Raw genomic sequence first — 72089 nt, 5'->3', positions numbered from 1 at the left:
TGTTGAATCCGCACTGAGAAATATGATTGTCGCGGATAAGACCCAAGGGAATAGGCTAACTTCCTTGGCCCCGCTACCCCCTACTAATGTCTCATATGAAATTCCCCCTGTTATTAACAACATACCGCAGGCTTCCAATCACTTAGTGTCTGACAATCATAGGGAAGGGTCTTTAGCAACTGAGAAACATTCAACTAATAAACCCACCATTGACACTTTAGAGGGGATTACCATTGCTGCGATGGGGATTAAACATCAGGAGCGGGGAAGCGCTAGTCGGAACGGAGGTTCAGGGAATCACGGTCCTCAGGTAGAATTACCTCCCGAAGCTGTGCCCTTGGTGGTGGTCCTGACGGGGGTTCCGACATTGACAGACAATAAAAGAGAAGACTATTACCAGTTGAAAAATAAAACTATACACTGGTTAAGCATACACAGACCAATAACTAAGAATCTTAATGGAGAGATATTGAATGTTAGACGTCTCCCTTGGCTTGGTAGCAAATGTAAAGATATTGAGGGTGATATAGTTCTGATTAATTTTAGAGACCCAGGAGCGGTTGATTTCATATTGAACTGGCCCTTGGGAAATAGTAATAGTCGAATTAGTCCCCGAGCCTTGACTTATTTTTATCCTAGGTCCCTAGTGTTCCCTCAATTCTATGCTAGGAACACGGCCAGTGCTCACCAAATTATTCCTACAGTATCACATGGTAGGAAAGTGCTACCTGACCCTCAAAGATGGACCACGATTCCTCCTAGAGGTACTAGGATTAGCGACCAGAGATTGGAGCACGTAAGACCTTTTACACCTCTGGAGCTAGCAAATAGGTTTGATGTTTTTTCGGGCATGGACGACTGTGATTGAAGCTTAAAGACCGGGAAGGGTAACTGGGGTAGTCTAAGTAATACTAGGGTAGAGGGTAATATAAATGTGTTCCGTGATGAGGTCATTGAATCTCCCCCCAGGGACATCACTCCCCTAGATCCTATAAGTGTGGTTGGAACCAGGTCTTATGCTATCACTCGCCCATTTCCTTTGGACCGTTCTAGTAATGGAAGCCATTTCTTAACCCCTATAGACCCCCCTGAAACCTCTAATGAAATGATTTCACGGGTTTCGATTGGTGACAAGGGAGTCATTCTTCCCGAACCCAGTAGCGGTAAGGAGGTTATTCGTCTGATATCTTGGAACATAGCCGGGTTAGGGAGAAAGTTGGCCCTTCCTGAATGGAACAACTTTATTGAAAAGTTTGATATATGCATGTTCCAAGAAACCTGGAGCTTATTACCTTTATATAAAGATGGATATGCAACCTTTTGGGTACCCGCTTATAGCTGTAGCAAGGGTAGACCAGCTGGGGGTCTTCATGTATGGATAAGAATAGATTTAAATTGGAACATTTCAACACATGACCCGGGTTGTAGGGACATACAACACCTCTCATTTGATGGTCAAACGAAGGATAGTAGGATTGAGCTATTTAATATCTATGCCAGAGGGACTCCGGGAGACAAATCGTCTTGTACTTTTATGTTGTTAGAACAGGCATTAACTAATTGCCCCACAAACTCTAAAATACTGGTGGGGGGGGGATTTTAATTGCACATTCGAACCCCTAAGTGGGGATGATCCCCTGGGCACAGAGGAGGAGGACGCTAGTTGGTCTATCCCCACATTGATACTACCCCCGATCAAAAAATGGTCAGCAAAGGCACTACAGATTAATGCTCTTACCGTGGATTTTAATTTAAGAGCATTAAATGGCAGATCATCCTCTGATCGAGACGGAGCCATGACGTTTAATAGACTTAGTGGCCCGTCTAGAATAGATTATATCCTAATGGATGTCACCATGTGGTGTGACTTAGTTGACATGGAGGTGGTTCCTTCGCAGGATAGTGACCATAACCCCCTATGTTTGACATTAGGTTGGAGCAATTTAAAAGGTGGCAAGAATCCAGCCCCGTTGAAGTTATCAAAAGAGGTGGTCCCATATGATGGTAATCGTAGACTGAAATGGGACAAGGTTAGTACCCACCCAGATAAATTGGCAAGGATAAAGGTACACATTGATGAACTGATTGGAGAGTTGGGGGGATTAACTTTAGGAACTGGGGATGCTCAGGAGTCGCCCTTTCCCATGATATATAAAAATGCCATTGAGGAAGTTGGCAAATATTTTTTATCCCAGAGCTCTAAATTAAAATCCCTCAAACCCAGTACCCCCTGGTACTCTGCAAAGTGTAGGTCTAAAAGACGGGAGCTAACAGTTGCTCTACGCAAAAGGAATCAACCCCTAGTTAGATTAGCTAGGAGGGAATATGCGAAGGAACAAGAGCGGGCAAAAAAAGAGTGGGAAGAACAGTTCTGGCAGGACCTCAAAGATGCATCTAAACTGAAAAATGCTTCGCTGTTTTGGGAATTGATTAATAAGGCCAGAAACCTTAATAGGCCCCATTTGGAAAATCACATCACTAGCCAACAATGGTATTCCCATTTTTTACATATATACGGCGGACAGGATACAATTAATACTCCCTCTTATGTCCCTGGTGGCAGGGCCCCTTGTTTATCGACACTTGAGGAGCCATTCCTGACTTCGGAGGTAGTATTAGCCATAAGACACCTAACTCCAAAGAAGGCTGCTGGTCAAGATGGCATCCCGGGGGATCTTCTCCTGGAAGAACCCACAGCTTGGGCCACACTTATTGCATCAATAATGAATTTAATCTCCAAGGGACATCCTGTCCCAGACTCTTGGAAGGGCGCAGAGGTGATTACCGTTTACAAAAAGGGCGACAGGGATGACCCTGCCAACTACAGACCGATTAGTCTGATTGACGTGATCCAGAAAGTGGTTGGCAGGGTCATCATCCTGCGAGTGGGTGTATGGATGGAGGAAGAACAGATTCTTTCCCATTTCCAGGCCGGTTTCCGGAAAAAAGTGGGTACGATGGACCAGGTCTTCCGCCTATTTGCGATCTATTGGAAAACGGTGAAAATCAATCATGGTAGCCTTTACCTGGCCTTCATAGATCTCAGAATGGCGTTCGACCTGGTCCCTCGGGCTAGGTTATGGGATATTTTGGAGAAGATGGGTTTTCCGGGCCCTCTTCTGGACCTTATAGTAAAGTTACATGAGGGGAACTATGCGAGAATCAGATGGGGTACCCAAGGTCAATTGACCGAGAGGGTGCCCGTGAGAAGGGGAGTTCGCCAGGGATGTGTTATGGCGCCGACTCTTTTTTCCCTATTTGTGAATGGTGTGGTGGACTATCTGAGGGAAGAGCCGACGGACGCACCATCCCTGGCAGGGGAAAAAACTCCAACCCTTCTCTTTGCGGACGACACCATCCTGATCTCGAAATCCCCAGTAGGTCTACAAAAGTTACTACATCGCTTTAGTGAGTTCTGTAACGATAGGGGACTCACAATTAACACCTCTAAAACCAAACTCATGGCCCTATCCCCTTCCAAAAAATTTAGGAATAATCTTACCCTCAATGGCGAGATCCTGGAGATGGTGGACTCCTTTGACTACCTGGGTGTTAGGGTGAATAGCCGGATGAGTTGGAACGATCATCTGGCAAAAATGCAATTAAATTTTAAAAGAGTTGCTGGGGCGGTCATGCGAGAGCATAGAGCGTCTACGAGTAAACCTGTAGCCCCTGCCCTCGCAATTTATGAAAGTCAAATTTTACCCACTGCCCTGTATGGTTCTGAACTCTGGGGGTTTGAGAACATCCCAGATTTAATTATTGCAGAAAACAAGTTCTTGAGGGATCTGGTTGCCCTCCCGGTTTCTACCCCATTAATACCATTACGGTTAGACATGGGCAGGCGCCCATTTAAAGAAATTGTGCGCCTTCGCCCCTTACTTTTTTGGGTACGACTGAGAAGGACTGATGAGCTCAAGAACTATGCAGCTGCCTTGGATGAACTTATTTTGCTTGATAAAGGCAATAGGATCAAGTGGATGAGCAATTTGAGGCAGCTGATTGGTTACATAGGCCTAAGCGACCTCTGGAAGAGCCAATCCCCGCCACCTAAACTCGTTATTAAGAAGTTGTACTGGGAGAGGGTCCAGCAGGAGACTTTGTGTAGAGACTCAGGGGGTTCTCTCACAGAGCGTTTCCTTGAGTTTAAAGGGACTAGGCTATTTGAACCATTCCTTGATTTCATCGAGAAACCCCTGGATAGATTACTATACTTAAAAGTCAGGTTTGGGATTCTCCCTGTAAATGCATTTACCTTTGGGTGGAATATTCAAAGTGGATTATCAAAGGCCTGTCCGTGCTGTGCAGCCCCTATAGAGTCCGTGGCGCATCTTATGTTCGCTTGCCCAGCATATAAGGTACCTAGGAGAAGTTGGTTAAAACCCTTATGTAAGGGCTTGGGCCTTAGATGCCATATAATGGCCATGCGGGTTCTATGCACTGACACATCCTCTCCCTTGTTAGTATGTGGTGTTGCCAAATTCATAGGAAGTGCTTGGAGGATAAGGATGAGAAGACTGAAGTCCTAATACACCTTGTAGATTGGAGTACCTCTAGGAGGGTAGATCCCACGGGCATGTTAGTTGTCTCTGACAGTAATAAGGCAGGGGTGGTGTGGTTATGTTGTGGAAGGCAGAGTAAGCATGAGGAGTTTTAACTGTTTCTTTTATATTGTGAAATATTATGATGTTTGTTAGTCAAGTAAGGCTGATGTATTATTGCCTTTTTATATTATGATGTTATATAGGCTAAGATTATTGTATTTCTACTTTTATGATGAAAAATTATTTTATCGAATAAAGTATATTGATTGATTGATTGATTGATTGGTATTAATTGTAAAGTAAACACATTTTAGCATATTTTCCCTACTTCCAAGCCACTAAACTGATAATATTTTAGTTTTTCCCACACAAATTTCACCTGCCAACATTTGTACAAGGACAACCATGGGTCTGTGTGGTAATTTCACACAAACTACAATCGCAATTCAGGTGCAGTCCCATTTGCACATGAAAGAGCCAGACCCATTACTTCTAGACTTATTCTTGACAAACAAATCGATGGTTCTTTTTCGAAACATGAAATTGTAAAGGGGAGAGAATCTTTAATATCAGTCAATTAATCAACAAATCTCACTGCAGAATAATCCACGGGCAATTAAATATGGTTAGTTAATTTATTACAAAGCCAAAAATAACTGGACAAAGAGACACTCAACACGAGGGTATAGAAAGACAAAGCAATTAGCATGAAGTAAAATCTACGCATCCAATTGAGACTATGCAGCATGAACAGAACTATTAATTCAAGAAGTAGGATACAGAGAATCAAAAAGCGTGAGTCCAAATTTCCCTGCATTGAGGGTTGATGAGTAAAATCATAAAATCTATTCCTACTCTAGCTCTAGAGTGACATCCCTGTTAAGCATATTCAGTGGAAAGGGAGAAAGGTATCAGTGTGTGGAGTCTTCTTAAGAAGTCTCTTCACCATCAATGGGTCAAGTAGCATAAAGCCACTATCAATAGGAAGAACTCGTTCTGAGATGCTCTCTCTCCTAAGGCAAGAAAGAAGTGGGCACTTTCCCCAGTTCCAACAATCAGTTATCCAACAGTAGCCTTCCCATGATGCACCTCACATCACACCATCCACTCTGGGTGCAGTTAATTGCTGTACATTTCCACTGTGTTGTCCATGTGCCTTCCTCGCAACAATTTGTCCTTGGCTCCCATGCCTTCTCCCGTGTGAAACAGTCTCTGTCTTTATCACCTCCAACCCATGTAATTGTAACTTCTTCTCTACTTTCCTAGCTACTAAACAAAGACATTACTTTTCCTAAAGAATGCTTCTCCACCTGCAAGGGAAACGTTAGAAAGAACAGATTCTGCCGTGCACATAAAATTCGAGCTAGAGTTTTCAGGAACTTGCATTTCGAGCCTGTGGTTTTAGCTAACATAAGAACGTCTCACTTTAAACGTTACAATTCGCATAATCATTATAGCATTTCAACTAATACATTTACCTACTAATTAGGAAATATCATTTGTCAAGTACATTTAATATGTGAATAGTGTCAGCTTCATTGCACAAGTTTTCTGCTAGTTACATTTATTTCCGACGTTAATTCTCCATGACACTTACCCATAAATTAAAACACGTCACATAATTGCATTAATAAGGTTCACCATTCTAACATCTCATGTTAACATAATTTTCACGATTTTAAGCAGATGCGTTCTACACGTGATTCTAATGCACCCCTACAAACAAAATGAAACTTCTGCTCCATCTCACCTGAATCAGGATTCATATCCTCATCAGAAAGAGACCAGTAGTGTATTTAATAAATATGTGCTGTAGACATCCAAGTGCAGCCAGTAGGTCAAGGGTTCAAATCACAACATGGTTGACATACTGCTTCATACTTTGAGTCATAGAAAAGATGTACATCAATTAAGTCACATCAATTTCACATGAAAATGTTTTATGTAAAACAAAAGTTAAACATCTCCAGCTGTAAAACTAGGCTGTTTGCCTAATCCTAGGTTTGAAGAAATGATACTGCATGTATGAATGAGAACATCTTTATACACTGATTGCAAATTGGGCAAGGTTACCCGAGGTGAAGTTTTGATTGCATAGCCAGCTACAGGTGACTATTTCCTGCATATAGATTAACCAAGGTAAGGTCCCTTTCTATCGAATCTCTCCATCTTCCATCTAATTGTTTAGGAAACAATTTTTTTGTGTTTCCCAAAGCTGATGATGCAGGAGCATGGATGGCACAAATATTTTGAACAAGCAGGGCTTTAGGAAAAACAAACAAATATTCATTTATTAGATTGAGAAGTACCTTACACTGATTGGTGTATATGAGTGTGTACTGGGAGAGGGTAAGGCTCTGTCATACTTCTCCTCGTTGCCCTCTTTGTGTTGCGGTGACTATTTCCTGCAATCTGATATTATTCTCAGAAAGATGATGCAATCGATGGCAGTGAATACATGCATGGTCGATGGAGCAACCATTGCGTGCTGCATGATGCAATTTGCCCATTGTTGTTGACAAATGCTCTTAGTAATGAGTTGCAGCAAATAAGCCGCTGGAATATAAGCAGCCAGGAATCACAGTGCACACCTACCAACCATCACTTCCACTGCTCGTACCACTGTGCTTCAGCAGAAATGTTTTCCTAATGACATGCAGGGCTCTTTTTCTATCCCCATAACACTTTGCTAACTTTTGAGTTTGAAAAGCTGCCAATGTTTTGTTTTTAACTAAGCAAAGTTGTGGGATGAAAGTCTTCTCATATTTTCACACCCATAATCCCACTTCAAACTGCCTCCGATCAGAGAACAAGGAGAGACTGCTCACTATTAGTCCATGTTTTCTGTAGGGCAAACTGAAAATATATAGCACAATGTTTCCAGATAAGTCAATAGATATTCCTACTCTAAATTCTCAAAGCTCAGCTTTCAAGTCAGCTGATCATTTCCCCCAAATGTACCACTGAAACACATTCATGAGCTTGTGGTCAACAAATCAGATTACAGCACAATTCCCAGTCATGCAGAGCCCAATACCTAAGTCGTTTTTTGTGGTGGTTTTGAGCGATATGAAGAATCACAGACGAAGTAAATTGAAAAGTAGGTCTATTGGCCACAGTCATCGCGCAGCACCTCCAGCAACTGTCTCACTTAGAACCTCCAACCCCTTCAACACCCTATGTGCCATATTTCATGTAAAGGGTCCATGGAACATGGAATGTGGAGGACTTGATCACATCACCACAACATCTTCCTCTTTTTTATACTTGTCCCAGCAGTCACAGCAGTAGAGGATCGCTCCTCGACATATGGAAGTGTCAAGACACCGACGCTGTCGAAAACAAACAACACACCTCGTGGGTTCTTTGATGTGGCCAACTCGTCGCAAAATTTGTGGTAGCTTGGTGCGATATGGAGAGTCACAAATGAAGGAACTTGAGAAGTAGGTCTATTGTCCAGAGTCATCACACAGCACCTCCAGCAACTGTCCCACTGAGAACCTCCAAACCCTTCAACACCCTACGTTCCATATTCCATAGAGAGGATCCATGAAATGTGGAGGACTTGAACACATCACCTCATTATTGTATTAGACTGCCTTCATGAAACACATCCGTGTTTCTCTTCCTCCTAGAGCGCCAAATATATGGCTTGACTCGTGTTCAGCTAAAAAGGCCTCTGATGCAGTCCGGAAACACTAGCATATACAGCCATACATACTTGTTGAGGATGTCACTCTATAATTGCAATCCAAAAGGAAATTCTGTGATTCAAGTTACACACTAACAAATAAAAATAACACAAAGACTGCAAGACTGCGAATCTGCCTGAATATCTGTCTTACTGATTAATAAAATTACACCAAATTAAAGCTCAATATACAGAGGAGATGCTTCTGAAAAATTGTGTTTTCTGTAGCATGGGTATATCTCGGAGGGAACATAAAGGCGAACCATATGCACAAGAAGGCCAGAGATGTTGGAAGAGGTAGTCTCCTAGTGCTATATTTCTGGATTGAACTTTTAGGCTCCCCACAATGTGTCTGCTATTTTAATTGAGTCACCACTAAGACACACATCAAAATTGTTCCTAACTCTGCAAGGGCATCAAGAGCCATTCTAATATAAGTCAAAGTAAGAAAGGCTCACAATCATTCATGTGACAGGGAGATCTCATGTCAAAAAGTATGAGAAGAAATACAAAGCATGAGTGGACTTTGGGTCAGCTATTGGCTTTCATGTTTTTCCATAGTTTCCCATTGCCTGGAAGCACTGTCCATCAATGCCTAGATATTTCATATATTTGATTGCATTGTCCCATTGTGTTCTCATTAGGTTTTGGTGATGGAGCATTAAATAGTTTGTTTGTTAAACTGCAGAAGCAACATGATGCATAGCTTTTATTTGAGAGCATGCCTGTGTTCTTTAATGCATTTACTTTCCTGATATGACAACATTTTAATTGATTTGGGGAAGTTTTGTTTAGGAAAGCATTTACTCTATGGAGCCTGTCATAAGGAGACAGTTTTGTTAATTAATTACCCTTATGTGTTCATTTGTATACTGTGATATGATGAAAACATACTTGGTTCTAACAGATTATTATTTTCCACAAAGTAAAGCGAAGTGCACACATAGGCTTTCCGAAAGATGCAGCATAACTGCAGGTCCTTTGTCAAGAGTATCTACTATGCAATATTTTGCTGTTCATGCCATTTAAATGTACCGCTTACAATGCAAATGTGATCTTCTGACCCATTTTCATACCACTCCTGTTTGAGAGTGCAGCTTAACTCTCCCAATGCAGTATTTTCAGCAATGAGGCCCTACTCACAGTCTCCACATTGCTGTAGCCCAAGAAGTATTTTCATTGTGGAATTTTCTTTTTAGGCAACTGGGAACATGAGCACAAAGCCACCTAGCTGTTGCCAAAGACTCCCCCTAGCAAAACAGCCAGCCTTTCTGACTTTGTCAATGCTTGCTTTCTAGACAGCTCAACGCTTACATCTAATCATAAAGTGCAAAAAAAGAGTACTCAGTGCAGTTTGACAGCTGAATTACAAGACCAGTCCCTAAACAAATAACCTTAGAGTTCTTCAGGGAGTGGAAAGAAATGGAATTAGACAAATAGTGATTTATTACAAATGCAATAGATATCTAAACGCACATATAGATGGGGACACAAAAACTCGGGTCATCTTTATTGCATTAGGCAATCATTAAATACCTTGCTTAATTCATGCAGGAGGTGTGCCACAACACTCATTTTCGGGATCAGGGCTAATTGTTCATCTTCACGCCCAGAGCAAGAGCAAGAGAGGCAGAAAAGGAAGAAAGAAGGAAGAAGCGAAAGATAGAATAACAGTGACAAATGGAGAAAGCAGAAAAGAAAAAAAAGTCTGCAACTGGGTGACACAGGCAGGAAGTGAAGGGTGGTGGGAGAAAGAGCATAAAGTGGAACAAAACTTGGCAAGCATTAGTATTCAGCAAACCTAAAACTCGGCAATGAAAAACTTTTGACCCTTGCACTTATTTTATTTTATTTTTCTGACAACTAAAGCGGTGCCAGACGCACAGGCAGTGTTGATGTGATTCATGTGCGACGCTGCTGTCTTTTCTACCACAACTTTTTCCTCTTAGTTTTAAGTACGATCTTATCATTCGGGTGTTTTGTGACCTAACGCAGTAACGCAACAAGGGTGAAGATTTAGAAAGATCTGACATAAAGTCCACTAAAGAGGATTAGAGAATTTCACCTCACGGGGGCACCGCAGTTTCTGCAGGGGACCCTTTGTGTGCCCTCCACTGGATTATTGCTTTGACACTGGGAGGGGCTTTGAAGCACAGGATTCAATAAACTCCATTTCCTGATGTCAAAAGTATTGATAAAATTGAAGTGAGAGGCATGTCAGAGATGAAATTTCGTTCCCAGGCCAGTTGTGTCTGATTGTTATGAGGGCTCCTCCTCTGACAGGAATTCCCACAAGCTGGATAAACACAGACATTCTTCCGCTACACCGAATTGATAAAATATACCCTGTATTTGTGTGTACGTTCCCATATCATAGAAAGCACAGCCAATGTATCCAGATAAACAGAATCCCCAGGGGAGCACAGACTATCACAGGCTAAGTGCATTTTGTTTTCTGACAGATTAAGTAAAGTTGCCTGCATTAGCTGTCTGAACTAACAGCTCGGAGACAATGCATTTCCACTTTTCTTCCTCAAGGAGTTGTAAGAAGCAATAATTACCTGAAAATGGTGCCTGTATGTATCCACTGAAATCGGCTACGCGGATGCTTCCCACGCGGTAATCACTGCGCTTCCTAGCCACACGCCATTGATGAAGAGGGGATCTCCCGCCACAAAGTTTGTCAAGTTGACATTTTCTTTGCATAAAAATAGAAGATGCATACACAAAAGTTGACAGTCTACTTGGAAAGAGAGCTCACTTTAGCACATGCTGCAAAGTACCTGAGAAAGAAATTTTGAATTGACAAATAAAATATATATTATATTAAAATGTGCAAAATTAACATTCAAGCCTTGATGAAAAAAAGGCATAAAACTGTAAGCTATTCTGTTTACTCAGACTAGGCCTCAAATGTATTAGTCCTCAAATGACAAAAGCAGTGCTGCTTGAAAAACAAGCTTAAATAGAAAATGCTAAATACCATACAAAGTTTGATTCTTGACCCTTCCATGAGCATGTTTTTAAAAACGAAATAAAAAATTACTTATATGATATGCAAAGTGTTTCTATATACACAAAGATCACTCTTGACACATGATTATTTTTTGTAATTTAATGGGGCAGTGAAGAGTTTATACATTGAAATATAGATCTTTATATGTGAACCTGACTTTCTAATCTACTTATTTTTCCCCGTCTCTGCTGATTCTGTAATATGTTTTCTTTTTCATTTATATAGATTTTTCAACTTATACATAAGACTATTGTTTAGAAAACTTGATATTAGAAGTTTAAGGATGTAGTCTTTATGTGGGAAAATAGTCCTGAATGAAGAAAACTCCATGTGAGCACATAATTGTTATAATTCTCCTGCAAACGTAACATTGCTGTCTATAGACTATTTATACGTGTGACATGATGAGGAGTGATCCTATTCCAAGGAGACCATCGAACACTGATTGGCTGATGGGAGAGATAAGAGCAACATGTTGCAAAGCTTTCTTTTTTATGATCCACTCTCCCCCACTAACTAACCTCCCGAATGGCAAAGCCTGTGGACCGGAAGGTCTCCAGGTCGAGTTTTTTAAAACATTTTCGGATGTTTTTTTGGAATACTTTTTGCTGGTTGCCAATTCAATCTTAGAGGGAGGCCCGATCCCGCCTTCATTCTAAAAAGGGAATGTAGTTAGTTTTTAAAAAGGTAAAAGATTACGAAGATCCCAATTTATACCTCCCAATTACACTTTTAAACTCTGACTATAAGATCCCCACCAAACTTTTAGCCAACAGATTCAATGTTATAGCCCAGAATCTGATCCATTCCGACCAAAATGGGTTTATAGCATGGAGACAACTTGAGACTAACACGCATTATCTTGCAGAAGCATTGGATTATTTTGAGACCAAGAAAATACCAGCCTTGGTCCTTCATTTAGACGCCTAGAAGGCGTTTGACCTCGTGGTCAGGGAGACTTTATTCCATATCCTCTCCAGTTTTGGTATACCTCCTAAGATCACAGGGTTGATGCAGAGAATATATCTCATCGCAGAAGCCAATATTATCGTTAATGCCTCAGAGGCAGGACAAATTAGAGTAAAACGCGGGAACAGACAAGGCTGTCCATTGTCCCCCGTTTTATTTTCTTTTCTTTATTAAACATTTGGCTATTCTATGCGAAATAATATAGATATTTGTCCCCCTTTACCTTCTATGGGGAAACCTAAAATAATATGCAGACAATATTATGCTTATAATTAAAGGCAATTAGGGGGTCCAAGCAAAAGTCTTTGAGGTCTTGACGCAATTTGAACTGCTCGGAGGGTATACAATCATTTAAAAAAAACTGAAATAATCCAATGCGGATGCAAGCCTGATGTGTTACATTCCGATATCTTGTCCTGTCTAAATTCTAAACCAAAAAGATATCTAGAAGTTTATTCTCGTATCGAATCGTTGACTTGTATGATTTAAACATTGTCCCACTTTTGCGGAAAGTACAGGATTTTTGCTGCGGTGTAACTCGCTCCTGTTAACTATTATGGGTAGGGTCTCACTGATTAAAATGTCTGTTCTCCGGCTATTTAATTTTTTATTTTCAGCAATTCCGTGTGTTTTAACAGCATCTTTTTTTGCTAAACTAGAGTCCATGTTTACATCCTCTCTTTAGGGAAAGAAAACTCCCAGAATTCCGCTAAGCACTCCATATGAGGAGGTGAAGGATGGTGGGTTAGGTCTCCCTAATCTCAGGGATTATTATTTTGCATATTTTACACAATATATGTCTAGGTTTAAGACAAATGTGAACACAGGTATACTCGTAAAATATTTTATGAATTTAATCTGTAAAGAGCAACAGATACGCTGTCCTTTAAAAATCTCGAAACCCCCTAAATTAGTGCGTTACAAGTGCATGCATTGGTTCTTTAATAAACATCAGGACTTTTATAGAAGATATTCAATCCCAGTCATACATTTTTCTACTCCGCTAACTGAACTCACTTCAGTATTTGGGGCTAGAGAATCAACTGAAATTATTCAAAAATGGGCTAAGGCCGGCTTTCGGAAGATGGCAGATTTTATACGGATTGATAGGTGGCTGAACATTTCAGAATTGTACAACCTAATTCCGAATGATTTTCTTCTCCTCAGGTCATTTAATATTCTTATCAGGTTTCTTCACAATCTAGATCTTTTACAGATTATCAACCGTAAAAATCTGGCATATGCTCTTCTTGAAGAAATCACAGTCAGAAAACCAGGGGAGTGTAAAAAATGTATAGTCCCTATCAAAGGTTCGGCTCTTTCTGTGAAAGCAATAACAAAATGGGAAAAACACAAAGGTTTGGAGGTTACAGTGACTATGTGGTCGAATTAAATAAACATCATTTTACAATATTAAGGGGAGCTAATTGGTGCCGGATGCTATTTTTCAGCAAATTGCTTCTATATAGAACCTCACATTTTTTTATGTAAGGTTTACCCTAGCCAAACCGGTCAGTGTGTTCGCTGCTCAAATCATCCGATTGCAAATTGGATGCATATAATATCACAGTGCCCTTTAATTCAGGGGCTCCGGAATGAGATTTTTCGTCATCTGGAGGGTCATCATAATAGACTCCAATAATTGGCTGAAAGTCCTTGGCTATGACCCTTTTTTACTTCTCTCTGATAATTTGGTTAAATTATTATATATCGCATTGGCGGCGCCAGGACACTCTTGCTTCAGAGATGACGATCAGACTAGGTACCAACAAAAGGCGAATAGGTTCGGAAAATGAAGCAGGTTAGGAATAGTGAGTGCTTGTATGCATTATGAATTTGTGGGATTAAGAAGTTTGGAAAAATATGGGTGGCTCATTTTGATTGAATTAGATTTTTTTTTTCAAGTTGCTCTAAATATGCAGAAATGTTAACTAATGTTATATGTGTTGACATATCTATATACTCATTCACACTTTTTGCACTATCAACACCTTTTTTACAGCACTTTATTGCACTATAGACACTTCAGCTTCCCTTTTTAAAAATGGTTTAAGTCAACAGGCCAAAAACATGAACTATGACTTATATGTTGATATTTTTGCATAATTTTTTAGACCTAATGCACTATAGACACCTTAAGCTCATTCTAGATTTGGCAGGCGACGTCGCATCTGATTTTCAGCATGCCAAGTCACCACTAGTAGCAATAATTTTGGCAAAACTTTCCGCTCTACCTGGATTTATATTTTACTGTTTTATGGGTATTTTAGCGATTATCTAGTTATGGATGAAAGAATACTGTACCTGATCTTTAATGCTTTGACTAATCTAAGGATATCGTCCTTGTTTCTGACTGTGTAACCTGTTTTCAACTGACTTTTTTTTATCAACATGGCTTTTGTGAAAGTTTTTTTTTATTGGATTTTTGTATGGTGTTATTTGGATGAATTTGTGTGTCCTTGATGGATCTCAATCTAAAAAAAAAAATTTTGCAAAGCTTTCTGAAATGTTTTTTTTATTTTGCAGAATTATATAGTGCGAACCCGACCCGAAGGTATTGGAGCGCTTTATATGAGCACCAGTTCACACACAAGGACACATTCATTCTTTTTAGTAGGCACGGGGAGATTAAGTGATTTGCCCTGAATCACAGGATGTGGAGTCAACCCCGAGGCTCGAACCTTGCTTTCCCAGCTTCAAGGTCAGCAGTCAAGCCGTGAGACCACATCCTCTCACCTAGTCTATATTAGTGCATGTTCATACCCAGACCCAGACATTATTTCATTTGCTTTGAGACTTTACTGAGTTTCCGGAACTTCTCTTCATGGGAAGCCCTGTTTTGAGATAGTTCTCATCTATTTAAGGTGACTCTAATGCTGAAGCTTCATGCTTTTCTTTCACTCTCTCTCAAAGAACTCTTTATGGGTTCTGGCCTTTCCCCAATTTTCTTAGAATAGGGGTTCTTTCCTTTACGGAACGCACTTTAATGCATTTATTATATGATTTGATTAACCAATATTTCTGTTAAATATTGACCATTGAGATTAATCTGAATTTAACTTATGCAATAAAGATGATCTATGAAAACATTTATTAATAAAAGCCTTTAAACTCATGCCAATTATAGCTATTGACTGAAACAAGATTGTGATGATAATTTATATGATGCATTGCTCTCCACTTCTCTCAAAAAGAACGGCAAAGATCCATACCACCAGAGGCCGATTACCAGAACGGGCATTAGCCAGTTTGATGGAAAACCGGGATACTTTAAGATTTGTGAACTGATTCCCACTTAAGCTACTGGCTGATGGAGGCGGTTCTCAAACCTTTGACTGAAGGCCCTTGGTCAACTCATTTGCACTGTACCCTACTGTCTAGCAGATGACCCAGGAAGTAGGATTCCAGGCAAAAATGTAAATAAAAACATTGATTTTAATATTTGTGATTACTAAAAGATCTTAACACCTGCACAGCAGTCTTCGCCTGATTAGTTAGGTGAACCTGCTCCTGCAGAGTGAAAATAAAGGTGCCTGTCATGGCTGACTAGCATTTGAGTGTGGTACTAAGACTCTTGTTGCAGAGGGTTCAGTCCGGCACTGCACCTGTCATATTGACTATCCTTAGGAAGTACTTATTATAAAATATAATTCTCAAATCGGCTCATGGCACTATGAATAAAAGTCGCTTGCATTTCTCTCATGCTGTAATTTTGCTGCAAACAGGGTGTAATTAGGTGGCATGGAGTAATTATGTGAATTTCACATAACAAGCATGATGCAAAATTTCAGAAATTATGAAAATTGTGCCAGGATAATTGAAATTTCGTGCAGATCCAGTCAAACTTAAGAAGGGAGTAGTTTTGAGGATGGGAGAAAACAGTTACATATCATAGGATGGCGGAGTTTCACTTGGTCCTTGTGACTGGTATAGTTGCCTTTTTTGGTGTTACATGTTTGCTCTCTATGATTCTAGGCGACAGAGAAAGAGTAGCTTAATTCTTCGTGTGCTGCAGGTTTTGTAGAAGCTACATATGTAAGCGTCTCTTATGCCATTTGTGTTTGCCTTAAATTGACAACTCTGGTGAAAGTACTCAATCCCATCTTCAAAGATTTAATACACAGCACTAACTATTCACCATTGTGCTAACATTTGAAAACAGGCACAAGCAATTAGCGATGACATACACAATTTCAAGTACAAACACCCTCATCTTAGCTGCAATTAGTCCAAGCAAAATTATGTCAATATCTCAAATGTGTGTCCCATTAAATGTGCCTTTATATCGTCTGAAAAATACATATTGTTTCATGTAGATGTTCTATTATTAAATCCAATGGGACGATATTTATGTAAATGATATTCAGGACATTACATTTTTGTCAGGTTATATTTAGGGCACAATATTATGGTACTATACCATTTGTTGAGCGTTTACAGTTGTTACTACCTGTTCTCAAATCAGGGGCTCAAATACTGACATTTCCTTTTAATCTGCTCGATTGAGATGTAAGAGCTGTTCACCAGGGGCCAGTGAAAGCCCCAATAAAACTCTTCCTTCCTGTCACTCTCAGTGCTATGTACATGCTTGATAGGTGTGGCACCAAAGGCACAGTTGCCTGCTCTGTTACAAAGGTGAGGTATTCCTCAGCTGGGGATGTGTGTGTTTTCTGTGATAATAATGAATGTCAGGACATACAATAGGATGGATTGTGTTTTCTTTCTTTTTTATTATTGTGAAGTTGTACCCTTGTCAACAAAGTTCACATCTTTCAATGCAAGAAGGCATCTTGGCTGTGAGATTGTCAAATATTGCCGGTAGTGCTTGTTGGCCTGTGACTTTTGTCAGCTGCTTGTCGTAAATTAAGAGGTGGTGATGTGCCAGCCACTTCCTTTGTGACTTTAAGCGTGTACTCTTGTAAGTCAGACTCATAACACCATCTGTCAATGGTCCTCTTTCCATTGATGTGGGGCTGATAAGAGCTACCAGAACCACAGGGCAGATGTTAACCATCAGTTCTAAACAGTAAGGTCAACGTATGCCTTGTTGTCTGCTTCTGATGCTTTCATTGTGATAATCAGGAATGTGTTATGCTCCAGTGTCTAGTTGATATTCTTTCCTTGTTTGCTTAAATCTCTTGAGGGAATTTGATAATGGCATAGATCAGGAAGCAACAGATCAGTTCTAAGAAGGAGCACTTGGTTCACACATGGGTAAGAGCTGGCTGTTGTTTAGTGATCTGAACTTGTTAGCATCTGGTCACATGCCTTGTGTGATTAAATATCACCATAGCACTTTAGTTTGTGCTTGTGAAACTTAAATTTTTCTGTGTTCTGAGTCAGGATACCCTTTTACAGTGCTTGACACACCAGCTTCAGTGCCTTGTCGTGCTGTTTGGGTGGGTCTCCAAAGACTAGACTGTTGTTGCTGTCGTTTAAGGCGTTCATGATTAGCCTGATTATCTTCCCAAAATCTCTGTAAACACTTTCTTTTACTAAAGATCCAGCAGAGCTCAACCCCTTGGAGCACAGCAGACCAAAATGGGTGTTAGAGGATGTGATATAGCAATGATTCTTGTGAAGTTCAAGTTGGCGATATAGTTTGTTGAGATACAGCTTTCATAAGGTCCTGGTATCAATGAGGTGGGTTAATCTGTCACATGAATGGGGGTGTATTTCCCTGCAGGATGGTGGTCAGGCACCAGAACAGCAACCACGTTCAGAGGCATCATTTGCATTGGGTAAATAATGACAATTCGCACACTTTGAATTGCTAATGATTCTTTATTTTATTGTACTTTTTGCAGAACACTTGCTAATCTATTTTTCTAGGAGCTCATCTTCAACCATCCTGTCTCTGTGATCTAGTGTCAGTCGGGAAAAGAATATGCGTTTGTTAAGTGAATGTATCTTGTGACTTCTTACCTCACCAAGTAGTGTCCTATGTCCGGATGCAAGCTAGTAGCCATCAAAGTCCTTCATATCCCTTTAGATGAAATGATTTCATTACGTTGTAATTTTGTAGGAGAATATTGAAAAAATAATGACTAAATCTATTCTCGCACTTTTATTTATTTTTTATCTAGAAAGTTTTCTATAGCACAAACATGACCACCGAGGGTATCAGAGCGCTTTACAGTTTATACATCAAGAGGGATACAAGCAGTCAAAACAGAACCAACAAAGCGAACAATTCACAGTCTTGTAAAGCCAGGCATTCTCAGGAGCCCTGGCAGCTGGGCCACAAATCTGCAACAGTATCCTCAATATCCAGCGGAATAGCCAATCTGAGGCAGAAACTTCTTCATCAAGAACACTTTGACTTCCTTTCTGAAGAGGACAGTGGAAGGGTTCACCCTGACTTTGGGGGGTAGGGAGTGCCAAATCCTCAGTGCAATACCTGAGACGGCTCGATTGTAGGTTTTTCTTTTCTTGAATTTTTGTGGTTTGAACAATAGGGTGCTGGCGCTTCTGGAGGCTCTCGAACCACATGAGAGCTCCAGTTTTTGATTGAGGTACAGCGGGGTATTGAAGTGAATGGCTTTGTGTGCCATGCATGCAATTTTTAACTGTATCCAAGCTTTATATGGAAGCCAGTTCAGTGATAACAGGTCTGGAGCTATATGGTTGTATTTTTTAGCGCCTATTAAGAGCCTAGCAGCAGAGTTGAGGGCACCCTAATACAAGCCGTCTTCGCTCTAGGAAGGCCTCAAAGGGTTGAGCTGCCATAGTCCAGCTTTGAGATCACTAAGGCTTGCACCAAAACCTTTAGGTCATGAGCAGGGAGAAAAGCTTTACATTTCCTTAAGATGTGGAGTTGGAAGTTCACTCCTTTGGTGAGGGAACTGATGTGCTTCTGCATGTGCAGACTTTTGTCTAGCATTATTCCCAGAGAGGTTGCAGAATCAACGAGGTGTGGCATACAATTAAGAGCAGTAGGCTGATTTAACCATTGTTCCATGACCGGAGATTGCTTGTGTGGTGCGATTAGGAGGAATTCCGTTTTGAGAGCATTTAACTTCAAGTGGTTACGTGTCAGCCAGCTTTGTGTTTTCAGTAGGACTGAGTTGAGGGACCAGATGTCCCCAGGGGAGGTGATCTTCAGGTATAATTGGGTATCATCTGCATACATGTGATAGTGAATGCTGGATGATTTCAGAATTTCTGTCAGAGACTCCATGAGCAGGTTGAAGAGCATGGGTGAGAGCGCTGAACCCTGTGGAACCCCCAGCGTGACCTGTGAAGGATGAGAAAGGACTGGTTCACCTTGAAGCTTTGGGATATGTTATGAAGGAATTAGGAGAAACAGTTTAGTACAGGCCCAAACAACCCCATCCTGTTTTCCAGGAGGTCAATTAGGTTATCGTGTTTGACAGTATCAAATGCTGACGAAAGGTGGAGAAGGATCAATAGACAAGATTAATTTTGATCCAACATTCTTAGTGCATCATCTACAATGTGAATTAGGCAGATTCTGTACTATGGCCCGGGCGGAAACTTTCTTTTGCACTCATGAATAGGTGCAGCTACACATATGCAGCAACACGGTTTAAGCAGTCTCTATCTACAAAATCCACAGACCAGGATCTCGTACAGTGAATAACCACTCTTCCTAAGAGGTATGTTTTTGTAGCACTCTCTAATTACTTGTTCCTTTACTTGGAGATTTCCTATCTCCACCTGTGCTGCTACAACACTATCCTATCTAGAAGTGTTCTTTGTCCCCTCACTTCCTGTCCCTTCCCTGGCAGGAGTTGGTCACTGATGTCCAGGGTGGCAATTTGCAAGTGACCAAATCTTGTTGGTCTTTACTGTTGTCTTGATGACATAACACACCCATAAACACATAGCGACAGAACTCTTTTACCAGACAGGCCACAAAACATTCACACTGTTCCTATTCATCCATATTATGGCACCCAAATGCCTAACACCCTATCTCTCACTTCTTTTGCTTCAAATTTAAGTATCAGCAAAGCAACAACCATGATAGGAGCACAACAGGTCCTCATTCATGACATGAAAGTACTGTTGATATGGTCACATGACACATACACACTATTTTATACTTAACCCCTTCAGTGCCACGCCCTTTCCCCCTCCTGTGCCGGGCGTTGCACTAGTGGGTGGGGTTCATGACGAGATAGTCTCGTCATGGGCACAGCGCAACCGTGCTCCATGACGAGACTATCTCGTCATGGGCACTGAAGAGGTTAAGACACCCATGGAGTAACATATTATTCACATTCTTATCAAATGCAATAGTATGAAATGCTATATAAATGCGCAACATTAAAGGTGTACAATAATAATAAGTAATGATAAGTAATATATAAATGCAATACATTAAAATACAATGGCATGTTCAAAGGGTTGTGCTGTTGAGCTGCATGATGATTTGACCCGTAATGCAGTTGGCCAAGACTATCCTCCAAGTGTACTCAAAAGGTGGCCATATTTTCCTTAATAATCAGCTCCTATTTATTGACCAACTAATGATGCAGTGATTATTAAAAGAATCACCTCTTACATCTAACTATAAATGGGGCATCCTCCTTCTGTGTTCATCCTACTACCCGTGCTGGTTCCTTTCAGCTGAGAGAGGCATACCACCTTCCTTTCATCGCCAGTAGCATGGTGCCCATCCCTCTATTTAGATATTGACTAGCATTTCTAAAAACCATGTTGGCTTTGTTTGTAAAGTGTAAAATATTCACCTAAGCTCTCCTTTTGCTGGCCATCAGTGGTGGTCCGCCTGACATCCTGGCCCTCGGTCCAACCAGCGGATTTCAATACGGGCAGTCGGAGCGATGATGTTGAGGGAAAGATCGCCACCTCTGACAGGCTCAATGAATCCGTCATGGCAGCGGTCGGACTCCTAAACTACCATAAGGGCTGAGCCTGTGCAGGAACTACCATAGGGGTTAGGATGTCCCTTTCCCATTGTCTTTTTATGGCTGTCCTACAGCCATGGAAAGCAGGAGGAAAGGGACTTTGGGAGCCCCAAGCAGGGCCCATGTCACCTGTGGGCCACTGCTAAGTGGCCAGGGGGACACATGTTGTGCCCCCCAAACATCCATGCAGTTTGTGCCACAAGGTGCCTGGCACATGGTACATGGATGTTTAAAAAATGCCTTTTTCAACTGTGGCTTGTGCTGCAGGTTGGACAGCCAATTCCTTTTCAAGCGGTCTCGTTCCCGCTGCGATGGTAGTCGCACCCTCATCTGAACACCATTGTAATGAGACCCTTACTTCCTTACTTAATTTCTATTTTGTAGTTGAATGATAGAGGGGTATATTCACAAGAACGTGTGATAACTACCGCAAGAGTAGCGTAACGCAACTTTCAATTTCGCAGCCCATCGCGGGAAAATAACCCTGTGACAACGTGGGATTAACAACAAGAAAGTAGCATGCGATAGTCATCAGATAATGCTCCAAATGTCCACGTCAAAATCAATGCCAAGCCGCAGAAATGCGATACGCGAACGCAAAAAAAATGCGATGAGGCCAACCGCGGCACAAAAAGTAGCGAAAACCAGTCACAGGCCTGCAAATCCCACGCGTCTGGCGGAACAATGCACTATAAAAACCACAGAAAAATACACCAAAAACAATCCAAAGTGCGTAGCAACATGGATGCACCCTGACACAGCGCAGGGGCCAATCCGAACCCCACAACCCCCACAGACTACCAGCAGGGAACAACGGTGTCGGGCAAGGCCAAGGAGAAGAGGGAGAGGAAGACGGGGTGCAGACCGCAGGAAAACAAGACCAGCATCACGGAGGTGACAGAACACTGCCAGCAACTGACCCACTAGCAGACCACCTGGATTGCAGTTGGAGTGCCTAGGAGGCCAATCCAGGAGGCCAATAGGTGTCGGCATGACGTGACTATCTAAACCAGGCACAAACCCGCTGCAAACAGGAAGACAGCAACGGCGACAGGAGGTGGGAGTCCAGCGCCACCGGAGGAGCTGAAGGAAACCCAGGCCACAGTCATCAGTGTGGAGACGGTGCAAGGAGTAGGGAGTATGGACACAGCTCGAGAGGACCTGGCACAACATCAACAGGGACTGGGGGGACGGGGGAGTGGGCACAATGGCACACATGCACAATGAGGTGCAGCACACTGCACACTCACAATCATCCCGGTCCATGGGCCCGATCCCCTTGGCACCCTGCAGCACACACACATAGCACGAACAGCACACCCACATTGATGACAATGAGGAGCAACGCGCATAGCCGAAACTGCAGAACAGAGGACACAACTGGCTCCGCATATGCACAGAAACATGCCTACTGCATCTGACGGAGCCGGAAACTGTGAAATGGAAATGCACGTGTACTACATCACATCCATCATGTAGACCAAATCTACACTGTCCCGCAGAAGAATCCAGCACCCCACAAACAGTCCCAATATACATTGCCATGCAGTCTGCATGCAAACCTGCACAATGCGCCAACATATATGTCAACGCAAAGTCAATACGCACCTCCCCTTCACCTCGCAGAGGGACACACAACACCTTCAGCAGAGCACAGAATACAACACATCAGTGATGCCGGAGAGGACCACCACGCCATCGACACCGACACCCTACAACAGCACATGAATATCCCACGCAACCCCCCACCAGGACCCAGACAGCCAAGCTACTCAGAGGAGAACACCCAGCCTGCAACAGACCACCAGGCAGAAAGCACCCACAAGCACAGCTGACCCACGACACTTCACCCACCCACACATTGCACCCCTATGCCATGATCCTGCACACTAAAAGGAGGTGGCCCAACAGGTGTGGGTGGTGGCCGAACCCATGGAATGCGAACCAGGATACATACGTAGGTGTCCATCACCCCTCAGGGGCCACCAACACCCCACTAAGGAGACCCACACTGCCATAGAGACACATGCAGTTGCGCATTCACAGTACAGAACTATGGGCAGGGGCGCTCAAATTGCATTCACACACCCATGTTGGCTCTGCATACAATGGCACTCGCCACTCCCCTTACGAATTGAGTGGGTGATGACAAAGCTACATGTCCAAGCTCCAACCCGCTGCCTGCGGTGACACGTCTGCATCCGATGTGCACAGCACAATGTAATGTCATAGGGCCCAGGGCCCTCATGCATACAAGACCACAGGGACACACGCAGATAATATGTTGAACTGGCTATGGACACGTGCGCCTGGCCCCTTCATAGGCAGGGCCACATGTATAGTGACGCCTGTGCTGAATGTGTGTTGGGTGAGTGTAAGCCACCCCGCACGGAATGCCTGGTGCTGGCAACAACTTGAACATTGGACACCAGTGCAATGGAAACAGCAAACACATGCATAACAGAGTCAACTGCACAGCAACATGGAGGTAGCTGGAGTAAGGACAGAGGTCACCCAAAACTCAGCCAGGAGGTTCTGTGAGTTGCAGTGCACTGAGGTAGGGGCGCTAGAGATAAGCACTCATGTGAAGGAAATGCTAGGATTGTGTCCATTCGTGTTAGTCCTGATGCAGATGCAGTGGGGTGGTTTAGACCTGCATCAACTTCCTCATCAACGTCCCAGGTCTCCCACACTGTCTGAGGTGACAGTTGCATGCGCAGTCCACCACGCATTACCCAGTAATGGTTCCGGGTGTGTGGCTCGACTACCACCTGCAGTCTGCATTCCTGCCTTGGGGATGTTGCCTACTGCCCTCCCATTGTCTGTGCCATCTCTCGTCTGCACACTTGACACATCTTCCTCATCATAGTCACAGCTCTTCCACACTGCATGAGGTGACATTGCCGGGCAACATCTCCACAGCACACATGTCAATCAGTAACGGATAATGGCTTGCGGTGCACTGAGTCACTGGCGCCTGGAGTGCTGAGCAGGGTATCAGGCCGATGATGGCATCCGCAACAGGTCTGAGCAACTCCGTAAGTCTGTCAGGACTACCGTGTTGACTGTGGCAGATGACTGTTGGAGGTGGTCCTTGCGATGGTAGCGTGTGCCTCCTGCGGTGATGCCACGTCCGGGCCGGTCAGGACTCGATTTGGTGTGTGAGCCCTGCTGGGACGCTCTTGGGCCCGGAGGCTGCGTACAGCGCAGAGCTACAGAGAAATTACATTGATGACCCCAAGGCCAACGCTTCAGGGGCCATCCAATTTCTCAGAAGTAGGGGTCCCGGATCTGACTAGTATAGAGTTAGTGGCCCCGGATGCACAGTGGCCGGCACAGGCACCCAGCCACGGGACGGTGAGTTGCAGTGCAGTCAGAAGGGCCATGCGACCTGAGCGGGTCTCCATCAATGTCCGAGGTGTATGTTGCCGAGGGTTTCGGGGGACAGTGCATGACGCCAAAAGGTCCGATTTTATCCAGAAGCAGCAAATGGAGGAGTAGAATGCGACAGCCTTGTTGCCACCACCAATTCAGTATCAGCTACATGAGGATAAAATTTGCCCCCTGGTCCATAGACTCAGACGCCACCAAAGTTAGACTAGAGACTGTCCATGATTGTCGGGGAACAGTCTTAGTGGCACTGGGGCTGAGAGGGGATGCAGTCTGTGATGTTGCCGGTACGCTGATATGAACTCAGCCAATGCAAAATGAAGAGTCTGTGACCTACTGGACCGCAGTGTAGGCCGGAGGCAGCGGTCAGCACGGGCCATTCACCGAGTGTTGCCGGCATAGGTTGGTGGCCCTACAGGCCTGCGTAGTTCAGGTTCAGTGGCACCACGTGTTCGCTCACCTCCGTGACTGTGAACCGGCTTTCGTCCGGACTGAGCCGCATCTTCCTCTTACTCCTCTCGGTGCGACCACTGGTGTGGACTCTGCCATTTGTGATTTGCGCCAAGATGCTGGATGTGGGACCTACTGGTCCGCAGGGTAGTCCTGGTCCCTCATCCAAGTGTCGCTGGCTGGTGTTTGAACAGGGTTAGTGGCACCACGTGTCGCAGGCTGGCGTTGAACAGGTTTAGTAGCACCACATGTCGCTAGCTGGTGTTGAACAGGGTTAGTGGCACCACGTGTCGCAGGCTTGCTTTGAACAGGGTTAGTGGCACCACGTGTTGCAAATAGCCCATATGGAACTATGCCTCACTGATCGAGGTGGGTCTGGTGCTCTGGCCGCTGGCCCGGAATTGGGGTCACTGCCATTCATGAATCTGGACACATTTTCACATATGTGACCGACTGGGCCGAAGAGTAGTCCGAAGGAGGCAGTAGAGTACGTCAACCAGAAAGGAGTTAAGCACGCCTTTGTCGTGGAGGCCGTGATGGACTGAGGAGGCTGCCAAGGTCGCAGCCCTCGGGCTTGGAGCTTGCGCCGGCACATGGTGGGCCCTCCTTGACACACTCCGGTGTCGGCAGGTGATCAGTGTGACCTGGCTGAGCTGGAGTGGGCCTGACAGGTTCGTGGTCCTGCGTGCCGGGGTCCGGCAGGCACACGCCATCGCAGGCAACTACGCTCACGAGGTCGGCCTCAGCCTCATGGCGGGGTGAGGGCGCCACACTGGCAGAGACATTGTGTGTTCCAGAAGAGGACCACGCCCAGGGCTACGTGCTTTTTATTCACACCCCTACGCTGACATGGCGTACGCTGGGCCATCCCACTCTGGTCATGCTTGGGGGGCTGGCGTAACAGGCAACATTTCCGCAAGGCCCCCCACTGAGAGGGGTGAAATGGTTGCGTCCACTGGACTCCATACCCCGGAGGTGTGTGCCGCCATTGATATAGGTATGTTCTTCATACTGCGGTCTGTCCAGCACATCTCCGCCACTCTTGGCATTGTGTACTTTCCCAATCATGGTTCTACTGCATTCTTCACACATGCCTGGTTGCCACCTCTCCCCACATTCGGATGTTGGTTGCCACCTCTCCCCACATTCGGATGTTGTGTGGCTGAGGTGCCATGCCGTTGATGGCTCATGTTCACGGCTTGGCCAGGTAACCATTGTGAGTTGTTCTGTCGTGTCTGGTGGGTGTTCATGTTGTTGTGCATGTTGATAGTGATTTTGTTTCGTGTGCATTGCCAGGGTTGTGAGTTGCATGGTTGTGGAGATGAGGTGAGTAGGGTGTCCATTTGAAACTTGCCATGGGGCTGTGCATTTCCCTTGTTTCTATTCTGGGTATGCTGGTTGTTGATGGACTGTCAGAGGATGGAGGACTCATGCACACTGGCTGTGTATTTGCAGGCGACATTGTTGGAGGTTCCACCGTATTCTGTTGTTGCCTGCACATTGATGTGAGATGTGTGCTTCCTGTTGCTGTGATTGTGTGCTGTGTCACCAGGGGGCACAGGTGGGACATGTGTCCTGTGGATTGCCACCAACATGTGCGTGCATCCTGCTATGGCGTATGGTCCTTGCTTGGTCCCCAGCGGATCCTGCGCATTGTGTTGGACGTATGGGCACTGGGGTGCCAGGGTGATGGTGATGTCTAGGACAGGATGTGGCTGGCTGTGGGACTCCTCGGACTCTGGCGGGTGTTGCTTGGGGGGTGCCAGGGGCCAACAGGTGCAGCCAACCCAGCAGCTTGGTGTGGGGTAGGATGTTGGTTGTACGCTATGTTGGTGCCGTAGGCCTGTTAGGCGATGATGGTCAGGATGCGTAGGATGGTTGCCCCTTTCAGCCTGTAGTGGATGGTGACATTATCAGATGTTGAGTCTGTGAGGCTGGTGTGTTTCCTGGAGGTCCGCTGTCTTTGTCTGCGCTGCCTCTGTGGTTGTCCGGGGGAGGTGTTCTGGGTGTGGGGTGGTGTCGGTGGGTGTTGTGGCCCTCTTGGGTGTCCAGGCCGCATGATGAGTTGCTCCTTGACATCTGTTGCACTTCCGATGTGGCCCTGGGCTGGTCTCACTTTTGTGGTGCTGGCTGCCGTCCGACTTAACACCAGGTCAGAGCAGGTGTAGATTTCCTGGTGCTAACGCGCCTTATCGCCTGATTTGTGTTTTTACCTGATTCTGGTCGTTGAGAATGTTGAGGAGTGGTGTGGTCGTGGCCTTTGGCACGGGAACGCCCACTCTGCATCTCATTAGCGATAGTTGCGGGGATCCTCTGTGGCGATGTTTTTTGCGGCTGCTGTCGCGGGTAAACTGGTGCTGTGGGCTGTTAGCACCAGCTTGTGAATGGGGAGGTAAATTTATCACGACTTTGGCTGCGATAAAGTGCTGTTAATTCGGCGATAGCTCCTTGTGAATATGGCCCATAGTGTACAGATGAAATGCGCTTTTTTGTCACTAAACAAACCTTTCACTGTGAAATGATAGCTGGCCCTATGAGGCAGAGCATACACCTGTAATGACGTTTTCAGCTTAACATACTTCAGGGCCAGGTTTTGGGGTTTATTAGCACTACACAAGTAACTTTATGTGTTTATAAATGAGGTCCTTAATGCAAGTGTTTACCTTACATTCGATAGCAGAGTCAGACACATTTTTCTAAAAAACATGCTGATTTCAGAGAAAAATGTATTTCAAGTAGTTCTTTTGGCGAAAATGTTATCTGCCGGCCTTTTACAAATACCCGCAAGTTTTGTTTCAAGATTTGAGGCAACATATCACCCTGGATGATTTTTACCATTTTACTGGATTAGGAGCCTACATTGCAAGATTTGTATTTTGCGTGTTTAATCCTCTCTCAAACATCACAGTTAAGCAACAACTACAAATTAATCGAGGCCTCCAAAACCCAGCCAAATGCAAGGGTTGATTTTAATGCATAGGGCTTTACGCAATAAAAACATCCTCAAATAAAAAAAGCCTTGTACAAATACAGACAGTGCTGCGGAGTTTGAAGTGGAAATTGCATCATATTGCTGACAGCAACGATAACCAAGGAAGGAAGCTTTACAGCCGAGGAAAGTCTATATTTGACCTCAGACGTGGTTATCTGAAGACTGACAGACTAGGGAAGCCTGGACAGACAAGCCCAGACTCCTCGGGTCTGTCATTCTTACATCTTAACCAGATCCTCAAAGTACGTGCAGACTCACACCAAAAGAGGAGAGGCCTTATTGCAGAAACTCTGTACAGGTAAAAAGAAAAAAAACACACGGTGCTACCATATTTGCAACATTTGTCCCGACTGAGGAAGTAAGTAGAAATGGAGCAAACCCGGGCACACAAATAATTTACAATATTTCAGCTTTGTTTATGCAGTGCAAACGAACGATGGCGTTATGATTGACGGAAACGTCTGTTTGAACGTTTTTCTTTTATAAATAGCAAAAGCATTGCATGCTAAGGGGCATATTATCAAGACAGGCGATAACATTATCGCCGTTTTAGCGGCAGTTTTCTGTCCTTCACATCTAACATGGGCTTCAATTGGAATTCCATAGAGCATATTATCAAGCCCATTATCGCCGCTTTAGTGGCAGTTTTCTGCCGCTAAAACGGCGATAATGTTATCGCCTGTCTTGATAATATGCCCCTAAGTTTCTTCTATTTATGGGGCATATTATCAAGCACAGCGTTAAAATTATCGCCGTTTTAGCGGCAGAAAACTGCCTTTAAAGCGGCGATAATAGGCTTGATAATATGCCGCAGAGAATTCCAATAGGAGCCCATGTTGACACCAGAACATGGGCTTCTATGGGAATTCTCAAGGGCATATTATCAAGCCTATTATCGCCGCTTTAGCAGCAGTTTTCTGCCGCTAAAGCAGCGATAATTTGAAGGCCCTTTCTTGGTAATATACCCCCAAGTTTTTTTAAAGTTTGAACATGAACTTAGGTTTTTTTGTGAAAATCTCTAAGCAACACGATTTATAAGGAAAAAAGCTATGTTAAGTGCGTTTCACAGGGCTTCCGCAATCCACTAAAAATGATTATTACAGCTTGAGTTTCTATTCCTTCACTATTATTTTCATAAAAGATTCTTTTGGAAAGCTGATGCCCGGGTCCATTGCACATTAAGGGGCATATTATCTAGTAATGGCGATAATGATCGCCAACGCAAGTTAGCGTACATTTTTTTATCGCTTAGTTTCCCGGATACTTATCGCATTCTTATCGATGTATTATGAACTTGTCGGTAAGATGCAATGGTGTCCAGGAAAGGACGCGAAAACTCCCGCTAACAGCACAGCGATGGCGATAGGTATTGTGGCGATACCTTGCCATCTCCCCGTTATCGGCGATATAATTTCAGCCAGGTTGCTAATAGTGTCTGCAAATCCCCTTTTAACACGATAACTGATACTCTCCCTTACACACCTCCATGTAACATCATTGTTAGTCAGGATTTTTTCTGGTGGCAAATTCCGGGGCTAACGTGGTTTAGCGCACCTTTTATTCTCGCTTCGCGGGTCCGGTACTTCTTTATTATAAGCGTGATGTGGCGTTAGCTACTTTTAACGTGAACCATTGGTAAGGAACGCCTACCTTGCATTTCATTAGCGATAATTGTCGCTGGCATGCAAGGCGATAGGAAAACCGCCAGCTAACGCCGGAAATCTGGCACTAACTCATGTTAGCGCAGCCTTGCTAATAGGGCGATAAAAATATTGCCCCTTTTTCGTCAAACAGTGCCGCAAAAGTGACGATATTGCCCTTGATAATATGCCCCTAAGTCTTTGGTGTTGATAGGTTCATCTCCATTGTTTGCTACCATTTTACATCAAATGAATGTAACAAGGTTTATAGATTCAGACAAGGAGAAACAGTTCCCATGTACCCAGAGTTTCTTGTGGCATTCTATGCTGGCCGCACAAACCTCTTTAATGGAACAGGCCCCTTTATAGAGGAAGCAACGTTTCTGGAAATAATTTGAAACCTTAACCGGGTCGATGTGTCCCTTCATAGCTCGTAGGTACAGCAGGATGCTGCTGTATGTAAGTTGTGCACTGTGTGAGTGAAACTGTTGTGAAGGAATGAGAATGGACCCGATTCACAAGGAAGTTATAAATCTGTGCATTATGGAGACTTATATTGACTGAGGGGAAGTTGAGGGGCTGAGCCAAATACATGGAGCTTTGGGTCTCCTCTAGTGAACTACTAAAGCCACTAAATTAACCTGAGCTCAGCTCCCTCTGCAAAGTATTTGTCCAACTCAGATAGGTAACTAAACAGCAAAAATGCTCCTGGTTCATTTTGCTTGTGCCAAAAAAATTATGCAGTCAGCCTAGTCAAAGGCTTTTTCATTGGGGCTAAAAATCACTTGAAAAGCACATAGGTCCCGAAGGCAAGAAATTGATTTTGCCAATGCTTGTTTCATGAGCGTGAGGATTTATAGTGTGAACATTTTCTTTTAATAAATGTATTTATTTCATCCTTTTATAACATGTTCAAGTGACAAGATGACATTATGGAGTTCCACAGCCATTAGGAGCTGAATTCATTCAACATTGTCAGCTAAATGTCACTAAACCTAATTTAAAGTTGATCCTTCCTCTCTTAAGTGAACATGAAATCAGCTTTGCTTCCCAGAGTATTTTTTTTCAATATCTCTTCATTTTCAGAAATAATCAGAGCTGTGAACCACCCAAATCAAGTAAGATACCCGTCTGCTTTTCAAAAAAACCCGTCTTAAAGGTTATATGAATTGTGGGCCTTATTTACAAGGAATTAACGCAGTGCGGTGCTGCAAGCCATTTGGCTGCGCTGCGTTAATTCCGAAGCAGAGGGATGCATCATATCTGCAACTATATGACAGATCTCTTTGCTCTCCCCTGTGCTGGCACACAATTACCTGTCATACGGTGACGCAGGCACCCTTGCACCGTGGTGCAAAGGTGCCTACATCACGGGGATAAATGTTTTTGTGCAGGAAGGGACACCTTTCTGCACATAAACTTTCACAAGAGGTGATTTCCTTTTCCTATGTGTGCTGCAGAATGCAGCATGCATTGAAAGAGGAAAAAAACAAGGAGAAATAAAATAAATTCTCCTTGTTGCGCCTCCCTGAGGCGTAGTATTCTGCTGCATTTCTAGGATTATGATGTCTCGTAAATCTGGAAATATGACAGAAGCCATGGGAGTTGCGTGGGAACACCCATGGTACGCCCCTTTCACGCAAAGTGTTGCATGTAAAGGGGCCATATTTACATGGACACAGAAAGTCACGCAGGGTGGCTTTATGTGTCCTTATAAATATGGGGCAGCAGGTTGCTCCTCCGGCCCATCACAAAATGTGACGCATTGGCGGCACAAGTGGCTTGTAAATAAGTCCCCCTGTATGTGGTATGTGGTGTCAGCTGCCGGTTTACCTGAGGTCTTTCTGGGAGGAAGTAAGATTTAAAAAGGAACTATAAACACTTTTATTCAGTGTTAATGGGCAGAGGTAGGTACCTTTGTCCATATAGGGACCCTTTGCTTCTAGTCAGGGTAAGGTGGATACACACTTTAGATAACCCCTGCTCACCCCCTTGGTAGCTTGGCACGAGCAGACAGGCTTATCGCAAAGGCAATGTGTAAAGTATTTGTACCAACACTCACAGTAACACAGTGAAAACACCACAAAAGGACACCACACCAGTTTAGAAAAATAAAGTATCTTTATTAAAAATATGACTTTCAAAAGGTTTCAAAAACTTCTACCATAGAAAACTATGGATGCACGACTTTACACAAAGTACCTGAAGATGTGTCAAAATTCACAAGGCCAAACAGCCACAGTGAAAGGAAGTGTTGGAAAACACAGCAATGCTTCAGTTCCTGAGTCCTTGGGGAGGCGAGGCGACAGTTCTGCTGCACACAGGAGAAGTGATCCGTAGAATCCGGACTGTAGGGGGAAGTGAGGCATTGAAATCCAAGACTGGTCTGGTCTATGGGTGATGCGTGAAAAACTTGGTGCACAGGTACGATGTGTGACACACCGGAGGTGATGCATTGCTTTGCGAGGCTTGCCGCCATCTGGCGTCATTGCTGGGGGCTGCTCAGTGGGACTTCGTGCCACCCGGCGAGACTCGCCGAGGCTTCGTGTCATCCAGCGCCAGTCCCGAGAGACTTTGCACGGCTTCCCAATGCTTTGCGCTGGTTCTTGCAGAGATTAGCTGCAAACCCACCTCTGAGGTCCTGTAACTGGAAGGAGGCACCTCATGCAAGGGTAGGACTCACAGATGGCAGAGTCCAGCAGCACCAGCAGATTTGCAGGAAGTCTTTTGTGTCCCAGAGATTTCAGAACAGGAGGCCAGCACACTTCAGGCCCTTGGATATCTCCTTCAAGCAGGGGATATAGCACACAGCAAAGTCCTTCTTCTTTCCTTGGCAGAAACAGCAACTGCAGGCCAACCCCAGACACACAGCAGGGGCAGTACTTCGCCTCAGTCTCTCCATCTCTTAACCTTGGCAAAGGTTCCTCTTGAATTCCAGGAATGATCTAAAGTCTGGGGCTTTGGGTCTGATACTTATACCCCAAAATGACTTTGTTCTCTTCGTGCAAGGGGCTCTGAGCCCAGTTCAACCCAGTTCTGGGGGGCACTCTGCAAGTGCACATCAACGACATCCATTGTCAGTGTGAGCCTTGGCTCTAGACACACCACAGGGGAGCAGAGCCAGCATTGTGGAAGGCAGGCACAGCCCTATTCAGGTACAGGTGCTACTCCTCCCACCACTCCAAATGCAGATCAGGCCTATTCAGCCTAGTGCTGACTCATCCAGACTCCTGGAACCACTGCACCTCCCCAGCCCCGGTCATTCAAAAGCCAGACAGTCAATCCACAAACAGGCAGAGGCACACAGGAAGGTTGAACAAGAAAATAACCACTTTCTAAAAGTGGTATTTTCAAACATACAATTTAAAAACCATCCTTACTAAAAGATGTGTTATTAATTCCTGAGTTCAGAGATACCAAACAAAATTTTTCTATCCTATCCCTATGGGATGATATGCTTGTAAAATGTTACAAAGCAACCCCCATTCTCTCCTATAGGCCAAGATAGCCTTTCAATAGTGAAAAACGAAATTGGCAGTATTTCACTATCAGGACATGTTACACACTCCAGTAAATGAATGTCCTACCTTTAACATACACTGCACCCTGCACAGGGGGGTACCTTGGGCCTACCTTATGAGTGCCCTATATGTAATAAAAGGGAAGGTTAAGGCCTGGCAAGTGAGTGCACTTGCCAAGTCGACATGGCAGTTAACAAACTGCATGCAGGCACCACAATGGCAGGCCTGAGACATGTTTTCAGGGCTACTCGTGTGGGTGGCACAACCAGTTCTGCAGGCCCACTAGTAGCATTTGATTTACCAGCCCTGGCACACTCAGTGCAGTTTACTAGGGACCTACTGGTAAATCAAATATGCCAATCATGGATACCCATTTACAATACTAATTTACACAAAGAGCATATGCACTTTAGCACTGATCAGCAGTGGTAAAGTGCTCAGAGTCCTACAGCCAACAAACACAGGTCAGGAAAAATTAGGAGGAAGAAGCAAAATGACTGGGGATAACCCTGCAAAAAGGGCCATTTCCAATATTCAGACTTCAGTAATGTTAGAATTTCTGCGAGTCTCTGCTTTGATTCCCTTCCGCGGCTAAAAAAGCACTGAAACACTCCTCTAAGTAGCTGTGCGCTATAGAAAAACCCTTTGTTCATTCATTTATGGAAATAAACAGTACACATAACTATCTATATAGCAAAGTGCTCAGAAGTTCCAGCAGGAGATATGTGCGGTGTTATGGAAAATACCTTAAATAAATAAATACACAAATTGATGAAATACTATATATATCATCTATGTCTGTGGTGAACATCTCTATCCCTTGCAATATGCTTGAGAAATAGTTTGGTAGACAGAAAAAAAACTTCTATCGAGTTGTGAGTGCCCAAACTTTATGCAACATTTCTGTTTTATACCCGAGTACGCATACGACACCTACTGGATTTATTTTGAAGGAAAAGATTTCATAGCATGAAGTTGCTTTTATTGCAAATGGATTGGCTCCATTCTGGGTACCTAATATATAACAATAGCTTATAAATGTCAGATAAAATGATAGCAATCTCTTCTAGAAATCACAATAAAATAATACATATTTGTATTATAAAAATGAACTGAATTCAGAGAGTGTGGAGAGCCAGGCTCTGTTCTCACAGCCAGACAGTTTCCAGTCAGACAGACCCTTTGGAAACAGGAGAGACACCGACCTAAATCATAGGCATCACAGAAAAAAAAATTTAAAACTATATTGTAATTAAACATTATTGTACAATGCCTGAAAAATGTACACATGGAACTGTCCATCTCATTGGAACAAAAGTGTTTCATACCTGTGGTAGGTTTGTATGCATCTCTTTTATTACTGCTATTGTTGAGTAAGCACCATGATTTTTTACATTTTTTGTCGGCTGTTTCTTTACTGTTTTTAAAATATTAAATATGTGCCCCTTGTAAACTTAAAGTGCTAACAGTCAGACAAGACTAACCCGAGAAAAATATAATTGAGCACCCATTAAACTAACAATGTATTCAAAGTAAGTGGCACATCATTAATAAACTAATAGGAATGACAAGGATAGTTGAGGGCTCAGAGTTTAGCACTTTTTAAAATCAATGTTATACTACACCTCAAGTAGGCTTGTTGAATATCTCTCTAAATGACATTACTACATATTTTGTTTTTATAAAAGTAGTTGAATATTCATTCAGTACTTTCCAAGATTAGATTGGGTAGACGCCATGCTAAATTAGTGCTTAACTGGTCTGTCTCAATTAATGCTCACATTTACTGAGCTTTAGTTGAGGATGAGCAATTTAATTTATATTTGAAAATATCTGCCAGTTCTCATTGAGGCCCAGTTTCACTGGAGTTGAGGAACAGTTTAATTCTCCTGGTTAAGCTCTCTACTTACTTTTTGTTGTATCTTAAATAGTTTCCTGAAATGTATTGACGATCACGCTATCTAAAAAAATACCATTCAATTTGAGTGCACACAGGCATTTTAATCAATCCATCTATTATTGACCAGGATCTGCAGGATTTATGATCTAAACAAGACCTGTATGTTTGACCTTGCCTTTCTCTAAGCATTTGTGTGGCACAGATAGTACGTTTTCTCTCCTTTTCTACTAGGAAACCTCATTTTGTATTATTTTACTCTACCATGCTGTGTTTTTGAAGCGCGAGCAGGGTTACTTGTGCAGCTGCACTGAGTTAAGCAGGTGAATATACTCCTTCGCCAATGGGTGTGAGCAGCCGCGGTCTGTGCAGGTAACAGCGGTGGGGCCAGGTGGGGGGGGGGGGATTCCGATGGACAATGCTGAGGGAAAAGTAATTATTTATTTAATGTTTCCTCGACATGGTCCCTCGAAATCCCCCCCACCTGGCCCCACTGCCCCACTGCTGTTACCTGCACGGACCATGCCTGGGTGTGAGTGTATCCGTTGTGCCTCCAGGTGTAAGGTTCTTCTGTGTTCATGGGGTGAGTGGTCCACTGAACCCCATTTATAGTTGTCATTTACTACCCCAGTGGGATGTACAAGGGCCATGATCTTTACCTGGAATAAAGCCATTGCTTAATTCGTGCCAGTTCTTGCAGGTGTTGGGAACTGTATGCCACTGTATTAGAATAACTGGTATTAAAAATGAGTGCCTACCTCTGTGATTCTCCCGACTAGGAAGAACGGCAAAAGTAATCTCTACCTGTGCTATGTATAACAGGACCCTGCCCAGACCCACCGGACTCCTTGTTGCTAACTTTGAATGCGGATGGCAGGACGGGATCAGTCTGAAATATAAGTCCCATCTGGGTGCTACATTGGGCTCGTATTGATATGTAAAGGGTTAAGTACCACTTGCTGTACATTACAAGTATAATGCTAATTATGGAGCAGTTCCATGACCATATAGAGGAACAAGGCAGCAAGCTAATTTCCTTTATAAGAGCATGGAACTCCGAAGCGACTTGCAATATCCTTATAAGGTACGGCAGGGGGACTTTATTCCCTATAATGCATGGCTACACAGTCACCATTCCCACAAAACATTAAAATCTATGGTGTGTTTCTATTTCAAGTTAAAGAGATAAGTTGTTTGTGAGTAAACATAATGAATAGAATTAGAAAGACACTCTAGTGCACAATTAAACTGGCTAAAAAGCAGTTAGATATGTGTTTCAGAAAATATATTAGAATCAGTTTCATGCAAGTGAGATTTAAAACTAGGTTGGAACTAGGGGGTTACAACAAGCTAGTACTGGGATTTTTTTTATTGGGTTTGAAGGACCAGTTTCCAGGGGGAAAGAATTCCAGTGCTTAGTGACTAAAGAGGCAAAAGAGTGGCTACCCAGTTTTGAGTGCTGGATTTAGGGCATTTTGAGAAGCTTGCCATACAAAGACCTAAGGCACCTGCCTGGGGTGCGCAGGCGATAAAGATTTTGAAGATATATTAGTTGTTTGGTGGACAGAGTTCTGAAAGTTATAGTGAGGGACTTAATTAGAATCCATTTATGAATAGGAAGCCACTGGAGCTTGATAAGATGTGCAGAAACAGACTGATGTCTATGCAGATTCAGAAAAATTTGCACAGCAGCAATGTGGACAATTTGTAAACACTGAATGACATGTTTTGGAAATTTCATAGAGTGAGTTCCTGTCATCATGTTTAGCTGTGATCAGGACATGGACCACTGTTTTGCAAGTCAAGGAGGGAAGAAATTATCCTGAGAGGATTCAGAATGGGAAAGCAGGTAGCAGAAACAGTAGCTACCTAAGATAGGTCTTGACCAAATTTGATTCCTAAATTCTTAGCTGTCTTTGACGGGCCACTGGCTAACAGACAGCATGAGACCATAAATATGAAGATCAGATGGAACTGGATTTACAGAAAATCAAAAGTTATGCTTTTTCAAAGTTAAGTTGAATGCATCTGTTTTGCAGTCATGATGCCACTGATGAAAGGCAGTCTTTAAACTTCTCTTGCATCAAAGAAATAGTCTTGGTAATGTACACAATCAGCTGAGACACATGTAGACACACAGGGCTTGATTCACAAAGCTAATTTACACCTTTGAGCAACTGAACAGTTTTGAATAAGTTTACATTTTTAAGTAAGTTTAATACGTTTTGGTATTTACACTTGCTTCACATAGGTAATTTACACTTTTGAGTAAGTTTATAATTTTGTGTAAATGTATTACTTTTCAGTTTTCACACATTCTGAATGGCGCTTACTACTAAAAAACACAATAGTTGGTCCAGCAGTCCACATGGCTCGTAGTGCAACACCCACCCATTGAAAATGGAGGAAGTAAGGAATTAAAATAAAATCCTATTTGATATAATGCAAAATTAAAGACAGTTAATTAAAATAATTACAAATAAATGTAAATTAATGTTAAAAATATTTTTTTTTAAAGTGCGTATTTTGGGATCTATTAGCATGGCAGTGGGAAAATCACTCTGACCGCCATGGTAGCGGGAAAACCGCCAGTCCGATCATTATGCTCCGCAATGGAAATCCGACCGCGACGGTTAACATTGTGGCGGGCGGTGCTGCCAGCAGCACCACCGCGATGTCCAAACAAGCATGTCCTGCATGTCCCTGCACTGTGTGCCAGGCACTGCACAGTGCCTGCCACCTGGTAAGTGAACATGTAGGGGGTACCATGGGTACCCCCCCAGTGCACCCACACACCCCCAACACATTGGGGGTCCTGAATGGACCCCCGGAGACATTCTCCGCATGCCTTTCCATGGCGGTTACACCGCTGCGGAAAGCTGGTGACCTCTGGCATCATAATCGTGCCGGCTGTGCTTGGCCCTGATTCGCCACAATTGTAGGATCAGGACCGGCGGTGTTCAGGGCTTCGATGGCGGGCGGATGTCTGCCGCCGGTCCGGCAGTTGCAACCGCCCGCCCGGCGGAGGGAATCCGCCTTCCATCCTAATGGACCTCAAAGTATTTAAAAATAAAATATTTGAATAGCCTATTTCATACAATAATGTAACAATTAATGTTATTAAACATAATTCACTCAAATTAATTCTACAGATCAGTTTTAAAAATTATTAATGTGCAGTAAAATATTTTTTTTAGTTGGGAATTTATTTTTAAAATCAAACTTCAGAAAAAGGCTTTTAATTAAATTAATATATATTCCCATTATTTAAATTTGATTAAAAAATAATTTAGTAGTACTGCAGCATTTTCCATTTTGTTCTAGATATAAAGTTAATATATAAAATGAAATTACATTAATATTTAAGATAAAACATTTACAAGTTAAATACATATTTTGACTTTTCTTCTCTACGCTTTCCCATCTGGAGACTTCACACTGAGAGCAGAAATCCCCGAGTGGTAAAATATAGTAAAAATAAAAAAGTTTGTTTAACTAAAAAATACAAATAAAATGTGCTTATATTGCATATTAATGTAAAATATGTTTAATATATATTTACCTTAAATGAAAAAAAATAATACCGCTACAGTGCTATTAAATTACTTTTCAATTAAAACATTATTTAGAGGAAATATATTAAATTAAATTAAAGTTATTTTCCTGAAATTTAAAATAAAAAATAAATTCTCATCTAAAGAAAACATATGTTTTACTGTGCATTAATAGTTATTAAGTAATGATGCATCAAATCAGGTAAAAGTAATGTAATTATTTTTCAATTATGTATTTTCAGAATAGGTCATTCAAATATGTTATAATTAAGGCTCCCAGTTTTCAGTTTTTACTGATTTTACAGAAAAATACAGACAGAAACCAATGTGTTTCTTGTAACTGGGCTTCTTTTGCTGCCATTTATGTATACCAGGCTAGCAACTGGGCAGACTGACAACCTGGGGAGTTAAAATATGGGATGGGATGTCATTAAATAATTACCTGCTTCTACATACATTTAAAGTATAATTTTATTGTTTTCATGTGAATTTATTATTTTATCATATTTGGCTGCTTATTATGCTAAAACCCAACAGGTATAAACGAATGGCTGCATATTTATTGGTTAAATTATTGTGGAAATATACAAATCATGGCTTCATCTATTAACAAACAACAAAATAAATATGGAGAAATGCTGATAAGATGGCAAAAAATAAAAATGGATAAATCTTACAGAACTAACTTAAGACAAAATCCTAAAACTTACTACAATTTTCGTATTCACAGAATACACTTACTCATTTTGGTATACACAGAAGACACTTACTCACTTCGGTATTCACAGAAGTTAGGAGTCCTAACTTTAGGACTCCTAAATGTCTTCTGTGAATACCGAAAATCTTAAAATTAGGACTTTTCTCAGTTTAGGAGTCCTAAAGTTAGGACTCCTAACTTTACTACTACTAAACTGAGAAAAATCCTAATTTTAACGCTTTCGGTATCCACAGAAGGAATTTAGGAGTCCTAAAGTTAGGAGTCCTAACTTTACTACTACTAAATTGAGAAAAATCCTAATTTTAAGACTTTTGGTATTCACAGAAGGCATTTAGGAGTCCTAAAGTTAGGAGTCCTAACTATACTACTACTAAACTGAGAAAAATCCTAATTTTAAGGCTTTTGGTATTCACAGAAGGCATTTAGGAGTCCTAAAGTTAGGAGTCCTAACTTTACTACTACTAAATTGAGAAAAATCAGAATTTTAAGACTTTTGGTATTCACAGAAGGCATTTCGGCGTCCTAAAGTAAGGAGCCCTAACTATACTACTACTAAACTGAGAAAAATCCTAATTTTAAGACTTTCGGTATTCACAGAAGGCATTTAGGAGTCCTAAAGTTAGGACTCCTAACTTCTGTGAATACCGAAATGAGTAAGTGCCTTCTGTGAATACCAAAATGAGTAAGTGCCTTCTGTGAATACAAAAATGGTAGTAAGTTTAGGATTTTGTCTTAAGTTAGTTCTGTGAATCGGGCCCACAAAAACTGGGAGCCTAGTTATAAATAAATAACAAATATGCACTTATTAATTATTTTCTAACATTTATTTATATTCATTTACAGTTGTAAATATTTTAAATAATGTAGTCCAATATAACATTATTTCCTATGGGGTTTTAAGTAGGGGTCGGCGATAACATACTCTCCACCTGTGTAGTTTTTTCCAGCGCATGGTTCGTCAACGATAAGTTAGTGAGTTAGAGGACACAGTGGGCACCGCAATGAACAGTGCATACCCCTCGGTGCCTTTACATAGACATGTAAGGACACAGAGGGGTATGCACTGCAGTGCAGAACACACCGCTCGTAGCCCTTACATACTTATGTAAGGGCACCAAGGGGTATGAAGAGCACTCCATAAGTTTGTAAGGGCACTGAGGGGTATCCATTCCAGTGCGTACCCCTCAGCGCCCTTACACATTTATGTAAGGGCACCGAGGGGTATATGCACTGCAGTGGTAGTTAAACAGGGCTAGAATAGAAAGAAGTCCCTCTATGTTTAAAAATCACTGCAGATTAAACTTTAATCTGCAGTGGTTTTTAAAAATAGAGGGACTGCTCCCTCTCAGCACTGTATAAGTACCATTACAGTGCTGACTTAATTCCACTGGCAGAACGGTAGAATTAATTAGTAATTCGGAATTACAGGAGTAACGCGGAATTAATAAATTACTTCAATCATGCTGGCAGAATGAAAAACTGCTCCCAGCCATAGCAATAATATCAGTATTCATGTTAGGTACAGTAACATTTTCAGTAATTTAAACCTGAAGTCAACCACTGATATCCATAGGACAGAGCAGACAGGCTTAACTTAAGAAAATGTGCATTTAGAAGTGCCAAAACTGTTAAAAAGTCAAAAGCAGAACACAATAAAAATCCCACTCCAATTTATAAAAATGGAGAATAGTTTAATAGGCAAAAATGACACCCAAATGACAAACATCCAATAAGGAGAAATGAAGATTTGAATTTAAAACATTTTAAATAAAAATAGTGGCAAAAAGCGTAAGTGCCAAATGCGGTCATCTGGTTGCACTTGACTGGTAATTTGATATGAACAAAGATTTCTTCATTAGGGCCTAATTATGAGTTTGGCAGTCCATGGGGCCGCCAAACCCTTGGTGGCGGTCCCTGATCCACTAGACTGGCGGTCCACCCACCGTATTACAACTACGGCGGTGGGACCGCCACAGGACCACCGCAACTGCCAGGGATCCCTGATCCGACCGTGGCGGCACAGCGGCGAGAGGCTGTAATATGCTGGCGGTGCCACTGTGGCACCGCCAAGCCTATTGTGAGTTTCCTCACCGAGACCCTTTTCAAGGTGGTGAGCCTGCTATGAAAAGGGTGGAGGGTGAGGAAACTAAGAGGGACCTACAGCACCTACTGTTGCCCCTATGAATGGGGTGCATGCAGCGGATCCCATGGTGTGCCCCCCCGTCTGTATGCAGACCCTGTTCCTGCACAGATCGAAATGATTAGCATTGTGCATTTCGGTCCATGCAGGAATGTGCTGCGGTGCTCCGATATTTGGTGCCTTTCTAATGCTCTTCTATGAGCTCTAGAAAGGCACCGGTGTGGGACCGTGCCACAGGACCGTCGACCTGTAGCCCAGTTGAAATCAGGTGGGCGGGCTGACTACGGGCTTGGCGGTGTTGCAGCGTGGCACTGGCATGGCGACCTACTGCAGCACCGCCAAACTCATAATTAGGCCCTTAGTCACAGTTTTGGAGCTTGATTCCTCAAGTGGGGCAATGCTGCAAGCTGTAGCCAAACAGGACTCCATGAGGCCATATACTTTCTCCATGATGTCTTGCTGAAACAGTTTTGCGGCTGTGAAAATCTTCCAATCGGGAGCAACCAAATCTTTGGTAGGTTTGTCCAGGTACTCCAGAGGTCTTGGAGTCAAAATGTTTCTACATCCCAGGTTTTTTAGTATGTCAGGAGGATAAAACGTTGACACAGCTAAGGGTCCCAGGCTCCCAGGTACAGCACTTGGAGTCAAAACTCACTCCAGCAGAAGCCACCAGCATGGTCCAGGTCCAGACTCTCAGGTCTTCTCACGTCACAACAGTAGGTGCAGTCCTTTATCTGTCTTCCACAGGTTCAGTAGTATTCTGAAAAGGATAACCAGGGTTTCAAATTTTGCCTGGCACTAGCCTGTGGGTGGGGTGACTCCTTGTCCCTTACTAGCCAATAGGGAACATGTTTCCAGGTGTAACTCTACCCACTTTTGTAGCAATTTGTGTACCTACTTCAAACAAACCTACAATGCCTCTCTCTGTCAAAATTCAAGATGGTGAAACCCTTCTCCCCTGTATAGAGCTCCTGTGCCGAGCAGTGGGCAGGGAAATGAGCACCCTCTCCCCTGCGGGTTTTTGAAATCAGTTTCAGGGGGGCACATCCTCTTCCACTGGGATTGGTGTCTGGCAGAATCGGTGGGCAAAGGGGGGCTTGCCCAGTTGTTAGCTAACATTTGTCTGTGACAGGGTAGGCTTCTTTGAAGTTGATTAAATTCCTGAGCACAGCCCAGATGGTCATCCTGTCAGAGGAAAAGAAAACTTCCCCACACTAAAGGCCTTTATTTTAGCTCTGGAGCAAGTTCACACCTCATCAAAGGGCTAGTCAGCACCTGTGTGACAGTTGGAGCTATATACATGTTTTTCTAGAGGCCTTAGGCACGGAAAAGGTAGCTTTCTAAAAGTACCTTTTCCAAAATATTATTACAGATCTGGCTTTACGAGTAAAATGGGCTTGTAATAAATATTTTGAAAAGTCACAGAATTTTTATTTTTAGCTCTTGCCAAGCCAGAGATTACTTTTCATATTGTACTTCCATGCTGTCTTATTGAACAGCTAACCCAGCTACAGTTAAATTAGTTTTTTAGGCGTTTTGTCAGTCTAAAGACATGTTTAAAATTAAAGTTCTACATGTCCTACTTTAAAATACCATCTATCCTGCCTTATGGGACATAGAAATGACTTATTAATATATAGAATGAAGGTTTAGGTCTGTCGGAAGTGGTAATTTTAATAGGTCGAATTTGAAGTTTTAAAACTGCAGAGCCAGACTACAACGATAGGGCTGCAGTCATGTTTGAACTGTCACTGTAGTGGATGTCCTAATGGGTGCTGCAGTTTACTAGTGACATTCAACTTACAGGCCCTGGGTACACTTGGGCCCTCATTTATGCGGTTTTGCAGTAGAGTAGCACAGCAAGTCACCTTGCTGCACTGCCCTACGTCAAAGTGAAAGGGCAGGAATGCTTTATATTTATCCAATAATGTGCATTCCTGTCCTTACTCCCTGCGCTAATGCTGTTTCGGCCTAGCGCCAACGCGAGCACTCTTGCACCATAGTGCAAGGGTGCTCTGCTGTCAGCAGGGTTATTTTTGTGTTCAGGAAGGTGCACCTTCTTGGGAGGCTTTTTCCTCTTTCTATATGAGCTTCACAATGCAGCACACACGGAAAGTGGAAGAAATGTGGAAATATGGATTTTTCTGGTCAGTTATGTCCCCTATCTTGGACCCCAACGGTTCTATGTGCATGTCACAAGTACATGTATGTTCCCTCCAGTTCCAGTTATAAAGACGCAAACACATGTGCGTCCACCGTCAACATGTCCTCTGTCAGATCCGCCATGAATAGGCCGGATATTCCATTCCTAAGTACGAAAGGCCACCGGCTTTATATGGTTCACTTATGCCATTTTACAGTCCAGGCAAGTAGGCCCTGATTCTGTCATCAAACTCTTCTTGCCTTCTGCCTCTGAAAACTCCAGTCTGAGCCTGCATCTGTGACCATGAACTTTGTCTCATTCTCTGCGCGGCTCACAGCCTGACATCAGCCTATTCTCTGCCAAGAACTGTATTTCACCTTCGAGTTATCTGCTTCCCCCTCAGCCGATGCATTCCTGCCTAGTAGTTTAAGTAAACATTCTTCCAGTTACCAAGCAAAGGGCCCGGCTTCTCTGCCCTCATGCAAGTAATTCATAGTCCTGTTACTATGGAAGATTCCTGCCCTCGCATTTAGTGTAGACACCTAGACGCTTGTACACGCACGCACAGTCAGTATAGAATAGATTCTGTCCGAGAGTCCTTCTTTATGGATAACATAGTTCTTTAAACATAGGATGTTAGATATGATTTGGGATTAGGTTGACTTGACCCCTCAGACTTCTTGTCTCCACATGTAGAGCTAAATGTCAAGTCCCCTTCACCCCCTAGTTACACGTCATGCTGCTGCGCGCGCATCTATGCCAAGTATTATCTTATAGATCCACCTATAGGTGACATCATAACCAATTATGTTCCGTTTTACCCCTTGTTCCACCCATTTTTTGTTACGCAGACAACTCGTCATTTTCCTTATCAATTGTTACGCCTATTGCATTCGCTTCATAGTAATATATGTACTATAAAAGTCATTTCATGTCAATAATGTATGTACTTCACTTCCTGAACCTCCGGGGTGATGGAACTTGAAGCATCCGATTATAATCGATTATTGGAATAAAGCCCATTCCGAACCTCTAATACCACGGATTCTGCCTCTCATTTTATTGAGCTATTTTATTATGTTTCTGTATCAAATTCAGTCCCGGTAAAGGAAAATTATTTACCACATGAATGGCGCCCGAACAGGGACACTTTCTCATCTCACGCGCCGGCGGTGCGTTGCAGGCCCGGTCTCCTGCCACAGCTGGACGGACAATAACGCGTACCAGCAGGATTTCCTGTATCTCCCTCCGGTCAAGCAGGGGCGACTGAGACTGCGATCAACACCCAGACGAGGCGGTGAGAAGTGCGAAGTATCCCGACCAGAGCCTAGCTGAGAGAGCAAGATCCGAGGTACACAGAGACCCACCAGTCCGAAGTCAAGCCCAGTGTCCGACGAGTCGAGTCGAGTCCAGTCCGGTTCAAGTTCAAGTTACTGAGGCCTTCCGTTTCCGAAGCTACCCGGTGAGTACCATTGCTGGGGAGGCATTTCTGACGTGCACATAGGTTGTGCCGGTCAAGACGGGTTTGGGTACACAAATCCGGTCTGCACTGTTTTAGCAGTGTATCTGTACTGTTTAGCAGTATATCAAGTATTCCGAAGTATCTAGTTATTGTCAAGAATTAAGCTTGGTGATTAGTTATGCAGACGATCATCATTGTTGTTTCAGTTAAAGGTTTAATGTTTAAATGTTTAATGTGTTTAAGTATGTTCTGAATATTGTGGTATGAATGACTGTTCGTTATCGTGTTTATTGTATTAAGTCTGTTCAAACCTAAGTATTAGGTCAGTTGGTCAAAGTCAAGTATAGGGTCAGTTCTCAATATGCCGCTCTTTTCGAAATTAAGACAGATCACTACCAGAAAAGGGGTTCTCGAAGAAGCCGTTCCTATTCCTCCTAGGGACACTCCAGGGCACTTTATGTATCACAAACATGGCTTAGACGCTATATTATTTCTTGATTTATGGGTAGACTACACCAAGGGATTACCAGAAAGTCAGAGGTGGCCCACAGCGGGAACCTGGGATGCAGAGTGCATCATGAAAGTAGAAGAAGAGTTATGGAAAAGGAAAGTCAGACAGTCACAGAAAGACGCCGTTGAGTTATGGCGTAAAGAATCTCATAGACGCACAGAAAAAGCACGTAGACAGGAAGAAAAGAATAAAGAAAGTTCAAATAAAGTTCGAGAGAATCTATTTATTGAGGAAGGTATCCGAGTGAAATCAGAACAAGTAGACAGACAAAGAACTGCCCTTATGAATGGTATGTATCCCCTTCTGGCCGAAGGATTACCTAAGGCTACTCCAGAAATACCGAAAGACTTGCCACCCCCATTGTTCCCAATAAAGGTACATCCTAAGGGGCATCCTAGAACCGCAGAAGATGTTTTTCTTTCCTCATATTTAGATGACGCAGCTCCCGAGTATGCTAATTCCGCCCCACATAGACCGCATACCAGGGAGGTTCAACGCCAAGATCCAGTGCCCATATCCCTACAGCAACAAATCGAGTCACAAGTTCCGGCAAGCACATCTGTTTCTGTATCCGCTCCTACAGCTACTTCTATGGCTGTGTCCACACCTGTAGTTGCTGTGTCACGTTCGACGAATCCTTTCACGCCCGACACCCCAGATGGGGCTGCGGGAGGTGCTAGCAACATTTTTTCTACGCCACCCAGAATAAATAAACTTACTTTTCAAGAGTCAGCACATCCACGTACACCGAAACTCATAAGTGCCCGTGCGCTTAAGGAACTTCTTATAGATTGCAGATATGATCCGGTGCCCGGTAAAGAGGACGAAATGACCCTGGCATCATTGCGTATCAGACGAGCCGCAGTGTATTTAGGAAAGTTACCAGGAATGACTGAGCATCTAGATAAAATATATCACTTTGTCCAAACAGGGCGAGATCCAGAATGTATAAACAGAGCTATGGAATACCAGAAAGTAGAGATACAGGGGGAACTGTTACGTTTCCTCATAAACTGCGTGATCAGAAATCAAGACCGACCGGGGGTAGACCCGGAAGCAATGAAAATTCTTACAAGATGGAGCCAGAATATATCAGAAGGGAGACATGATAAACAAAATTGTATAATAGCCATGTGCCGAAAGATCCGTAAAGAAATAGAACGCCTACAAGAAGAGAGATTAGAGGTAGACGAGTTCGAACAAAGCGAGGAAGAAGGGTCAGGACCGCCCACAGGACAGTCAGAAACTATAGCCTATGTAGGTAAAAGAAGATCTTATACTAGTACGAGATGTCTCATTGACCCGATACGCCCGATATGTCCAGACAATAACAGGGGTTTCCCAACACCCATAGTCCATATAAGGTCTAACGAGCATTCGTTTCAAACCGCCGACAAACTACTCCAAGAACGAAGGGGTTATCATTTTCTCGATTCCATGGATGAACAAGATTTAGCCAGGGCAGCTGTCCATTGGGTGGACAGTCCCGGAAAATATAGTGATGATACAGTAGTACGCACATTTTTGAATCTCACCCCAGACGAACAGAGGTTAGCTGGGATTTATATGATTCAACAACTCATTATACTATATCGGAGTCAGCATTCGGACCCTGGTCCCTTACCTGACATACTGACTGAATTACTTATGAATAAATGGAGAGGTTCAGGTACTAAATTAATTAAAGAAATTCTAGAATCAAGAAAGCGGTATATTCTTTTTGTATGTTCAGACCGCGTCTCATTGCCCGTCAAGGAAAGAACTACGTATCACATGGATAGACAGAATCCCTTACGAGAAGTGCACCCAATAAAAGGCGAGGACAACGAGTTCAAACGTGTATTTGTATATACGCCCATATCGAAAATAGAATTGTTACAAATGAAAAAAGTGGTACCCAGTCATGACAAAGATCCAGCGGGTTTTCACCGAGAAATTAAAGACATGTTACTCATGGGAGAGTATACCTATCCCGACATTATGACAATATTAAAGGTATTAATGCCTGCTGGTATTTATGAGAAACTCAAGGAAAAAGAGTGGGAGGTAGGAGACCAAAAGATAGAATGGTCAGTGTTAGAAGCAGAAGAAAAGGCCCGAACTGCAGGAGCAGGACTTGGGGATAAAACTAAAGCACTGCCAGGTTTATTAGTACAGGTACTGCCACGTTTATTAACTACGAAAAAGGAAGATTGGGGTACAATTTCAGCCTGTAAACAGAAGCAAGATGAAGACACTAGTGATTACTATGCCCGATTTGAAAAATGTTTTGGTATAAATAGTGGCATAAAAGCAAGTAGCGAATCATACCCACATCTGTTTGTAACAAAATTAGTAGAAAATGCCCTGCCACCAGTAAAGAATAGAGTATTAAAATTCGAGAGTACCTGGCAAGGTAACACTCCATCACAAATGTTACAAATGTTACAGTACCATCACAATAGAATTAGAGAGGAACAAGAACATGAACACAGACGCATGAAAGACACGAAAATGAAAATGCTAGTTTCCCAGACAGTTCCAGCTGAAGGACATAAAAAGGGTATGACACATTCCGATTCAGCAGGACCTGTAAAAGGGACATGCAATTATTGTAAAAAGCCAGGTCATTACGTACACGATTGTCCAGTTTTGAAACATAATATCAGCATAGGTAAAACACAAGAAAGATCACGGCCATTTAGACAAGATCAGAATGAACAAGGAGCTCCGCAGCATGCCCAGGCCATGCCAGCCGCACAACAGCCAATACAGTTTGTGCCAGCTGCACCACCGTTGCCTGTTGCTGCCACACAGACAACAACACGACAAATGTATCAGACCGCACAGTATGAATATCCTGAGTATCAGCGTTACGCATGAACTAGCCTAGAGAGGGAAGTTGACTTACCCCTTATTGAAATCCCAGTAGACCAAGAAGGACCTTATGTACATAGTGAATTATTAGGCCAAGATAGAAAATTTCTACTCGATACAGGGGCAAGTCGAACAACTATAAAACGTAGTGAAGTTCCAGGGGCACCCCTCTCAGGCTCACAGAATATTTCCCTTGGTTTTTCAGGAAAACCTATTGTTAATGAAGTGTCACAACCTCTGCCACTTACGATAGGACCTCTGACCCGAACTACAGATTTATTGCTTACTAAATCATGTCCAGAAAACTTGCTAGGAATAAAAACGTTGAAAGCTCTAGGAGCCATAATATGTTGTTCTCCGGAAGGAGTAAGGTTGTTTTTACGTGATTTTAAAGGTCATTATGTGTCTAGAGACATGGATCCCCGACTACAGACATTACCTACACATCTATGGGCACAAGGCCCTACTGATGTTGGACGCATGAATATCACACCATATCGAGTCACATTAAAGGCAGGAGTGGTACTACCACAAATGCGACAATACAAGTTACCACCAGATGCTGTAGTGGCTTTACTGCAAATCATTGACGAGCTCATTGCCCAAGGAGTGGTTGTAGAAACAGACTCCAATGTATGTAATTCACCAATAATACCGATTCTTAAACGAACAGATCCAAAGGCCCCGCCAGTCTATCGATTGGTTATTGATCTGCGCGAGTTAAACAAATGCATTGTGCCACAATTCCCTGTGGTCCCAGATATCTCGTCATTACTGACAGCTATTGATTCCGAAGCGACATTCTTCACTGTAATCGATCTCAAGAATGCCTTTTTCAGCGTCCCAATAGATCCGGAAAGCCAATATTTATTCGGATTTAGTTTAAATGGACGTAGCTTTAAATTCTCACGCGCACCTCAAGGATTTACAGAAAGCCCCAGCATCTATAGCCAAGCACTGAAACGAGAACTAGATAGTATCCACATGCCAGTTAACACTGCTCTGCTCCAATACGTCGATGATTTGCTGATCACCGCAAGAAGCGAACCAGAATGTGAAAAAGCATCACTGACAGTTTTAAAATTTCTAGCGGAAAAGGGGCACAAGGTGTCCCCTTCTAAGCTGCAATTCTGTGTCCAGCGAGTTGTTTATCTTGGACACTCGCTGTCCAAGGAGGGAAGGCAGCTTACACCAGACCGCATTCAGTTAATAGCTAACATGCCAATACCCAAGACACAAAAGGAGGTGCGGGCTTTCATAGGCCTCACTTCATACTGTAGACAGTGGATCCCGCAATATGCATTTCTAGCAAAACCACTCATTCAGTTGACAACACAGGAGGCAGCCACATCGACTGTTCTCCCTTGGACTCAGGAACATACACAAGCTTTTGAAAGCCTAAAGAAAGCTTTATGTCAAGCACCTGTTTTAGCAACGCCATGTTACAGAAAACAGTTTACACTCTTTGTTACAGAACGCGAAGGTACTGCTTTGTCAGTACTCACACAGGAACAAGCAGGAGCACACAAACCATGTGCTTATTTTTCTAGTACATTAGATCCCGTAGCTCAGGCTTTGCCTGCATGTCTGAAATCAGTAGCAGCGACAGCTTTAGCAATCAGACAAAGCGATGCCATAGTGTTAGGACATCCATTGACAGTTCAAGTACCGCACGCAGTAGAAGTCCTTGTGAATAGAACGCAAACACAACACTTGACTATAGCACGACTTACAGGGTATGAACTTACATTGTTTCAGCCACATATAGAAATCAGACGCTGTAACACATTGAATCCTGCCACACTTTTGCCAGTAACCGGAGCAGACCCACTAGCTCATGACTGTATTGAAGTTATTACTATAACGACAAAACCCAGACAAGACTTGACAGATGTCCCATTGTCAGATCCAGACCTGACGTTGTATGTAGATGGTTCATGTATGAGAACAAGTACAGGAGAGTTAGTGGCCGCTTACGCAGTCACAACAGATACTGAAGTCATTGAAACTAATCGTATAAATACTTTGTCAGCTCAAGCCGCAGAGCTCATCGCTCTGACACAAGCCTGTATTCAAGCCACAAGTAAAAAAGTCAACATATACACTGATTCACGTTATGCATTCGGAGTTGTACATGACTTCGGCGTGCTGTGGCGAGAGAGAGGTTATTTAACTTCCCACGGTGCCCACATTCAGCACGGACCCCTCATTCATGCCTTATTAGATGCAATACATCTACCTACTGCAATATCAATTATGAAATGTAAAGCTCATACGAAAGTTACTGATATCATTTCTCAAGGCAATGATTTAGCCGACAGAACAGCTAAACAGACTGCTCAAACTCAAACTCCCGACATGACAAAGACAATAGTCCCGATGCCGACACATTGTATGACAGTTAAAGATCCTACTCTTGACGTAATTGACATACAGACACATGCTACACCGGACGAAATAAAGAAATGGACTGAATTAGGAGGGATCCAAACGGACCAAGGATGGATGATGAAAGAAAAATCTGTATGGTTCCTTCCTGATTCAATGGTCCAAGTTATAGTTAACACTATACATAGTCCAGCACATCTAGGAGAAAAAGCTATGCTAGACAGCATTCAACACATTTGGTTCAATAAACATTTACGAGCAGCAGCCAAACAAAAGGTCCGTACCTGTATGATCTGTTGCCAGTTCAACCCAGGAAAAAGTGTTCCCGTAGAACAGGGTGGATTTCATCCTCCTGATCACCCTTTTGAAGTGCTCCAGATGGATTATATCCAGATGGAACGATGTCGAGGATTCAAATATGTTCTTGTAGTTGTCTGCGCTCTGTCCCGTTGGACGGAGGCATACCCGGTTTCAGATTACACTGCCCCGACTACTGCCAAACAGTTAGTTCGAGAATTCTTCCCACGATACGGTTTACCACGTGTTGTCTACTCAGATAACGGCCAGCCGTTCTCATCCGAATTAATGAAACATGTTTCACTTCTGCTAGGATATCAGTGGAAATTCCACTGTGTTCGACACCCCGAGGCAGCAGGTCTCGTAGAAAGACATAATCAGATACTGAAAATCAGACTGTCCAAAATATGCAGAGAGAAAGGGGTCGACTGGATAGTAGCATTACCAGTTGCACTCTTTTACATGAGAATGGTAGCACACTCTAGAACAGGGCTATCCCCGTATGAGGTGATCTTCGGCAGACCACCAAATATGTGGGGGACGCCCATACCACGCAAAATAACTGATGTTGACTGTAATATGCTGACAGATTATTTGGCTTCCTTGATGTCTGCACTACAATCTTGTCGTTCACAGGTAGCTGCAGCATTTCCCGACAACACTGAGGTGAAACCCCATGACGTAGTTCCGGGTGATATTGTATTTGTGAGAAATTTCGACCGAAAGACTCAGCTGGAGCCCAGGTGGAAGACACCCAAGTTGGTTCTGCTGACCACAAGAACAGCCGTGAAGATCGAGGGCCGCAAGGGTTGGATTCATTCAAGTCATATCAAGAAATTTCATGGACAATATTCGGATATAGACATTGTGCCCTGCACTCCCTCACAGACTGATTCAAAACTTCCTTTGGTTGAAAGGACTGAAACAGAACTTTACAAAGTTAAGTTGAGGCCTAGAACGTCAGACGGTTTGATTGTTTAAGTCCTCTCCTAGGTGAAGCGGTTGAATCTGTCTCTGACATGTATCCTCTAGACCTGAATCATGGACAGTCGCGAAAAATGATGAAACGACAGGCGTATTGTAAATCACTGCGTAGCCATTGTATAGTGACATTATTAATTTTGTTTTCCTTAAGTCTTTTAATAATTATTACAAGTATGTTGTTGCACATATATTACCCTATTGCCAGCAATGTTCACAATGTCATTGCAGAACATTCTTTTAGTGACTTACCTCCGCATGAATTGTCTTATAGACTTGCGCTGCGCAATAACACTTTCATTAGTATGTTACATTATTCCCATCAGACTAGTAATGCCACTAATTGTTGGGTGTGTGGCCGGCTCCCTCCCTATCAGAATTATGAAGGAATCTTGCCTTTCTTTCCGCACCCATTTACACATAATGGCTCCTGTGGAGCATGGTTTAGTTTAATCAATTCCATAAACTCAGACACAGCAGTTTACCAAGATCAGTGGGTATGGGGAAACCTGAACCTAGTTTTACTCAAGGTCTGCTATCCTGACAAGGAGGGTCGCCCCAAAAGAACAGGAACTGATCTAGAAAATGAAGTATATGGATTAGGTAATTTTACACCTAATCTCATGATTCTAAATGTCGTATCCGAAGTTGAACTAGTCTTACCCACCATGTCAGTATTCCCAGCGAAGGGTGAATTGTGTGTAAGAAAGGTTGGTTCCATACATATGGGCCATAGTAAGTGTACTACTACAGTAGAATTCAGTGATCAAGGCAAATCTTCATTCAGAGCTTGTCACCACTCCTACTTTATATGTGGTCAGACTGCATATATGCGTCTACCTCTAGATTGGGATGGTACCTGCTACATTGCATTCCTTTTGCCACCTGTTTTCCTAGCTCCTCCTGATTATTATAGAAATATTCATTTAGTACACAATAGAGAGCGGAGAGATCTCCCAATTGTCGATTATACTGAGACGGCATGGGACAAGTATGTAGATTTCAATAAAGGCATCTTTCCCTATATAGGTACAGTTACCAATAGTAAGCTGATACGTAGATTAACTAGAACCCTTGAAGCAGTAGTGAATGAAACTATTTCCGCCTTAGGCAATTTAACAGAAGAGCAGTCTGCTATGCGGATTGTTGTGCTTCAAAATCGTCTTGTCCTTGACGTCATCTTGGCTGATAGAGGCGGAGCTTGTAGGGTCATCGGATCCAGCTGCTGCGTATTCATACCAGAAAATTCGCCATCAGTATATAAAGCCATAACTCGCCTTCATAAGATTGTAAGCCAGATGCACCAGAACCCAGGCACTTGGACTTGGTCCAGTTGGTTTTGGAGTGTGATATCAGCCTGGGGATGGAGAGTTCTATCCTTCCTAGGTATTGGCCTTCTCATACTATTCAGTTGCTGTATATGTCTACAATGTGGACCAGCGATTTGTGGTCTGTGTGCCACATCGTGTATTCCACCACCAAGATTTCATTCAAGATCCCGGAAGAAGAAAGAAGAACAAATGATGCTATATGAACAGATCAATGGATTAATGAAGATTGATATCTCTTAACGGGCAAGTAGGGGACAAGGAGGGAATGTGGAAATATGGATTTTTCTGGTCAGTTATGTCCCCTATCTTGGACCCCAACGGTTCTATGTGCATGTCACAAGTACATGTATGTTCCCTCCAGTTCCAGTTATAAAGACGCAAACACATGTGCGTCCACCGTCAACATGTCCTCTGTCAGATCCGCCATGAATAGGCCGGATATTCCATTCCTAAGTACGAAAGGCCACCGGCTTTATATGGTTCACTTATGCCATTTTACAGTCCAGGCAAGTAGGCCCTGATTCTGTCATCAAACTCTTCTTGCCTTCTGCCTCTGAAAACTCCAGTCTGAGCCTGCATCTGTGACCATGAACTTTGTCTCATTCTCTGCGCGGCTCACAGCCTGACATCAGCCTATTCTCTGCCAAGAACTGTATTTCACCTTCGAGTTATCTGCTTCCCCCTCAGCCGATGCATTCCTGCCTAGTAGTTTAAGTAAACATTCTTCCAGTTACCAAGCAAAGGGCCCGGCTTCTCTGCCCTCATGCAAGTAATTCATAGTCCTGTTACTATGGAAGATTCCTGCCCTCGCATTTAGTGTAGACACCTAGACGCTTGTACACGCACGCACAGTCAGTATAGAATAGATTCTGTCCGAGAGTCCTTCTTTATGGATAACATAGTTCTTTAAACATAGGATGTTAGATATGATTTGGGATTAGGTTGACTTGACCCCTCAGACTTCTTGTCTCCACATGTAGAGCTAAATGTCAAGTCCCCTTCACCCCCTAGTTACACGTCATGCTGCTGCGCGCGCATCTATGCCAAGTATTATCTTATAGATCCACCTATAGGTGACATCATAACCAATTATGTTCCGTTTTACCCCTTGTTCCACCCATTTTGTGTTACGCAGACAACTCGTCATTTTCCTTATCAATTGTTACGCCTATTGCATTCGCTTCATAGTAATATATGTACTATAAAAGTCATTTCATGTCAATAATGTATGTACTTCACTTCCTGAACCTCCGGGGTGATGGAACTTGAAGCATCCGATTATAATCGATTATTGGAATAAAGCCCATTCCGAACCTCTAATACCACGGATTCTGCCTCTCATTTTATTGAGCTATTTTATTATGTTTCTGTATCAAATTCAGTCCCGGTAAAGGAAAATTATTTACCACAGAAACGAGGAGAAATAAAATGATTTCTCCTTGTTACACCTCACCTCAGGAGGCGAAAGGTTTTGGTGCATCCCCAGGTTTACATGGTTTTGTAAATCTAAGGAAGAGTAAAAATCCATTGAAACATCCACCGCAGTACCCATGGAATTCCTCCTGAGCGCAGAGTAAGGCAACATAATGGTTTCCACTGCCTTGCCTTTCTCCATATCAATGAGGCCATTTGAAGTTACGCAAAGTGGCTTTGCATGGCCTTGTACATGTGATTTCAAAGTTTGCGATGCCAGAGCGTCAATAAAAATGACGCTCCGGTATCCCAAGGGGCTCATAAATATGCCACTCGGTATCAAATACTAGGTACTTATAGGTAAGTTAAATAAGCCAATTAGGAGTCTAGTCCATTTGAAAGTGTTTTTAAGGGCAGAGCACATACACTAGGGCCTGGTTGGCAGTGTTTTGGTGCACAGAGTGAAAAAACTGCAGCATCAGTTCAAACAATTAGGGTGATCATCATCATCATCATCATCAAAACCACTTTAATCGATTGATTAAAATCACAAAAGTACATCACAATATTACAAATCGTTAAAAACACAGGTACAATACAATAACAATATTATAAAAATTCATCCCGACAAATACAAATAACACTAAGTTCATAAGATAGACTGTACATCAAGTTTTTTCCTTGCCCGAGCTGCAGCAACCAGGAAATTGGCAATGTTGAAAATAATCCAAGGGGAATTTAATAATTGCAAATACATCAAAGCAGGTTTAACTTGATAAAAACCCCTCCCTCGCAACAATGGTATGATATACTTCCTTCTGCTTTCAACATAATATTTACAAAAAAAGGTAAAGTGCGCAGTATCTTGAAATGAGTGGCCGTCGCAATTACAAAAAGCTGCATCTATAGGTTTACTCCATCCCTCAACGCTCCCTAAAACAAAATGAATTTGGTTAAAACGAAATCTGGTCAACAACCAACGATGATAGTGATTCCTGACCAGATTAAGGTAGGGCTCGATCTGGGGAGAGGATATCAATAAGAAATGAGCCCTTACCGATGTTTTTGTTAGCTCCTCATCTTCCTGCTCTTGAGTTCTTAAATTTAAAAACTGAACTTTGACCCAGCCAATGTCCCCCTTAATAATAGATTCTGGGTTCTCGTAAATCACCGGACGTCCTAGTTTATAAAACATTTTCTTGATGTACAAGAGCCAGGGGATGTCGGCCATTCTATCTAGATCCATACAATCTTTTAAAATCAATCTATTAAGGGAAAGTTCAGGATTCAACCATGTTTTCAACCAAAATGTAAGGGGGGCCAAACTTAAATGATCAGAAACAAAACCCATCCCCAGTTCTTGATGAATTGAGAAAGTTGGAGATGATTTGGGGACGGAGAGAAGTGAACGGAAAAATTTATTTTCTGCAATCTGAATTCCCTCCGCCTTTTTATACCCCCAGATGGCAGCACCATAAGCTGCTATGGCTAAACATTTCGCCCTATAAATAGCAAGAACTGCGTCACATGGTTTTCCACCCAAACGTCGAGCAAAACTTAATATGGCTGAAGATGCTCTGCCCACACTATTCTTTTTAGCAGTAAGCTGAGGGGCCCACGAACCTCTATCGTCAAATATGACCCCCAAATAGGTGAATACCTTAACTCTAGTGACCTCCACTCCTTTGCAGTAAAATTTTTTAACTTTATTTTTCTGGCTGCCCAGGGACATCACATGTGATTTGGAACTATTCACCACGAGGTCCAATTAGGGTGATCAAAACAAGCATTTTCCTACAACTGTCTTGTCCACATATAGTAACAGGCCAGGTCACTGCCATCTTGCACAGCATGCCATGCTGATTTCATATCAAGTGTTCGATCCTACTGCAGAAACCCTCTACTTCAATTGAGGCAACATCAGTCATAGTCATTTTGTTTTAGCAGAAATGTGTTTTCAGAAAATACTTGGCATTTGCCTTTCAGCAACCTGTAAGATAATTTATAATGAATAAAAGTCTCATCCTTCTCACTGGAGTTAGGGTGTGGGTGAGACACCGAGTTTTAAGGTCTATAACTCTTCCTCCTTGAAGAGAGTTTTGGAGGTTTATGTGGCACCAGTATGTGGTATGTGCCACTTTTCCTTCACAGGGAGTCTCCGTACAGGCTCATTTCTGTTGTGTTGTAGATCTCTGAACACTTCCAGGGATATGGAGTCAGTGGTTATCTAGTACTTTAATTCCAATTGCCGGTTCACTAGTTGAAGCATTAATATTGCAGACAATGACGTACTGTGTTCCAATGTGTCCTTGGTCAGCTGTGTGCACTATTGATGATCAGCCACCTCTTAACTTTCTTCCAGACCTACAGATACTCACCAATCAATTAAATATTTCTCCACATTAGTCTCAAAATGAAGGTTCTTGCTAAGGTTTGGTCGACAAGTCTGTTTGTTTCCTGACTCTGTCAGGGTGAGGACGGCATTTATGATCTGGCATTTAGCATCACACATATAGCAGCCACTGAAATCCTGCTGTTCATTTTTAGTGTACAGACCTCAATGTGGAAGAAATATGTGACCATCTGTTTTCCACAACCAGAGTAATTTAAAATGTTAGTCTTTAATGCCTTCTCAGGTACACTACCTCCGTATCTCCAAAGGTTCATCACTTGATAGATTCTACCTAGGGACATAAGAACTGTAATTGATATATCCTTGAGCTCCACCTCATTTAGATGTATCTGGCCAATCCTCTGCTTTCAGGCACACTTTCTACTGAACTCCCTTAGTACAATGTTCACTCTACTCATCGGGACAGAATGCATTTCTTTGAGATCTTATCCTCTCTTGCATGCATGTCTGCATTTTAACAAGTACTTGCTTTTTCATGTTGATTTTTTGGACGAAAGAATTATCTCCAGTCCTCAATCAACCTGCACCTACCATTTCTGCATTATCCTCTGTTGTGTTATAAATACGCTAAAGAAGCAGGTGGCATCATGTGGAGCTTGAAGTGGCTGAAGAAAGTGATATGACAATGCAGGTAAAGAAAATTCCTCTGGAAAGCATACTTGATTAATTGTTTAACCATGTTCAGTGTGCAGTGCATACTTTAAGAATTAAAAACATTAATGGAATGGTGGAACATATATTTAAAACTTTGTTTATGTTTACTATTATGGCCTTGCTAATTGAAAGAGAGTAGCGCTAGGGCTAATTATCATTATTTAGGTAATTTTAAAAGATGCACAGTAGTGTTAGAGTAAAATAAAAGGGTTGAACCTGATGATGAGAAGACTTCTAGGTCAAAATATCGCTGCCAAAGATATTGCAATACTAAATATCACCCAAAAATACAGAAGACACAAATATCAACTTTTCCTACTTTCTATGTTAAGTCAAAATATATGACCTACAAAAATATACTGGACCAAAATATCATCATAAAATAGGTAATTATAGAACATTTTAAATGCATTTTATAAATTAAAAAATAAAATAAAAATATATGCTTAAAAATAAAGGTAAAAATAGCAAACAAAATATGGAACTAAACTAAAATATTAACTAAACATAAATAACAAAATAAAATTACTCAGAATAATTAAGAATAACTTAGAAAATCTGCATTATTAGAAGTGAAAATGAACAAATACAATAACATTATTAAAATTAAAAGTGAACTTATTACTCAAACAATAGAAAAACTAGAATGAGAAAATTAAAAACTAAATACCAAGAATATATGTTAAAAATTAAAACAAATAAAAAAAGTCAAATAAAAAATAATTATACGTTTGAGGGGTGAAGCAACAGTAGGGAAAGTGTTAACATTTGGAAGGGTCATATGTACTATTTCAATTTCACACTAAATAACAGTAACGAAAGTCTTGGACTTTGGAGATGTTGGATTTACTATTGCCATTTGACTTTGAAAGGGTCAGATTTGCTATTAACACTCCAACATGAGCAACAACAGGGAAAGTGTTTATCAGACTTGCACATGTGAGATGGACTTTGTAATTGAAAGACAGTGGCACCTGGGTTAATTAACCCTATATAGTTCTTTTCAGTAGATGAACTACAATCATCTTGATAATTGAATACCCACCTAATTTGCATACTACCTGTGAGGAAAGGTTTTCACCCCAAATATTCTAGGGCTTGATTTTGAATTGTAACTTGAATATTCTGAACAAAAATATTTGCTAGCGATCACGCACATTTGTACATTTAAGATACCTCAAATTCATTCCCTGTATTTCTGAGGAGACAGGGACAATGGACAGGACTGAACCTGAAACCAAAATCATCCCTGGCAAAAAGGTTCAAACCAGTTCACTAATGGAGGAAGGCGTCAGACAAATGGAGCCATGTGGTGGGGTTGGGCCATGGCAGCCCATCCAACCCTGAAAGCAGCCCCAACCATGCAGTGTCCCGGGAAATTGCCTAGGTGGCATAAAGCCCTCCCGGCCCTGCAAAAGGGAGAACTAAAAAAGACAGGATGGTTCATCGGGAGAATACAATCTGGCCATAAATTTGTTCCACAGGATCACGGCTGCCTCATCTGTTTTAAATGGGTCACTTTTGACTTGCTGTGACAGCCAGGAAGCAAAGTGTTGGACAAGATTTAAAAATATAAATATACAATGAAAGCATACAATTGCTAATTTTCTTTCTGTCCAGTATCCTATTTGCTAGTGGTATGAGCATTATGCAGTAATCTTGAGCATGTGCTTGTTTTACTCTGTCACCGGTTACTGGTGAGGGTGCTGGCTTTTTCCTAATATACAGTTGCTGTCGGCATTAATCACGGGTGGGGCGTCTCACGGGGAGGGTCGCACGGGGTGGAGTAAATTGAATAATGAATTAAAATCTTACCTCTCCGTCGACTGGGTCCTGCGTTTTCTCGGCTCCTGCTCCTGCTCTCCTGACTCTGGCAGGAACAGGAAGTAGGTAGCCTCGCTTCCCTCTCCTAAGCCAATCACAACGCGGCAGGATTGTGATTGGTGGGTACGCCGCCCAGCCAGGGGATTACGGGGAGGCCATTTTCTCCATGTAGGCTGCATTGCAGCCTGCATGGAGAAATGGCAGAGTGTGCATGACCAACCAGTCATTATGCCCTAAGGAGTGTGCGCATCACTCCTCCCCTGCCCAGCTCTGCTCGCAGAGCAGCCCTGCTCACCCGCCTGCCCTCAACCAAACCCTTCTGCTTCCCCGCAGTGAGAGAAACTGAAACATAAAATGGTGGTTATTACCATTTATGCTTCTGCTTCTCGCACTGTGATAAAGCAGTGAGACAACGTTCCTCCTCCCTAGTGGAGGAGCCGCCCCTGCTAATATATTGTGGAATGAAGCATCTATCCAGTGCTTAATTTGAGTCAGCGGTTTCCTGTGCTTAACACCAGCACTGAGTAGTCAACAGCAGCACTTATGACAGTCTGCCACTTGGTGGCACTCTTTGTGTAATTTAGAGATAAGCAGATCAACAGCTGTTTCTTAATTCAATATACATTAAAAACGACTAAGACCTTCCACCCAAGCCATTCTTATAGTTTTAGGGGCCTGAAACCGTCTGAATTGTCACACTTGTAGGAGTGTGATGGTTAGTAGTTGTGTTTGTACTGTCGTTGGCAGCGCTGGCAGGAGCAATGGGTGGTGCAAGCTGCTGTGTCCTCCTGACAGGGCCCTGGCACTTATTTGTTTACAAATTAAGCACTGCGTATATCACATTTTTTATTTCAAAAAACAAACTCACTGCATACTGTTGTGCAAACGAAAAATCTATGTTGTTGGCTTGGAGCAGCTTCTTTTGGAATGCTCAATATCTGTGGGCACTGCTCAATAGGAGGTTTCTCGTTTTGTGCGTCAGTAACGGAAATATTTGTTTGCTGTTTTCTAATCACTGTAAAGAAACGTGTTGCAAAGTATGATAAATACCTTGGTTCAATTTTCGTCTTAATGAGTCTAAAACAGTCCGTTTAACATAGGCCTAAATGCTATCTTGGCTGGCAAGCCATATGACTTATCTTATAAAGCTACACATGTAAATAATTAGTACTGTGAGCAACGCGTTTTATGTGTTTAACTGGAAATCGCTTTCCAAGGTGTAGCTCTCTAATTGCTAATGGGAATTCATTCTGTGGGGAGGTACTTTGCTAGTTTTTTTTTAATTTAATATCTTCTACCTTGAGGGGCCTCAATTGAACTGCGGTTTGAGGGACCCTCTTCATGTTGACAGATATTATCCATGTAAGTACTCAGAGCAACAAAACAGACCCGCAAACGGGATTTACCGACTTTCAAATGTAATTTGGAGAATGTTTCCTTCTGAGAATTGTCAAGGTACTGTTAAATATTAACTGCGTCATTCGTGCCAAGTATGTGATGTCAGCTTAAGAACTCACAGTAAACAGGATCCATAAAATGGCTTCCGAATTGATGCCAGGCGCGGATTCACTTGGAAGCGTCAAAGGAAGATGTTTTTGATAGTAGTGTTTGTTTCAGCTGACCAATGATATTTGACTGTTTGCTTCTTGGATGCTTTGCTTTAATGCAGCTGTTAAGAGGAAACGTCTCCCTCCTCTAAGCAAAGAACAGATATGCCTTCTTCGGTTCACAAAGGTCCTCCCCATAAGCGACCCTATTGAACCGAAGAATCCTCTTGTGGTAATCCAGTGCTCATAGGTATTTGAATTTGCCACTGAATCCGTGACTTCTGCTTTTTATCCATTCTGAGTGTAGGTTTGCTCACTTCAGCCATTCGTTCATAGGGGCATATTATCGAGCACGGCGTTAAAATTATCGCCGCTTTAGCGGCAGAAAATTGCCGCTAAAGCGGCGCGGAGAATTCCAATAGAAGCCCAGGTTGACACCAGAACATGGGCTTCTATGGGAATTCTCGAGGGCATATTATCAAGCACATTATCGCCGCTTTAGCGGCAGTTTTCTGCCGCTAAAGTGGCGATAATTTTAACAGCGTTTCTTGATAATATGCCCCGAAGTATTTATACTCCATAGCACTGTGCAAACAGGGCAAGACTTTTCACGATGCCTGGACCCTGTATCCATTCACCTCTCCAAGGAATACTTTAATGTCTGACTCATTTGAGGTTTATCAGTGTTCCAGCTCTACATTTCTGGCTGCCAAACCATAGATTATTTGAAAGCTTTTCTTATAAAGAGTCATCTCTCTACAAAGCAGTTGTAGGCCATGAATAAATCTACTTCTGCTGACTGTAACCTGAAACTGGTAAAAATGACGATTAGGTTTTTACAAGTACCTTTTCATGGGTCATGCCTTGGGTATACGTTTTAAGTGCCCTTTATAACAAAAATATTTAAAGGGTAAATGCTACTGAAGAGCTATCATTCAAAATTTGTTTGCAGAAATATCATGAAAAATGTGTACATGTTTTAAATTGTTCACTATTAAATCAATAAAGGGGTATGGAGGGGTTATTTTTGTAGCTGGTCTAACTTGAGACAACCAAATTTGAACACTGTCTCATACTGATTACATCATCAGCCCCAACAGCGTCCTCAATTCTCTCAAAGTGACCTCTTATGAAGTTGATACTCTTGTCATTCCTTAAAGTCCTGTCTGCAGAAGTTCTCTTGTCCCAACGAACCATCGTCAGCTCCTCGTCCACTTTAAGCATCTTCAGAGAAGCTCTCAAGGTAGGCTACATCTGCCTATGCGTGAAGAAACCCACACTAGCCCATCACTCACCTAGCCTTCACCAACAAGATCTTTGTCAAGGAAGCCGAAGCACAACTCCACAACTACAATATGACCGACCATCACCTGCATGACAACCTATTACACTACAGATTATGCTACAGCGCTGGGACAGCTACATTATAATTCATTGATAGTTCCATCCTGGCAACAGAGAGAGGTGACTCCAGCCTACTGACATTGCTAGAGCTTTGAGCCACCATTGATAATATCGCACCCAATCACCCCCTGGAGTATCGAATTAGATTCACTGACAAAGTACCCCACTGGTTCTCCTCATACCTATTCGATAGATAGTAGTTCATTCACATGATCTCCCTGCTGGGTGGCAAACACTTGAGTGATTGTGAGTGTCAACAATATTTAGGACTGCTTCTACCAGAATGCATTGCTTGGAATGGTGCAGGCAGGCCGGCAGTATGCTGTTCTCTCCTGTTGCTTAATTTAAGGATGTTCAGTTGACGAGCCCTGGGACTGTACATATGAACTTGGAGTGGTAGTGAACCTAATATACTGAAAGCAGCTTGCTAAGCACCACCAAACAAATGGATTGCATCTTGCTGTTGAGCGCCAACTAACAAGAAACGTGTCCAAGAATATCCATCATTTGTTATTAGCTAAACCTTGTTTAATAGAATGCATTCAGTGGACCATCATGCATTCAGCTAAAGTGTGAACTGATGAAAGCAGACAAACAGCATGCTCCCCTCCCCTTTGTATAGACATATACATATCAGAACTACTACATTTGGAAGCTAGGAATCTAAGTTCCAATCGTCAATAGGTGCACCCATAATCTGAGTGCATCAGTTTAAAAAAAAAAAAGTTTTAAGTCTTTGTGCATGGATTTCCTGTGGAAACTGACACCAAGATATGTGCATGTACAGTTACAAATATTAGACATATCTGTGGTTGAGTCATAGCAAGCAAAAAATATGGAGGCAAAGTGCAAACTCTTTAGCAGACATTTTCACAAAAGCATTGTGAAATGAGTCAGGCCTATGAATAACACCTAAAGTACATAACAAGCAAAGAGCCGGAGCTCTTTTCCTTTATAGGTGCACTTAACTCTTTTAATTGTCCTAGATCATCTTGCTGAGATGGATCACTTGGTCTTCAATAGGAAAATAAACTTTACTGAAGCGAAGGAGTAGACCTTCCAACAGTGAGAAGCTGCTGTGTTGGAGTTGTGGGGGTTTGATAATGATAATGACATTTCTAGAGCGTGCGGCTACCTCAGGAGAGGTGTCCCGGTGCTACTGAGATCGTAAGTGTGCTGGGGTTTTGCCTGGCCACAGCTGGAGGTGAAGAAGAGGTGACAGGATGAGAAGAGGCATATTTAAAAAATTGTTACCGGGATGCATGCAGCAGCTGAATTGTGCAAGCAGGGCCAGGGACACAAATCTCACTCAAATCACATGAACAAGCTCAATGCAACATCAGCATCACTACCCAGATGGTGCAAGCATCAGTTAGCCCTGTATCCATGTAGGTATTTTCCTTACATGGAGCGCCCCTTACTTGCCTTGCCTAGTTACTGTGGGTTTATGTCAATTGGAAATGTAATAATTCTGGACACTAGGCTATAACTAAAGAGTTTATTGTAACTGTATAGACAGATACTTGGAATCACACTTTTAATTAATAATATTGAACTACATATCGATCAAGCAATTGCAATTACAGGTGCTCATACTCAGACTGTGTGATGAATGCAGTGTTTGTGAGAAATGATGGTTTCTTTACATGAACCTTCCATGCAGTGTCTGGTGGTTAACAGAATATGAAGAAGGCATTAGATGGCCTTAATTTCAAATGGTATATATGATGACATACATTCGGCTTAATAGTTTTGGTATTTTTGTGTTTGTACTGTCAATGAAGTAGAACCAACACTGACACTGTGGGAGCATTCTCCTGTACTTCTTGTAAGTTTTCATGCACATACCCACACCCAACACTCACTGCACCAACAGCACCTAACACCCAACTCTCTCACACTCACAGAGTCCTGAAATCACCCACACAACACTCCACACTTTTATTCATTCTCCCCAGCACCCGCTCACTCACCAAACACCCCACAGAGATCTGGGACCTGCTGACAGACAATGCAGCTGACCTACTTTTCCTCACAGAAACCTGGCTGAACCCTGCATCGACACCCATCATTGCCACAGCAATCCCTCCTGCTACAAGATGGCTAGGTAAGACAGACTCCACTTGTCTGGAGGCAGAATCACCATCATCCACAAGAAAACCATCAGCTGCATCACATCCATGGACAGGTCATCCTCCAACATCACAGCCAACTTCAGCCTGGAGTGACACTCTCATCTACAGATCTCCTGGACCATGCACCAACTTCATCTGCACCATCACGGAGTTTGATGCACCACTCGCCCTTAATGCTAGCAATTACATACTGCTCAGAGATCTGAACTTCCACCTGGAAGATCACGCCAACCCCAATCTAAGAGCTCTCATCGAAGAACTTGTAAGGCTGGGCCTTAACCAATGAGTAAACGGTTCTATCCATGTTGCTGGACCCCTCCTGGACCCTATTTTAACCAACTTCAACAACAAAGTCAAATAGCCCATACCAGTCGCCTGGGCAGACCATGCCTTCACCAAGTTCAGCATCCTCATCCCTATGCAGCGTACATGTACTACCACCAGTCCAGTGAAACTGGAACAGCATCCCTGACAAAGACTGTAATACTGCTCTCAACACCCACTGACCCGAACACAGCAACAGCTTCCCCAACTTACTTACTTATGCCTACTACCCCTCTTGGGGTATAAACCATTAACCAGGACTCTCCAGCCATCTCTGTCCTGGACTTTTATTTCAAACAGACTTTAGGTGTAGCCCATCTCCTTGCGCCAGGTGTTTCTTGGCCTTCCACTTTTCCTTTTCCTTTGAGGTCTCCAGAATGGGGCTCGTCTTGTGCTGTTTGATGTGTGCTTGCAGTGGGAGTGACCTATTCAGACCCAGCATCTCCTCATGATTTCTTCATGCGCAAGGAGTTGGAAATTCTGCTGCCATTGGTTGTTGTTGCTGATGGTGTTTGACCAGGGAATTTGAAGGATTTTCCTCATATAGATGTTAATGAAGGTCTGGGCTTTGTTGGTGATGGTCACTGCTGTCCTCCATGTTTCTTCTCCTAACACAAGGACCAAAATAATGTTGCTGGTAAACAGCCTGATGTTAGTTTGCAGCATTAGGTACTTGGAGCTCTAGATCTTTAACCAAATTAAGGTAGCCCTTACTTTGCTGATTCTTGCCTTGACGTCAGCATCTGTGTCACCCTGCTTGTCTTTGACATTTCCCAGGTAGGTGAAGGCCTCAATATCTCCCAGTGCATTGCCTGCAAGAATGACTGCAGTTGTGCTGACCATGTTAGCCTTCAGGATCTTGGTTTCTCCCCAGTGGATGTTGAGGCCAAGTTGTGCTTATGTGGCTGCCACATTGTCAGTCTTCTCTTGCATTTGCAGATGGGTCGTCGAGCTGTGTTATCCCTCTGTAGTTTGCAGAGTAACTCAGGTCACCTTTCTTGGGGATCTTGATGAGATATCCCTCTTTCCAGTCTGATGGCACCTTTTCCTTTTCCCAGATCCTTTCAAACATCGGATAGTGCATGCCTACTGATGTTTCAATGTCTGCCTTCAGTGCCTCTCTTAGAATGTTGTAAGGCCCTGCTGCCTTCCCATTTCTCAGATGTTTGACGGCTTGCCGTATTTCTTCCTTTGTTGGTCTGCTGCAGTCGACTAGCAAGCCCTTGTCGGCTGGATGCATGCCTGCTGGAGACTGCAGCACAGGTTGGTTCAGCAGTTCTTCAAAGTGCTCCACTCATGTTCACTGTTGGCCTTCGTTACCCATGGTTGTCTTCCCAGCTTTGCCTTTAACAGGTCTTTCTGGCTTGCTGTTTAGCCAGGGAGTGTCCTTGTTATGTTGGAGAGTTCTTTCATGCTTTCATGGCTTGCTGCATCCTTGGCTTCTGTGGCAAGACCATTGATGGTTCATCAATGGTCTTTTACTTGCACTCTGACAATATTTTGAGAGTTGTGTACCTTCTCCACACACATTTACATATAATCATAATTACAAGTAGAACATGTGACAACTGCTCAGTGAAATCTGCAGAGAGGCCAATGCTTGGATGAGCATGTATTCTAAACACCTTCATGATCAACTGAAAAACACTGTGATACGCTCACACTGCCTTCTGTCTCAACTCCAGAGATATTAATTGAGCATTATAAACTCCCATCCACAACCTGTACTCACACAAACACCTGGATTCGACTCAGTTCACAGTAGGCACTATACAAGAGCAATATGCTGCAGGAAAAAAATTTGAGGTGGGAGGAATTTGCGTAGTCGCGCTACGCTAAGCTCCGCGAAACGGTACAAAATGTCCGCAAGCACACAGAGTTCCGTGAACATGCGGAATTGCTTGTTCCGCCCATTCGCGATGCTTTTTTCCCGTTCGAGTACGCTGTTTGCGTGCTCAGGGGGAAATATCTCGCGAACACGCATTTTGAAAGCGCAAACAAGCAAAAAATTGAGCGAAGCCGCGGATAGCGGAATTTTTGGCAATTCCGCGTTCTCCGCGGAATGCGAAATTACCTAAATTGTGCAAATTCCGCGAACGGAACAGAATTTACCGCCCAGGCCTAAAAAAAATATACAGAAACATATTGCATAAAAAGCAAGCATGCCTGTTAAAAGCAAGATCAAGTAAAGCATTACCTGTAAGGAGGAACTACATTAATAACTTTTACAGTTATTGTTCAGCAATCAATCTGGGTTTTACCTGTAAAGTTAAAGGCATGATCATAAAGCCTGAGAGGGACCCAACTCAATGTCATTCTTTAATTACTCACATGACAGAAAACAAACAAGACATATGTGAGAAAAGGATATTCATATGGGGAGTTTACTAATACTGGTGACCCTATTGTCCTTATCTGGCATCTGGCTAAAAAAGACCAAGATATGCATAAATATTTGTCAAGGCTTGCAAGTTGGAACAACATATCACTGTGGGACTCAACCTGGGGGCCAACAGAGCTAGGACCAACATCCATCCCTACCAACAGCACCAAGAACCTCAGGATCATAATTAACAGAACACCCAACATTAATGCCCAAGTCAATGCCTTCACCGCCTCATGCTTCCATACTCTGAAGATGCTGAGGAAGATTTTCAAATGGCTACCAATCAGCACCTGGAAAGGGAGCACTGAAAGGAGGCAGTTTGAAGTATACAGAATGAAGGTATCTGGTATCAAATGTCTATTTGCTTTTACGACGTACATTACATCTTAGACTTAGGCAAAATTGGATTGACTAGTATAACAAATGTGAGAGCTGGTATAAGAGGTTGAAGTACACTTGAGGACAAAAGTATATTTTTCAACTTCAAGGTTCCATATAGTAGAAAATAGCTAAATATCCATGGAGGGATACAAGTGTTGCTTGAAGCTGTGCTGTTTTCCATCATGATAATATGTTTGTCTTGCAACTTGTCCACAAGTTTTTCTGATAGCCTAATGTACTGCCAAACTATTATCAGCATTAGGCTTTGATCGCACTACAACACATATAATTAAACGAGTAAGAATTTGTACACCATGATAACATACAACACTATTTGGGTTTATAATGTCCTCAAACAGCTAGATGTTTAGATAATTGTCTCTACTGCTCACAGGTTAAAAATATATCATTTGAAGATAAGAATATAATTTACAGAAGTCCTTTATGAGGCTATAAATAGAAGTTCAAATTCCTGCCTAATGAACGATAGATACTATTATGTAGATGTACTCTACTCATACAAGTAGTGAAACTGACAGTCCAAAATTAGACGGACCTAGGTCAATTCTGGCTATGTCTTTTCTAAAAGTATTTTTATTGTACTATAAAAATAACTATTTTAACTGTTTTCTTAACATATTTATGTGTTTTACTATTTTTAAACTAAGTAGCTGCCAGTAAGTTGCCAAAAGTAAAATATGAAGCTTTTAGAAAAACACTAGCTTTCTGTTACACTTTTGCATATTTATAAACAATATATATGGATGTCGATGGGCTGTTAAACAAAGTGGTTTTCCATGCAAGCAGCCCACAAAACTGCCATGTTTAAAAGCCAGGTAAGAATAGAGGAATTGTAAGAAATTGAGTTGTTGGTTGACTGGGGTCCGAACCCTGGTCAAGCAGCAACCACAATTCTTGTCAGGATAAGGCACAAGCCAACCCCAAATTAACCTGTGCTCAACAATCTGGTAGCTTGGCACAGAGCAATCAGGCTTAACTTAAAGGCAATGTGTAAAGTATTAGTGCAACCATTCAAACAGTATCAAACAAAGTACGTTATTTCGGTCAAGTGACCATAAAAGTGTAAATGCAATAAATACATTATAATACATCAAACTAACAAGTACGATGTGTAATGATTTTAATTAAACAATGAACAGTCAATTGAGCCTGGGGAGAGTCCTCTGGAGGAGCAAATGCCACTAAATGACATAAACCTCCATAGAAACCTAAATCCAGGCTAAAAAGGGGTCCGCCATGTTGAGTACCCCAACCACATCAATCTAAACAATTATACATCTCTTATGATCCATAGATATTAAGCAACCAGAGCCTGCAATTAAGTGATTAAAAGTCACATAAAATAAATATTATATAAGGACAAAAACAAGATCAGAAAATAAAATAAATCCAGACTGTTAATACTAAATTTGTACGAAACATACCCTTTATGTGAATAACAACAATAACAATGATAGACTCTCAGCTGTTAAATGTTTCATTTGTATTGTCCAAGCCCACTTCAAACAGTAATAAAGTGAAAACAGAACACAAAAACGATCCACACCAAGTTAGAAAAATAGAGCTACCTTTAATAATTAAAGTGAGCTCAAAACAGCAAAACTCCTTTCAGTAGAACTGGAGATGCAATTGTAAAGATTTTAGACAACATAGTGCCAAAAAGTATAAAGCGCCAACTGTGGATATCTGGTCGCAAGGGACTGGGACAAAGTCACAAGTTCAGGCCGACCCCTATGGATTGCAGGCCACTACAGGTTCCCAGCTAGGCCCGCTGAACAAAGTCCCTTAAATCCTTGTTTGCGGGGTGGTGCGAGGATGCGCGTCAAAGATGTGTCAAGCAGCTAAGATGCAGCCAGGCTGCAATATGATGTCCTGCATCATTGTCGAGGATATCATTGATGAGGGTGTGCAATGTGAAGTTTTCTGTCAAGGATGCTTCTTGCAGTCGGGGCGATGTGTCAGTTCCAATAAGCTGCAATATCATCCAGTGTCATCTTTGAGGCTGCTGTCAGAGAGAAATGCTAGGGTCTGCATCACATAGTGGCGGTTCCAAAGAGGTTGCAGGCTGCGGCGGCGATGCAGATCTTTGAGATGGGTCCAATCCATGCACAGCGGCAATGCGTCAGTTCTGCTTGGGGTTATGCTGTGCAACCGAGGAGATTAATCATTTCCGCTGGATCCACAGAGGTGAGTAGAGCACCTTAAGTCCCCTCCCAAGAGTCCAGGACTGGGGTGGCACCACTTGGCAGGGTAAACTCACGGACAGCAGAGTTCAGGTGCAGGTGCACTGTTGTTGTGAGCCTGTTGTGTCCCTGATGCCTCAGATCAGGAGGCTAGCCAACTAGCCCTTCGACTCACTCTGGGGTTCTGGGATCAAGAGATGCAGGTCTAGGTCTTCTCATCCAGGCAAGAGGGCAGCAGGCCGCAGGTCAGTGCAGCAGGGCAGCAGTTCTTCAGAGTAGCAGTCCAGCAGAGTGACAGTCCTTTCAGCAGCACAGCAGTCCTTCTTCCTGGCAAACTATCCACAGGTCTAGAAGTGTACTGAAGAGTTGGTGTCTGACGTCCAGTATTTATACTCAGTTGAGCCTTTGAACAAGGAGAAGATTCTAGATGCAGGCCTTATAAGTTCTCATATGCCCTGCCGTCCTGTCACTGGCTCTATACAAACTATAGGGGGTATGCAGTCCTTTGTGTGGAGGTGGGACATAGCTTATTCAAGTGTAAGTTGGGCTGGGTAAAGTTCCTCCCTCATGTGCTGCCAGTGATAGCCCATCTAGGCATATCTAAGCTCACTATTGTGTGTGCCTGCCTAGGAGGAACACACAAAGCCTAACTGTCACCCACACCTAGTCATATGACCAAGAGACAGGCTGCAGGCCCCAAATGGATAACACAGTAAAACAACAGCCTTCTAAAACTGGCATTATCAAGACTGTAATTTAAAACCTGACTTCACAAAAAGTTGGGATTTTTCATTAAAATTCCCAAGACACCAAACAGGATCTGGGTACCTGTTCAGATTTGGAAATGACAGCTTATTAAATGTAATAAGGTAATTCCAATGTTATCCTAGGGAACAGGTAGGCCTTGCAGTAGTTTTTTACTTCTAGGACATTTTAAACCTAAAAGTGCATGTCCTACTTTTTAAATACACTGCACTGTGCCCTCTGGCCTATCCAGGACCTGCCCTCTGGATATATTATATGTATCAAAAAGGAAGGTTTAGGTCTGGCAAAAGGTTATTTTGCTAGGTTGAAATGCCATTTTAAAACTGTACACACACACAGGCTGCAATGGCAGGCCCGAGAAACGTATTAGGTGCTACTTAAGTGGGTGGCACATTCAGTGCTACCGTCCCACTTGTAGCATTTAATTTACAGGCCCTGGACACAGGTAGTGCCGCTTTGCTAAGGACTTACAAGTAAATTAAATATGTCAAATGGGTTATAGCCAATCTTACCATGTTATAAGGAGAGAGCACAAGCACTTTAGCACTGGCTAGCAGTGGTAAGGCGTGCAGAGTCCTAAAAGCCAACAATAACAGATTGAGAAAACAGAAGGGGCAAGGACAAAAGGTTTAGAGATGACCCTGCAGAAAGGGCCAAGTCCAACAGTTACTCTATGCTTATTCCAATTGGAAATACAAGATTGCTCTATACTGTGTTAGAACCTATGTGCGTATCTTGATTTTAGAGGCAGGTTCTATTAGATAGCCATTTATCATGATAAAACCTTTGTTGGTTCAGTGCCAGGATGCACTCTGGGATTAACACAGTGCTATTTTTAGAATATATAATATATTTCCCCTTAATCTCAGACTTATATGTGGTGTCTGCTATTGATAGCTATGAGGAATTCAAATCCCTGAATCTGCTTTTAGGAAGTGACAGGGCTACATAAGGACCCATGTCAGTCCAGTGCCAAAGGTGCAAATCAAAAAGACCAGTTGCCCACTGGAGCCACACAATAATACTAAAAGTTAATGGCGAAAGTTGCAGAGGGCACTAATAATTCAATTGCACATGACAAATTAAATTATTGACTTTGGTGTATTCCTTCTCAGTAATCAAAGAATCAGAACCCATTATCCACAGTCACCTTTTCATCAGCTCTTCACAAAGTAATTCTTCATAAGTACAGCCAACATGTTAAAAATATACAGCAAGCATGTTTTGCAGTTCACAAAAACTGGTTATTGAAGG

This window comes from Triturus cristatus, chromosome 5_1 (assembly GCF_964204655.1).
Source record: "Triturus cristatus chromosome 5_1, aTriCri1.1, whole genome shotgun sequence".
Taxonomy (NCBI): domain Eukaryota; kingdom Metazoa; phylum Chordata; class Amphibia; order Caudata; family Salamandridae; genus Triturus; species Triturus cristatus.
This window is presented reverse-complemented; position numbering follows the sequence as displayed.